The sequence below is a fragment of the Anomaloglossus baeobatrachus genome, chromosome 12 (genome assembly GCF_048569485.1).
Source record: "Anomaloglossus baeobatrachus isolate aAnoBae1 chromosome 12, aAnoBae1.hap1, whole genome shotgun sequence".
NCBI lineage: Eukaryota > Metazoa > Chordata > Amphibia > Anura > Aromobatidae > Anomaloglossus > Anomaloglossus baeobatrachus.
Window position 1 is genome coordinate 97,169,783 of NC_134364.1, and position 60,948 is coordinate 97,230,730.

General features: G+C 45.5%; 3 protein-coding genes across 4 annotated transcripts in view; 2 read left to right on the forward strand and 1 right to left on the reverse strand.

The window, feature by feature from the left end:
• Positions 1-583, forward strand: part of KIRREL1 (kirre like nephrin family adhesion molecule 1) — a 255,538-nt gene extending 254,955 nt beyond the window's left edge. The window contains exon 15 of the mRNA XM_075330726.1: positions 1-583. This exon is cut by the window's left edge and continues 3,348 nt beyond it. The gene's annotated coding sequence lies outside the window, so the exon portion shown is untranslated.
• Positions 584-20,724: 20,141 nt separating this feature from the next.
• On the forward strand, positions 20,725-29,055 carry APH1A (aph-1A gamma-secretase subunit). 2 transcript variants are annotated; one of them, XM_075331231.1, is made up of 7 exons: positions 20,725-20,865; positions 22,693-22,863; positions 23,160-23,233; positions 24,378-24,500; positions 24,916-25,043; positions 25,134-25,257; positions 26,358-29,055. In XM_075331231.1, the coding sequence occupies exons 1-7, from the start codon at positions 20,753-20,755 to the stop codon at positions 26,420-26,422; spliced, it is 798 nt and encodes a 265-aa protein (XP_075187346.1). In that variant the 5' UTR covers positions 20,725-20,752; the 3' UTR covers positions 26,423-29,055. The 2 variants fall into 2 exon arrangements, with proteins under 2 accessions (XP_075187346.1, XP_075187347.1); XM_075331232.1 differs by having other exon boundaries at positions 26,405-29,055.
• A 559-nt stretch (positions 29,056-29,614) lies between these two features.
• Positions 29,615-55,547, reverse strand: CA14 (carbonic anhydrase 14). Its single transcript, XM_075330037.1, has 11 exons — positions 55,355-55,547; positions 49,229-49,249; positions 44,195-44,374; positions 39,578-39,720; positions 36,308-36,403; positions 36,147-36,213; positions 35,908-36,065; positions 35,689-35,812; positions 31,436-31,453; positions 31,247-31,331; positions 29,615-30,556 (listed from the first exon to the last, which is right to left on the reverse strand). The coding sequence occupies exons 1-11, from the start codon at positions 55,422-55,424 to the stop codon at positions 30,499-30,501; spliced, it is 1,020 nt and encodes a 339-aa protein (XP_075186152.1). The 5' UTR covers positions 55,425-55,547; the 3' UTR covers positions 29,615-30,498.
• Between the last annotated feature and the right edge of the window lie 5,401 nt (positions 55,548-60,948).

The window sequence follows — 60,948 nt, forward strand, 5'->3', positions numbered from 1 at the left end:
ATTTTTTATTTTATTTTTTTATCTGCACACCTGTTGACGTTTCTTGAGATTTTTTTGGGTCAAGAAGATTTTTTTTTTTTTCATTGCTGTACTGAGATACGTTCTCTCCATTAACGCCAACTTAATTAAATGTAAAAGAATACAATCTGAATTTTATATACGGTGTCACACTGGTGGTTCTGATATTTTAGCACTTGCATTTTGAAAGTTTTTCTGGATATTTAAAGGGAAAGACACAAATAATGCATAGAATTACATACAGTAAAATTCCTCCAATCTGGTAATTTTTGACTGTTCGACGCACAATAAAATATTAGAAAAATACAGATATAATCAATTAAAATAATTTGTTTTCATTGGTGCTGCAAGCCCTACTGAATAATCTTAAAAAAATAAAAAAATTTACACCTTTCTATCACTGAAATAAAGGAATTTAACTGTTTCGGTGATTTACATTGTATTGTTATTGCAGTTTCCAACAGGAGAAAAAGAAAAATGTATTAAAGGAAAACCAGTACGTCACACTATACCTCCCCCTATGGTAATCACGTATGTAACACTCTGATGCTCTGTTTAATAATAAAAGATTGCTATAAGCAATGGTTTTTATCTTCTCTATAGTGCTCCTATGCATTTTTTTTGTAGGTGAAACATTATGATTGGGTAAGAGAAGACACTTTATTAAGATAGAGTAAGGCTATGTGCGCACTAGGCGTTTTTGCCGCGTTTTTAGCGGCGTTTTTTTACCGCGTTTTTGTGCTGAAAACGCAGTGACATTGCTTCCCCAGCAATGTCAATGGGTTTTCAGAAGTGCTGTCCTCACACAGCGTTTTTTTTTAGCTGCGTTTTTGTGGTGACCACAAAAACGCAGCATGTCAATTATTTCTGCGTTTTCCACTGCGTTTTTCACTCATTGAATTCAATGAGATGTTAAAAACGCAATGAATAACGCATATAGCCGCGTTTCTATGACTAAAAACGCAGCTATAAACGCAAGGGGTGGGTACTACAGTGACGTGTACAGGAAGAGGATTCCTTCTGTTGGTAAACACAGAAGCAGGAATCCTCCCGGTACCGTCACCGCTGCCTCCACCTCCCGTCCTGTGCACGTCAGCTCCGTGCGGCGCCATGTCTGGGCGGGAGGTGGAGGCAGCGGTGAAAACCAAAGTGAACAGTAGAAAAAAAAAAATGTCATATACTCACCTGTCCGCAGGGTCCCGGTGCCATGCCCGCTCCCATCTCCTCCCGGTCCCGCCGCTCTGGCTGTGTGCAGTCTCCCCGGGGCAGGACCTTGCTTGCAGGACCTGGCGCTGATCACCTGATGCAGTCACCTGACGCATCAGCTGATCGCGGTGTCGCCGGCTTTTTCGTGTCCGGCCGGCTATCAGCTGATCCTGCCGTCAGGGGACTTCATCAGCTGATTACCGGCAGCTCCGGCAGCGATCGTATAGGATCAGACTCCTGTCCAATCGATCGCTCCAGGAGCTGCCGGTAATCACCACAGCACATAAGTGAGTATTATTTTTTTTTTTTTTTTCTACTGATGCATCTGCTGATTGTATAATCGGCTTTTATACAATCAGCTGATGTGTGATGTGATTCAGGCACTTGATCCTGACACATCATCTGATCGCTTTGCCTTCCAGCAAACCGATCAGATGATATTGGATCCTGATTGGACGGCGCGGGACCCTAACCCAGGATTACTGCGGAGGGGGGTTTATTTCAATAAAGATGGAGTCACTAATTGTGTTGTGTTTTATTTCTAATAAAAATATTTTTCTCTGTGTTGTGTTTTTTTTTTATCATTACTAGAAATTCATGGTGGCCATGTCTAATATTGGCGTGACACCATGAATTTCGGGCTTAGGGCTAGCTGATAATATACAGCTAGCCCTAACCCCATTATTACCTAGCTCGCCACCCGGCTTCAGGGCAGCTAGAAGAGTTGGATACAGCGCCAGAAGATGGCGCTTCTATGAAAGCGCCATTTTCTGGGGTGGCTGCGGACTGCAATTCGCAGTGGGGGTGCCCAGAAAGCATGGGCACCCTGCACTGTGGATTCCAATCCCCAGCTGCCTAGTTGTACCCGGCTGGACTCAAAAATTAGGCGAAGCCCACGTCATTTTTTTTTTTAATTATTTCATGAAATAATTAAAAAAAAAGGGCTTCTCTATATTTTTGGTTCCCAGCCGGGTACAAATAGGCAGCTGGGGGTTGGGGGCAGCCCGTACCTGCCTGCTGTACCCGGCTAGCATACAAAAATATGGTGAAGCCCACGTCATTTTTTTTTTCTTTTTGGGCAAAAAACTGCATACAGTCCTGGATGGAGGATGCTGAGACTTGTAGTTCTGCAGCTGCTGTCTGCTCTCCTGCATACACTAGTGAATGGAGGATGCTGAGACTTGTAGTTCTGCAGCTGCTGTCTGCTCTCCTGCATACACTAGTGAATGGAGGATGCTGAGACTTGTAGTTCTGCAGCTGCTGCCTGCTCTCCTGCATACACTAGTGAATGGAGGATGCTGAGACTTGTAGTTCTGCAGCTGCTGTCTGCTCTCCTGCATACACTAGTGAATGGAGGATGCTGAGACTTGTAGTTCTGCAGCTGCTGTCTGCTCTCCTGCATACACTAGTGAATGGAGGATGCTGAGACTTGTAGTTCTGCAGCTGCTGTCTGCTCTCCTCCATACACTAGTGAATGGAGGATGCTGAGACTTGTAGTTCTGCAGCTGCTGTCTGCTCTCCTGCATACACTAGTTCTGCAGCTGTCTGCTCTCCTGCATACAATGAACATTTTGAAGAAGGAAATGACATCAGACCTTTTTTTTTTTTTTCATCAACAATCTTTAATGGCATTGTGCACTGATTAAAAACGCAGTGAGCAAAAACGCAGCAAAAAACGCACCAAATCGCGGCAAAAACGCATGCGTTTTTGCCGCGTTTTTTTAGCCGCGGGTGCGTACATAAAAACGCAGCGTGAAAAAAACGCCTAGTGCGCACATAGCCTTAAAAAGAACCAGTTAACAGGTTTTTGCAAATTAAACTGCTGCTGTGATGCCCCCTTTTGAAGTGGTAGTTTTCATGGCCAACTTAGCCGAAATCCTGTGCAAGTGCTGTTCGAAAGCAGCCCTACTACTAAATTACTAAAAATGCTTCACTCTTTAAGGATTTATATATTTATATTGGTGTGAATTGATTTGCATGGCCAAGACCTTTGGCCATATTAGTGGCTGATAGACAGAAGTGGGAGAACCGTGGCTCCTGTTTTGATTAGGTGGCCATTTGCAATGTCACAGGGCCCTACTCCAGTATGATACCATCTAAAGAGTGAGAGATGAGTGAAAAATTCCAAAAACCTTTAGTTTCATGCAAACCGAAAGGTCCATTAAACAATCCACCAAACAGAGAGTGAAATAGTCCAGGAACACGGATATAGTCCAGTAATGGGATAAATGCCCCAGGATATGAGAGACACAACCCTCCAGCAGTCTTTTCCAAGGTAATCAAAGTTTCTACAAGGCTCTCTGGGGTGCTGGCTGTAGCATCGGTGTATATGCACATAGACTATCCCTATAAAACTTCAATACTTTATTAAATCACTTAAAACCACACCGTGATTACTAAACGTGCACAGGATAGATAGATAGCCCTCAATAGCTGCACCTATCTGTGCACTGCCTAACAGCGGGGGTTGGTACCCTAAAAATGCGATATGGCGCCCCCACTCCACGATGACTTTCCCTGCTTTCCCTGAAGTCCCTGCCGGAAAAAAGGTGCCGTGCCTAAGATAAGTGCAACAAACAAATTGGTGTGGCAGGTGGACAGTAGGAAAGAAAATTCAAAAACGTATCTCATTGATGTGAATAAAATGGTAATTTCAAGCCTCAACGCGTTTCTCCCAGAAGGGGGTTCCTCAGGAGGCCAATAGTAAACTACAATGGTGGTTCAGGAAAACCCTCTGTAGCCTAATGGCTGATTCAAAGAGGGGATCCTGATGATAAATAGCACATTACAGACCCAAATAGTGCTGGTGTCCAAGGGAAAACACCCTATTCAATGAGATCACTGTAGCGATGGTGTCCCACAAAGAAACCATCTCCTGCTTCTCACCTTGTCCTTCTCAGGCTCATTCCTTATATTCAGGGGTAGAAAGACAGGTTGGATGGTTTTCAAGCCCCCCCTCCCTTCCCAGACTTAAGGACAGAGGCACTACAGGGGGTGATTTTCAAGAGCAAGGGAGTCATGAATGGACAGTCAGGAAATGTCTGCAGGGGTTCATCAAGAGGCATGGCCACATCTAGACCGCAGGTGGTAACTGAGCTAATGCGATTAAAACTATAGACAAGTCGGGAAATGCAAAAAGAAACAATGCAACACTCCTAAAACCAGTAAAAATATAAACCAAGAGAACATTATACCCAAACTCACCATATCACACCATCACAGTAGCCTTTACATGTGTGTCATGCCACAACTATTGTTGCTAATCAGACGAAGAACTGCAGTTGCTGTCCGGTAAGAGGACGGTCTCCCGCTCCCGACCAGCGGATACACACTTCTGTCATGGTCGATAAACATGGTTGTGTGCCAACACTAGATATAATAAATAGAGTATGTGCTAGATATAGATTCACCTAGTGGTGAATCAAAAGAAGAACCAAGGATGCTTACAGGTAAGAGGTGGTTCTCTCGCTCCCAACTGGCCGACCAACGAACACAGACCACTGTCACAGCCAATGGATTGTGTAGTGTGCCAACTCTAGGTACAATCAATGGTGCATGTGCTAGATATAGGCTCAGCATGTGGTGCGGTAAAAGAAGAGCCGTGGATGCATTCTGGTAAGAGGTGATTCTCTCACACCCCAACCAGTGGACATAGAGCATTGACATAGCTGATGGACTTGGTCATTTGCCAACCATTGGTACAATTAATGGTACATGCGCTAGAGATAGGCTCAGTTAGTGGTGAATTAAAAGAAGAGACACAAATCTTGTAAGGTAAGAGGTGGTTCTCTCACTCCCGACCAGCAAACACAGACCACTGGCTTGGTACGATGGACTGGGTTGTGTGCCATCACAAGGTACAATCAAAAGCGCATATGCTAGATATAGATTCAGCTAGTGGTGAATCAAAAGAAGAGCCACGGATGCTGTCTGGTATAAGGTGCTTATCTCACTCCCGAACAGCGAATACACACCACTGGCATGGTCGATGGACTGGGCTGTATGCCAACTCTAGGTACAATCACCGTCATATTCGCTACATATAGGCTCAGCTAGTGGTGAATCAAAAGAAGAGTCATGAATGCTGTCCTGTAAGAGGCCGATCTCTCACTCCCAACCAGCAGACATAGACCAATGGCTTGGCCCGATTGACTGAGTTGTGTGCCATCTCTAGGTATAACAGGCTTGGCTAATGGTGAATCAAAAGAAGAGCCTTGGATACTGTAAGGTCAGAGCCGATTGTTTCACTTCGCCCAAAAGACACAGACCACTAGCTTGGTCTGATGGCCTGGGTAGTGCACCATCTCTAAGTCAATAGCACATGCACTAGATATCGATTCAGAGAGTGGTGATTTTAATATTAATTAAAAGAAGAGCTGCGGATGCTGTATGGTAAGAAGCGGTTCTCCCATGTCCCAACCAGAGGACATGGAGCACTGAGACAGCGGGTGGACTGGATCATGAGCCAACTCAATGTACAATTAATGGTGCATGCGCTAGACGTAGGCTTAGCTATTAGGGATGTTAAAAGCTTGGTGGGATGTCAATCGGGGAGATAGGGGTGTTATAAAAAAATATATAAAAAGGAACACTTTGACTCCCTGGACCGCCAGCTCTCTGCCAGATTATGTGGCACAAATAAAGGCAGTGAAGGTACACCTAGCTCTCTCCTCTCAGAGCAGGAAAAATGAAAAAGTTAAGAATTTTGGAAGAAGGGGAGGAAAGAGTACAAAAACAAAAAAATGACTCTATTACGAAAGGGTTTCTGGGACTACCCCAAAAAGTGATTTTGTGATTAACTAAATATGAAGAAAGGAAAAAGCCAAGTAAGGCTAAGTTCACATGCTGCGTTTTTTTGACGCTGCATTTTTGTGCATTTTTAGCCGCTAAAAACACACAAAAACGCACCCGCGTCGAAAAAACGCGTAAAAAAACGCATTCGTTTTTACCGCGATTTGGTGCGTTTTTGGCTGCGTTTTTGATCTCTGCGTTTTGCTGCGTTTTTCCAATGCATTGCATGGGGGGAAAACGCAGAAAAACGCAGGAAAGAAGTGACATGTCCATTTTTTTTTTCAAGCTCAAAAACGCAGCTTAAAAAAAAAGTTGTGTGCGGACAGCAAAAATGAAAACTCATAGACTTTGCTGGGGAAGCAAAGTCATGCAGTTTTGAGGCCAAAAACGCACCCTAAAAACGCGCAAAAACGCCGCGAAAAACGCACTGTGCGCACATAGCCTAAATTTGAAAGCTCCTGGAATGGATTTATTCCATGGAGTAGCACCAAGCCTGGGCTCCTGAGACTGAATTTATCAGCCATTTCAGGTCATTGTCGTCTACCCTATGTCCCCCGGAGGCGGCTGCGTGATGTTGAGGAATCATCTCCAGAAAATTGTAATGATGCCGGCATCTAATGGAATCATTCTATAGCTTATTACATTCCGCCTAATGTGTACTTAGTGAAGAATTCTAATTACAAAGCAGAAGAACTAGCCCCCGGGAAATGGCACGGCATTAAACGGTCAGCATTTCTCCAGATGACCATTAATGCAGCCTCGGCTGTCAGCAGGAACATTCATATTTGTACATTTCAAAATGATTCCTGTGCCGTTACTTTAGCTCTGGTATCTTGTACGCCGTGGTTTATATGCCCACAAATCGTACATCATCGTTTTCTCGTTGAATAACTTCATACTGTTATTTAAGGGGCAGTCAAGTGAAAAACTGGAGTTTGTGATTCACAACAGGTGGAGGCTCCTAAATTTGTCATTGCTTGGAGCAGATTCTTTGGTGGTGAAGTGAAGCTGGAAACCATGAGGTCAATCTAGACTTGAGTAAAAAGACTTGCAAGACTTTAATCCGCCAACTATGTCAAAGGCCTGCGAACCTCTTCCTACCTGATTAGTGGGTCCATCACTACGCCATATGTGTGATGACATAATGCCGAGACTTTGAAAAAGAGGAACCTGGGGTGATGGCAGGTAGAAGGAGGCTCGTAAGGCTTTGGTCTGGTTGCCACCTTGTCACTTGTTTCCAGCAGTGGAAGCTCCAATTATCTGCTATTGTAAATTTGCTCAGAAAAGGTCTGCACACCAGCGACCATGGCAGCTTATGCCATCGGGATACCCCCAAAAAGGCAAATTATGGCCAAAAATCAAAACATTTCACCATTAAAAAAGAAGAAAAAACAAACAAAAAAACCATAGTACTTGAAATGTCCTTTCTTTTCAAGGTGTCACCAATTATTTCCTATATCTACCGGAAAAGCCCCTTTACACTGTGGTTTAGAATATAACGGGGGCGCTGTTGTATTAGCCCTTATGGTAAAAATGCACTGCCACTAGTGATGAATTGCGGTAGTGTAAGTGAAAAATGTGCCTGAGTATTGCCATAACATTTAAAGGGAGCTTGTCACCCAGTTTTCCCAATATAAACTAAAGCCACCAGCTTTAATGCCTTTATTACTACAGGCCAGTAATATAAACCCACTACCATCTCTGAATATCCCCCTCAAAATATCTTTTGTTATCCCTCCCCATGAAAAAAGCTAAAAGTCTTATTCACATTATACCAGAACTAGTAGAGACCACTGAGCATGTCTGTCATCACTGACCACTCGCCACCGCCATAAAGCTGCAGATTAGGCTATCGTTCCAGCCGACTTAGACTTCCTGAATGCAAAGCACTGTTCTGATTTATGATCACGCATGCTTACAGGGAATATATAAGTGCAAATTTCATTTAGCTTATAGAAAGTTTTGGACAATGTATTAAGGGAATTATGCAAATTGTTTATACCTGTCCTGGTATCTGACAGACAACACCATATGGTGGCAGTACAGTATACAACATAAAAAAGATTCAAATTCACTTTGTGTGATATGAATAAGGCTTGTTCTCATCACCCCTTTAAGAGCAGTAAGTCACTGATTTGCTAGAGGAAGGCGTTGTCCGTCTGGACATTTATGACTATCTTTCCTTATTAGGAGGAAAGTAAAATGGCGTGCCGCGTAGGTTCTGCCTCTCTGTGAGTTCTGAGTTCTACTGTAGTAGAGTACATGTGACTTACTTCTTTTTATATCTTGATATTTTGGGATAGTGTACCGCCCCGCGGGCTCGGCTGCGACCGCCGAGCCGCTCGGATTCGTGCTCTTACTGCGGGTGGTGGCTCGAGCCTCTCACGGACCCGGGGACACGGGCTCTGCAAGGGAGTTGGCGCTACACGCGGGGACTTGGGTGAGCAGTTCCACGGCCGGGGCCGTGGTGGTTTGGTTTGGATTGTAAGTTCGTGACGCCACCCACGGGTTGTGGTGAATGGATGGACACCACCGCTGCCGTTGACAAGGCCTCCCAGGGACGGTGTTGCGCAGCTTGGTGTTGACCCCTCCGTTGGTAGGGGAGTGATGGTCCCGGGGGCCCGAGGGAGGTGCTGAGGCGGGGGAGCGGGTTGGACGCTGGTGCGGTCCGGCGAGGTGCGCGGCCCAAAGGCACTGGTGTACTCACTCTGACACAATACACTCGAGTAAAACCAAACTGAGTGATGAACGGGGCCCGCAGCCGGCTGCAGCTTCTCCCGGTATAGGTTGGTGGTTTCCGCCTTTCTCCTGCACCTCTGTGTGTAAATGTTTGACTACTATGCCTAGACACTGGTAGTCCGCTCCCCGACTTGTATATGCCGTAGGAGCCCGTTTGCCCGCAGACGCTGGCCCTTTGGGTCTCTATGCCTTGGCGGTGGCTTTACCCTGTATGGTTGATCTGTTGTCTTCTAACGGGACTTGTGTGGGATAGGTCCTTAAGTCCAGTCCGCAATCAGTTGAGTTGATTCGACTCGGCCCTGTCGGTTCAGGGCTTCGTCTGGGTCTGAGTACCCCTCCTGGTGCTCCGGTTTCCAATCGGGTCCCAGATTCGGTAGCGGCGGGCCACCGCCTGACCCCGGTCCCTACGGTTCCACTGGCTGTAATCCCAGCTCCTGCAGGCGGCCACTACCGTCTGCCTCCTTGCCAAAGGTGACTGGGCTCCGACCCAGCCACCGGAGTAGTCTATGGCAGGCCTGGGCGCAGGTCTGCCCTTGGACTCTGCCTCCCTCCTTCACTGTCAAAACTACTCTGCACTGTCAACTTGAACTTGCGTCTGTGTTTTCCCGCCTCCAGGCCTGTGAACTCCTCGGTGGGCGGAGCCAACCGCCTGGCTCCGCCCCCCAGTGTGGACATCAAACCTGGAGGGTGGTGACAAGGTTTTTAGTTTGACTGATGTCACCTAATCGGGAGGGGGTGTGGTGTTGTGTGTGACTACATGGGACGACCTGACTAGTCCAGGGCGTCACAATAGTATATAATAAGAATAATATATTGGCTCCTGTGAGGCATTACCTATATATGGAAGGTTGTTTTTGGTGTTTCTAGACTTAGACAGGTGTTACGCACCTGTCCTGGGTCCAGGCTCTGCTCCATTCACTGCTGAACTCTGTTGTGCTCCACATCAGGCTTTGCAGGTTGCCCGGCATGTAACATCATCTCACTAGGCCTTTTAAGGCCCACTAGGTCACACAGCTGTGTCTTAGTATTAAGTCTTTAGTGTTTGGTGGGGTTCTACAGCTCAGCAGGTTATCCCTCATTCACCCATGCTCCTTCCACCGCACCTGGATTATTGCTCCTGAGTCTCCTGTATTGAGTCCATGTGTCCTGCGTGCCTTTCCTGCCTACTGAACTGATTCCCGTGTGTGCACTCCAACCTAGGGCTTGGAGGATCCACCTCATCAGTTGAGTCTAAACAACAGATGCGGGTCTTCCCAGTATAAGGTAGGTCTTGTGGGGCGTTCCATTATATGGCAGGTGTTATGGGGTGTTCCTGGTATACAGCAGGTCTTGTGGGGCGTTCCAGTATATGGCAGGTCTTTTGGGGTGTTAGAGGTATATAGCGGGTTTGTGGGTCATTCCCAGTATACAGCAGGTCTTGTGGGGGGGTTATTGGTATACAGCGAGTCCTGTGGGGTGTTCCTGGTATATGGCAAGTGTTGTGGCATTTTCCCAGTATATGGCAGGTCTTGTGGGGTTTTCCCGGTATACTGCAGGTCTTGTGGGGTGTTCCCAGTATACGGCAGGTCTTGTGGGGTGTTCCCGGTATGTAGCAGGTCTTGTATTCCCCGTGTACGGTGGGTATTATGGGATGTTCCTAGTATACAGCAGGTCTTATGGAGTGTTCACTGTATTTGGCAGGTCTTGTGTTGTTCCCTCTATACCTTGGGTATGATGGGGTGTTCTTGGTATACAGTGAGTCTTGTTCCTGGTATAAAGCAGGTCTTGTGGCTGTGAAGTGTTAACGATATACGGCGGGTCTTGTGGGGTCTTTGCAATACACAGTGGGTCTTGTGGAGTGTTCATGGTATACAACAGGTCTTGTTGGGTGTTCCCAGTATACAAAAGGTCTTGTGGGGTGTTCCTGGTATACTGCACGTCTTGTGAGTAATTTCTAGTATACAACAGGTCTTGTTGAGTGTTCCCGGTATACGGCAGGTTTTGTGGGGTGTTCCCGGTATAAAACAGGTCTTGTCGGGTGTTCCCTGTATATGGCAGGTCTTGTGTTGTTCCCTCTATACCGTGGGTATGATGGGGTGTTCTTGGTATACAGTGAGTCTTGTGGGATGATGCCAGTATAAGGTGGTATTGTGGAGTGTTCCTGGTATATGCTGGGTTTTGCGAGGTGTTCCTGTTATGCTACTGGTCTTTTGCAGTGTTTAATGTATTCAGTAGCTCTTGTGGAGGGTTCTTGGTCTATGGCGGGTCTTTTAGGATAGTCTTGCTATTAAAGATTTATGGGGTGTTACCGTTACGCAACATGTTTTGTGGGGCATTACCAGTATGCCGCAAATCTTGTGGGGTGTTCCTGGTATGTGACAGGTCGTGAAGGGTGTTCCCAGTATATGGCGGATCTTGTGAGGGATTCCTGGTATATAACAAATGTGATTTTCTGTAAACCAGTAGTTAGTAACTACCGCCAGAGCTCCAACAAAAGTAAAACAGCAAATTGAAAGCAGAGTCACCCACATCTAGTTGCTGCATATAACAAATGAAGGCTTGTCCATCTTGTCTGATTCCACAAAGGAGCGACTGTATTACAACGCCTGAAAAACCTGTTGCTGGGTGGGGTAGACTAGAAAGTGTCAGTACGTGCAGAGCACAGCACCTCGTTGTGTAGCCGTAGATCCAAAATCGAAAGTGCCTGCAATGAGCATGAGAGCATCAATACAGGACCATGGAGTAATGTCTGTTTTGCTCCAGGCGTCCTTACTTTTTTATTCTCCTAAGGCATGAGGACAAGGATAATAAAATCCCCCAAAATGGGAACTACATATTGATTTTAAATATAAGAAACTGTTTTTGCAAATCTCAAGATCTCACTGTGCCCCCCTGATATGCACAAATAAAAATTTCACCATGTATTCAGCAGGCGCTGTCAATTCCCAAATAAAGCGACGGCGTCATTGGATTTTATATACTGAGAAAACGAGACATGAATGCTGAAGAGGAGGACGGAGAATCTGCGAGACGACAGCGCCATCTCCAGGAGTCACATGCTCGCTGCCACAAAGACAAATGAGCCCGTTCAGAGTGATTTATTCTCCTTTATTAAGTTTAGTACCCTTAAAATGCTTGACGTTTATTTTTATGATTTACTGGATTCAGAAGAGGAAAGATTTTCATAACCATCCAATAAATATAAAAATAAGAATGACAAGCGAAGCACTGGCTGTAAACTGCACGGCTCCCACAGCAAAGCAATCAATGAGAGGGTCCAGATGGTGGCGCTATCTACAGAGAACATCATCTGACTAATGAGGTAAACCCAAGGGGGTCATTTATAGACTGCAGACGAGTAATATACATTATTATGTGATTATACAGGTGTGATCTAGAGAGCAGCCGTGGAGCCAATCACATCCCAATAATGAGCATCCATTTATGTTATACAGACAGCAGTATTATAGTAGTTATATTCTTGTACATAGGGGCAGTATTATAGTAGTTATATTCTTGTATATAGGAGGCAGTATTATAGTAGTTATATTCGTGTACATATGAGCAGTATTATAGTAGTTATATTCTTGTACATAGGGGCAGTATTATAGTAGTTATATTCGTGTACATAGGGGCAGTATTATAGTAGTTATATTCTTGTACATAAGAGCAGTATTATAGTAGTTATATTCTTGTACATAGGAGCAGTATTATAGTAGTTATATTCTTATACACAGGAGCAGTATTATAGTAGTTATATTCTTGGACACAGGAGCAGTATTATAGTAGTTATATTCTTGTACATAGGGGGCAGTATTATAGTAGTTATATTCTTATACATAGGAGCAGTATTATAGTAGTTATATTCTTGTACATAGGGGCAGTATTATAGTAGTTATATTCTTGTACATAGGGGCAGTATTATAGTAGTTATATTCTTGTACATAGGGGCAGTATTATAGTAGTTATATTCTTGTACATAGGGGCAGTATTATAGTAGTTATATTCTTATACATAGGAGCAGTATTATAGTAGTTATATTCTTGTACATAGGGAGCAGTATTATAGTAGTTATATTCTTGTACATAGGGGGCAGTATTATAGTAGTTATATTCTTGTACATAGGGGCAGTATTATAGTAGTTATATTCTTGTACATAGGGGCAGTATTATAGTAGTTATATTCTTGTACATAGGAGCAGTATTATAGTAGTTATATTCTTATACATAGGAGCAGTATTATAGTAGTTATATTCTTGGACACAGGAGCAGTATTATAGTAGTTATATTCTTGTACATAGGAGCAGTATTATAGTAGTTATATTCTTGGACACAGGAGCAGTATTATAGTAGTTATATTCTTGTACATAGGAGCAGTATTATAGTAGTGATATTCTTGTATATAGGGGCAGTATTATAGTAGTGATATTCTTGTACATAGGAGCAGTATTATAGTAGTTATATTCTTGTACATAGGAGCAGTATTATAGTAGTGATATTCTTGTACATAGGAGCAGTATTATAGTAGTGATATTCTTGTACATAGGAGCAGTATTATAGTAGTTATATTCTTGGACACAGGAGCAGTATTATAGTAGTTATATTCTTGGACACAGGAGCAGTATTATAGTAGTTATATTCTTGTACATAGGAGCAGTATTATAGTAGTTATATTCTTATACATAGGAGCAGTATTATAGTAGTTATAGTCTTGTACATAGGAGCAGTATTATAGTACTTATATTCTTGTACATAGGAGCAGTATTATAGTAGTTATATTCTTATACATAGGAGCAGTATTATAGTAGTTATAGTCTTGTACATAGGGGCAGTATTATAGTACTTATATTCTTGTACATAGGAGCAGTATTATAGTAGTTATATTCTTGTACATAGGGGGCAGTATTATAGTAGTTATATTCTTATACATAGGAGCAGTATTATAGTAGTTATATTCTTATACATAGGAGCGGTATTATAGTAGTTATAGTCTTGTACATAGGGGCAGTATTATAGTAGTTATATTCTTGTACATAGGGAGCAGTATTATAGTAGTTATATTCTTATACATAGGAGCAGTATTATAGTAGTTATATTCTTATACATAGGAGCAGTATTATAGTAGTTATAGTCTTGTACATAGGGGCAGTATTATAGTACTTATATTCTTGTACATAGGAGCAGTATTATAGTAGTTATATTCTTGTACATAGGGGGCAGTATTATAGTAGTTATATTCTTATACATAGGAGCAGTATTATAGTAGTTATATTCTTATACATAGGAGCGGTATTATAGTAGTTATAGTCTTGTACATAGGGGCAGTATTATAGTAGTTATATTCTTGTACATAGGGGCAGTATTATAGTAGTTATATTCTTATACATAGGAGCAGTATTATAGTAGTTATATTCTTATACATAGGAGCAGTATTATAGTAGTTATATTCTTGTACATAGGAGCAGTATTATAGTAGTTATATTCTTGTACATAGGGGCAGTATTATAGTAGTTATATTCTTGTACATAGGGGGCAGTATTATAGTAGTTATATTCTTGTAAAAAGGAAGCAGTATAAGGCTATGTGCGCACGTTGCCTTTTTTTGTGACCACAATGATGCAGCATCTTTGGCCACAAAAAAAAGCACAAAAACGAAAACGAAAATGCACCCGCGGCAAAAACGCAGCGGCAAAAACTTTTTGGTGCGTTTTTCTTCCTGCATTTTTTCCAATGCATTGCATGGGTGAAAAATGCAGAGAAAAACACAGAAATAATGGACAAGTTCCAACTTTGTGGTCACAACAAAAATGCACCTAAAACAAAACTGCACTGTGCGGACAGCAAAAATGAAAACTCACTTTGCTGGGGAAGCAAAGTCATGCAGTTTTTAGACCAAAAATGCACCTGAAAAACGCGCAAAAACACCGCGGAAAAACGCAACGTCCGCACATAGCCTTATAGTCCTGACTAAAGGCCACATTGGCCTGAAACATCTAACTGTAAATCTCTTACTTTTTGGTGCTTTGTCTCGTGGTTTGTGTATCTTTAATATAAGTTAAATAAATGTGGGAAGGGCTTTGTGGGGTCCATCATGCTGTGTGGGGTCCATCATACTGTGGGGAGGGCTGTGTGGGGTCCATCATACTGTGGGGAAGGCTGTGTGGGGTTCATCTTACTGTGGGGAGGGCTGTGGGCAGTCCATCATACTGTGGGGAGGGCTGTGTGGGGTTCATCATACTGTGGGGAGGGCTGTGTGGGGTTCATCATACTGTGGGAAGGGCTGTGTGGGGTCCATCATACTGTGGGGAGGGCTGTGTGGGGTCCATCATACTGTGGGGAGGGCTGTGTGGGGTCCATCATACTGAGGGGAGGGCTGTGTGGGGTCCATCATACTGTGGGGAGGGCTGTGTGGGGTCCATCATACTGTGGGGAGGGCTGTGTGGGGTTCATCATACTGTGGGGAGGGCTGTGTGGGGTTCATCATACTGTGAGGAGGGCTGTGTTTAGTCCATCATACTGTGGGGAGGGCTGTGTGGGGTTCATCATACTGTTGGGGAGGGCTGTGTGCGGTCCATCATACTGTGGGGAGGGCTGTTTGGGGTCCATCATACTGTGGGGAGGGCTATGTGGGGTCCATCATACTGTGGGGAGGGCTGTTTGGGGTCCATCATACTGTGGGGAGGGCTGTGTGGGGATCCATCATACTGTGGGGAGGGCTGTGTGGGGTCCATCATACTGTGGGGAGGGCTGTTTGGGGTCCATCATACTGTGGGGAGGGCTATGTGGGGTCCATCATACTGTGGGGAGGGCTGTGTGGGGTCCACCATACTGTGGGGAGGGCTGTGTGGGGTCCATTATATTGTGGGGAGGGCTGTGTGGGATCCATTAAACTTTGGGGAGGGATGTTGTGCCGCCCCTGTGCCAGCAGCCGAGCTGCTCGGATCCGGGTTCTCAGTGGCTCAAGGGTCTCCGGACCCAGGGGTCGTGCGGCCACTCAAATGAAGGGGGTATGAACAAGGAATTTATTAGAGTTCGTGATTCCACCCGTGGGGTGTGGTAATGGGGAGTACCACCGCTGCAGTTGGGAGTACCCGGGGATGATTGAATGGGGCAGCCAGGTGTTAGAACCCTCCACGGGTAGGGGGAATACCCCGGGACTCAGTAAGGGGAGCTGTGGGATGCAGGGGGGTTCACTTTGGTACTCACTCAGTCCATTAAGCAGACACCGACAACTGGAAAAACAAGTCTCTGGACACCGCTGCCGCTGAGGGGAGTTCAATTCGGGTCCCGTCCTCAATGGTGCTGCCTGGTGATCCGTGATATGCCTCCTGGCACTAAGTTTACTTCTTTGGTGGTCCCGGTAGTATGGAAATTGCAGGGTCCCGCTCCCCACTCTGGCTAAGTGTGGGAGCTTGCTCTCAGGGTTCACGCTTGGGATTTTCGGGACCGTTTTGGATTGGAAAGTCCTATCCCCTTTGTTGCGCTAGTGCCCCGATTTTGGAGCGGTTGGGAACGAATCTTGAAGGCTCCGTTCTCCACTGGTAAATTATTGGGTTGCCTGAAGCTACTCCCCGACCTAGGGTCCACGTACCCCGTCGTGCCTTGGTCCCATAGCCGGTGATGGTGCAAGGCCGCCGGCTGTCCTCGACAGATCCGTGACCATTGCCACGATCCCCTGCGTCTGGGGGTCCAACTCCTCTTGGCCAGACCACTGTCTGCCACCTAGACAGTTTCCCAGGAGCCCCGCTTCCGACCTCCTCTCACTTTCACTTCCAGACTACTGTCCTCTCTCCTCTTGACACTCCTCACCTCCCCTCCCCAACCGCCCAGGTGGGCGACTCTATTCCACTCAAGCCGTTCATTGGTGTGTTTGGTGGGTGTGGTGCAGGGTGTATCTAGGGTTTGATTAGCTGATGTAGGCAACACCATATGGTTTGGGACCCAAAACCAAGAAGGAGGTGGATAATGCATGGGAGGGCAGATTGTGCAATACCCTGTGACGACCTGATAGTCCAGGGGCGTCACATTCCCCCTTGGTTAAACGTAGCTCGTTCTCGAGCTACAGGACATCAGAGGTTTATTATTTTTTTTTTTCTTTAAAACTTGCAAAGATAGAAAAAGGAAACATTTTTATTACAGGTTTCATCCCACATTAGGGAGGCTTTCTACTAAACATTACGGTAACTTTTGAGTTAATCATATCAACAATGGAACACTACTGGTTACGTTAGTAACGGAGGCTCAACCTGCTCCGTTGCAGCCTCTTCCTGCGACAGTCCAGTCCCAATGTCCTGGATCTCATCAACCCGCCACCCAAACAACCTGACCCGCTGCATACCTACTCATGGGTCCGTGACCAGGTTAAGGTTCCGGGTGTTGCAAAAGACGACTCTGGTAACAGTCCTGAGCAACCTGGTAGCCGTTGCCCTGTTGCACCGAACCCCACCGGGGCCTCTTGGTGCCGTCTACCAGCACTGCACCGTCCAGGGCCCTGATTGCCCTTTCCCTGAACAAAGAGTGGAAAAAGGTTCAACAAGGAGGACGCAGTCTAATACAGCTTAATTATGCTTGTCACCTTCTGTCAGGGACCCTTCAGCAGGTCCCCGACAGCCTCCTCCATTTGAACACTGGAGAACGTTCAACAAAGATGACAGTCCACACAAAACTTTAAAACTTGCAAGTTCCGGCCCCTTCATTGTCGGGCGCCTCCCAGGCACACTCTTGCAAAGTGCCCGGGCAAACCACAGCGGTGGAATATGGGCACCACCACATCCATGGTATCAACTGAGATTTCTTCATCCGAAGTGGACTCTGCTTCCACCTCCATGATCTCCAGCTCGTGTATTGCACGCGACGACAGGGACACTCGATAGCCATTCCTTCCGAAACGGGGTACCCACGCAGCCTCCAGGGTTTTGGAACCCGAATCGCCTTCTACCATCTCCTCCGATTCCGAGTCCACGGTAACCAGGTCAATCTGGTCAGGGGCCGCGGCCCGATCATCTTCATCAGGAGTCGGGGCATCCACTGCCAGTGTTGAGGGCAGCGTCTCGGGGTCAGCCGTGGTAGAGGGCGGAGGTGACTGAGCGGTGGCGGTGGACGAGGGCAGACCGGACTCCGCGGCCGCTCTGGCCGAGTCAACCGGAGCTGGATTTCCGCTTACCCGTCCCAAACGCATGGATTCTCTCTCTTGGGCCCGCACCACTGTAGCCACCCTCCGCATCTCGATCCAGGAAGCCGTTCCGGGAGCAGCATCCTCAGCGGAGCAGTCACGCTTTTCCGACATCGTGACTCGGCGGTGTCCAGGAATGTTATGGCAGAGTCCTGGCATCCCTGCCTCTCTTCCGCTGCTACATGCCGTCACGCCCCCTCGGTTTTCGCCCACCTCTCACTTTGGTGTTGTGGCCCTCTGGGAACTTCCGGTTCCGGGCTCACTCTTAGGACGAAGGGCGGGGCTTCTACTTCTCGCGCTTTTGTGGAGAAGACAGCGTTTTGGCACCAAAAGATGGTGGAAAATCACGGAATTGGCGGGAAACGGGACTTTTGACGCGTGGTTTCGACTTCTAAGGCGCACGTCACCCAGGTAAGTGGGTCCTGCTCGAATCCTGTTCGTGACGCCAGGAATTTGAGGGTGTGCCGCCCCTGTGCCAGCAGCCGAGCTGCTCGGATGCGGGTTCTCAGTGGCTCGAGGGTCTCCGGACCCGGGGGTCGTGCGGCCACTCAAATGAAGGGGGTATTTACAAGGAATTTATTAGAGTTCATGACGCCACCCGTGGTATGTGGTAATTAGGAGTACCACCGCTGCAGTTGGGAGTACCCGGGGATGATTGAATGGGGCAGACAGGTGTTAGAACCCTCCACGGGTAGGGGGAATACCTCAGGACTCAGTAAGGGGAGCTGTGGGATGCAGGGGGGTTCACTTTGGTGCTCACTCCATTAAGCAGACACCGACAACTGGTAAAACAAGTCTCTGGACACCACTGCCGCTGAGGGGAGCTCAGTTCGGGTCCCATCCCCAATGGTGCTGCGGTGTGATCCGTGACCTGCTTCCTGGCACTAAGTTTACTTGTTTGGTGGTCCCGGTGGTGTGAAACTTGCCGGGTCCCGCTCCCCACTCTGGCTAAGTGTGGGAGCTTGCTCACAGGGCTCACGCTTGGGATTTTCTGGACCATTTTGGATTGGAAAGTCCTATCCCCCTCGTTGCGCTAGTGCCCCGATTTTGGAGTGGTTGGGAACGAATCTTGAAGGCTCCGTTCTCCACGGTTAAATTATCGGGTTGCCTGAAGCTACTCCCCGACCTAGGGTCCACGTACCCTGTCGTGCCTTGGTCCCAGCCCAGTGATGGTGCAAGGCTGCCGGCAGTCTTCCTCGACAGATCCGTGCCCCTTGCCACGATCCCCTGCGACCAGGGGTCCAAGTCCTCTAGGCCCAGACCACCGTCTGCCACCTAGATTGTTTCCCAGGAACCCCGCTCCCAACCTCCTCTCACTTTCACTTCCAGACTACTGTCCTCTCTCCTCTTAACACTCCTCAACTCCCCTCCCCAACCCCCCAGGTGGGCGACTCTATTCCACTCAAGCCATCCACTGGTATGTTTGGTGGGCGTGGTGCAGGGTGTATCTAGGATTTGATTAGCTGATGTAGGCAACACCATATGGTTAGGGACCCAAAACCAAGAAGGAGGTGGATACTGCACAGGAGGGTACATTGTGCAATACCCTGTGACGACCTGATAGTTCAGGGACGTCACATTGTCTGGTGTCCATCATACTGAGGGAGGGCTGTGTGGGGTCCATCATACTGAGGGAGGGCTGTGTGGGGTTCATCATACTGTGCGGAGGGCTGTGTAGGGGTCTATGATACTGTGTAGAGGACTGTTTTTGGTGCATCATACTGTGCAGAGGGCTGTGTGGGGCCCATCATACTATGCGGAGAGCTGCGTGGGGTTCATCATACTGTACGGACGACTGTGTGGGGTCCATGATAGTGTGCGGAGGACTGTGTGGGACCCGTCATACTGTGTAGAGGGCTGTGTGGTGCCCATCACAATCTGAGGAGGGCTATGTGTGGTCCATCATATTGTATGGTGGGCTGTGAGGGGTCACAGTTGGGGAGTATATTGTGTTGTGGTCATCATACTTTGCCTAGGTAATTGAGGGGGATACAGTGGGGTCGTCATATTGTGCGTGTGGAAAAATCCACTGTGGGGCTATCATACTGTTTGGGGAGCAGGTTTTTTTTTTTAACATCATACTTTATGGGTGCTATGTAGATTTAAGTGAAAAAAATGCTAACTCGGCACTATTCATATAACAAACATGGTCACTCACCATTCATGTTGATAATCCTGTGCGCCGCATTCGGTACCAGGGGTGCTCTGCTGTTAAATCCCGGCAGGGGGTAAAGTATCCAAAACCACATAAGTCAGCGGCCATCACCGTAAGTAAGACAAGTAGTCTAGTAAATGTTCATAAAAGGAATGACCACCTTGGGTGACGGGAGAGAGGTGAGAGCAGAGGTGTTAGAGCGGCCATTTTGTGGTGCAAAATGGCCGCCGCCTCAGTTCTCGCTCTTGCTCACCCATCTCTCCAGTCACCCGCTATTCCAGGGCAGTCATTGCTTATTTGAACATTTAATAAATTACTTGTCTTACTTGCAGTGATGGCCGCTGACTTCTGAGGGTAAAATGAAAGGGGACTATAGGGGCTTCAATAGGAGGAAAATTACTTTGTAAGTGCTGAAAAGTTGTGAGGTGTTCTTATGTGACCCAGACGAATATTTACATATAGTATTTCTTACTCATAGCATTCCTGCTGTTTTCAGGGCACACAGGCAATCGTCAGACCCGCGGGTGTCGGTCTGAGGAGAATCTTCTCCGCCTGCGCACAGCCCACAGTCCTGTGAGGAGAAGACTACATCTCCCGGCATGCCTTGGAACGAAGTCCGCGCGTGACACGCAGAGGACATGCTCTTCCTTCCCGGCCTCCGTACAGGGGAGGCGGAAGTGGCGCTCCGGGAAGATGGGGCTGGCCGTGTTTTTCGGCTGCACCTTTGTGGCCTTCGGGCCGGCTCTGTCGCTGTTTATTCTCACCATCGCCGGGGATCCGCTGAGAGTTATCATCCTGGTGGCCGGGTATGCTGGGGTTGGGGCTGTCATTACTTTACTGCACACCTTCCGGATAGGGAATAGTTATAGTCAGCAGTGTAGAGTGGCCACAGCAGCACAGATGATTTCAGGATTGTGATGCGGGAGGGAAAGGCACCTAGTGACAGCAGGAGAACCTCACAGCAGCACAGAGGATTTCGGGATGGTGATAGGAGGAGGGAAAAGCAACTAGTGACAGCAGGAGAACCTCTCAGCAGCACAGAGGATTTCAGGATGGTGATAGGAGGAGGGAAAGACTAGTGACTGCAGGAAAACCTCTCAGCAGCACAGAGGATTTCGGGATGGTGATAGGAGGAGGGAAAAGCAACTAGTGACAGCAGGATAACCTCACAGCAGCACAGAGGATTTCAGGATGGTGATAGGAGGAGGGAAAAGCAACTAGTGACAGCAGGAGAACCTCTCAGCAGCACAGAGGATTTCAGGATGGTGATAGGAGGAGGGAAAGACTAGTGACTGCAGGAAAACCTCTCAGCAGCACAGAGGATTTCAGGATGATGATAGGAGGAAGAAAAGACTAGTGACAGCAGGAGAACCTCTCAGCAGCACAGAGGATTTCGGGATTGTGATGCGGGAGGGAAAGGCACCTAGTGACAGCAGGAGAACCTCACAGCAGCACAGAGGATTTCGGGATGGTGATAGGAGGAGGGAAAAGCAACTAGTGACAGCAGGAGAACCTCTCAGCAGCACAGAGGATTTCGGGATGGTGATAGGAGGAGGGAAAGACTAGTGACTGCAGGAAAACCTCTCAGCAGCACAGAGGATTTCGGGATGGTGATAGGAGGAGGGAAAAGCAACTAGTGACAGCAGGAGAACCTCACAGCAGCACAGAGGATTTCAGGATGGTGATAGGAGGAGGGAAAAGCAACTAGTGACAGCAGGAGAACCTCTCAGCAGCACAGATGATTTCAGGATTGTGATGCGGGAGGGAAAGGCACCTAGTGACAGCAGGAGAACCTCACAGCAGCACAGAGGATTTCGGGATGGTGATAGGAGGAGGGAAAAGCAACTAGTGACAGCAGGAGAACCTCTCAGCAGCACAGAGGATTTCGGGATGGTGATAGGAGGAGGGAAAGACTAGTGACTGCAGGAAAACCTCTCAGCAGCACAGAGGATTTCGGGATGGTGATAGGAGGAGGGAAAAGCAACTAGTGACAGCAGGATAACCTCACAGCAGCACAGAGGATTTCAGGATGGTGATAGGAGGAGGGAAAAGCAACTAGTGACAGCAGGAGAACCTCTCAGCAGCACAGAGGATTTCAGGATGGTGATAGGAGGAGGGAAAGACTAGTGACTGCAGGAAAACCTCTCAGCAGCACAGAGGATTTCAGGATGATGATAGGAGGAAGAAAAGACTAGTGACAGCAGGAGAACCTCTCAGCAGCACAGAGGATTTCAGGATGGTGATAGGGGAAGGCAAAGGCAAATGGTGACGGCAAGAGAACCTCTCAGCAGCACAGAGGATTCAAGACTTTGAAAGGAGGAGGAAAAGGCAACTAGTGACGGCAGCAGAACCTCTCAGCAGCACAGAGGATTTCAGGACCGTGATAGGAGGGAAAGGCAAGTGGTGACAGCAGGAGAACCTCTCAGCAGCACAGAGTATTTAAGGAGAGGATGGTGCCTTTGTTAGTCTCTGCTTTCAGACAGTGAGTGTGTTGATTGTGTCCAGTCAGGACCGAGGAGGATGATGAAGACTGTATTAGGAAGTGGCAGAAGTTTTGGGAGTGATAAAACTTTATTAACACAAGGCTGTGCAGACGCTGTGTCCTGTGAGCCCTCTCTCTCTCCTCCCCGCAGCTCGTTCTTCTGGTTGGTGTCCGTTCTCTTCTCCTCCCTGATCTGGTTCATCTCCGTCCAAGTCAGTGATAGGAATGACTCCCGTCTCCAGTACGGACTGTTAATATTCGGGGCGGCCATCTCCGTCCTGCTGCAGGAAGCCTTCCGGTACGCCTACTACCGGCTGCTCAAGTAAGTGCTGATCGCCCAGTCCTCCTCCTTCTTTTTTTTTTTTTTTTTTAGCGCCTTGTTGGAGACTTGACCCTGCGATCAATCTCCCGTGAGGCCTGGCCACCGGTGTCGACTGTGAAAGCCCTCAGTGCGCTCCTGTGACTGGCATGTTAACCCCGTCATCGCCCTGGATCCAACCGTTTATATGCTGCAGTCAGAAAGTGGAAGAGGCATCTAAAGGGTTAAATAACATGGCGTTCTTCTAGTGGACAAATCTTTTGACAATTACATTTTCTGACTCTAATCTTCTTCTCCAGGAAAGCAGATGAGGGCCTGGCCACCATCAGTGAGGACGGACGATCGCCTATCTCCATCGGGCAGATGGCTTATGGTGAGTGGATGTCACTGAGCTGTAGGATTGGCGAGATTTCCACGGTCTGATCTCATTGCTCAGCTGTAAAATTGGGGAAATCTCCAGGACCTGATCTCACTTCGGAGCTGTAGAATCGGGGAGATCTCCAGGGTCTGAGCTTATTCTTTAGCTGTAGGATCGGGGAGATCTCCAGGGTCTGAGCTCACTCCTGAGCTGTAGGATCGGGGAGATCTCTAGGGTCTGAGCTTACTCTTGAGCTGTAGGATCGGGGAGATCTCCAGGGTCTGAGCTTACTCTTGAGCTGTAGGATCGGGGAGATCTCCAGGGTCTGCGCTCACTCCTGAGCTGTAGGATCGGGGAGATCTCCAGGGTCTGCGCTCACTCCTGAGCTGTAGGATCGGGGAGATCTCCAGGGTCTGCGCTCACTCCTGAGCTGTAGGATCGGGGAGATCTCCAGGGTCTGAGCTCACTCCTGAGCTGTAGGATCGGGGAGATCTCCAGGGTCTGAGTTCACTCCTGAGCTTTAGGATCGGGGAGATCTCCAGGGTCTGCGCTCACTCCTGAGCTGTAGGATCGGGGAGATCTCCAGGGTCTGAGCTTACTCCTGAGCTGTAGGATCGGGGAGATCTCCAGGGTCTGAGCTCACTCCTGAGCTGTAGGATCGGGGAAATCTCCAGGGTCTGAGCTCACTCCTGAGCTGTAGGATCGGGGAGATCTCCAGGGTCTGAGCTTACTCCTGAGCTGTAGGATCGGGGAGATCTCCAGGGTCTGAGCTTACTCCTGAGCTGTAGGATCGGGGAGATCTCCAGGGTCTGAGCTTACTCCTGAGCTGTAGGATCGGGGAGATCTCCAGGGTCTGAGCTCTCTCTTTAGCTGTAGGATCGGGGAGATCTCCAGGGTCTGTGCTCACTCCTGAGCTGTAGGATCGGGGAGATCTCCAGGGTCTGTGCTCACTCTTTAGCTGTAGGATCGGGGAGATCTCCAGGGTCTGAGCTCTCTCTTTAGCTGTAGGATCGGGGAGATCTCCAGGGTCTGAGCTCTCTCTTTAGCTGTAGGATCGGGGAGATCTCCAGGGTCTGCGCTCACTCCTGAGCTTTAGGATCGGGAAGATCTCCAGGGTCTGCGCTCACTCTTGCACTGATCTCTTGTCTTATCTCCTCAGTGTCCGGCTTCTCGTTTGGGATCATCAGCGGCGTCTTCTCCGTCATTAATATCCTTGCAGATGCAGTCGGTCCCGGCATCGTGGGCGTCCATGGAGATTCTCAGTATTATTTCCTAACTTCAGGTAATGATCAGAGACCACAGCGGAAAGGCCCCTGCAAGGAAGGGGAAATCAGTATCCTCAGGACCAGTAGGTATACCAAAGGCAACTCATCAGCACCACACAGTAGTGGCAAGGGGATGGGCTGGCAGAGTGCCCCCGTGTCTAAATGCATAGATGCTGCAGCCCCTTTTGAACCTGGGTTGGAGACGTGTCTGATTGGCTGCTGTAAGCAAGTGTTGGCTGTATAACACAGATGGCAGCTATTAATACATGCAGGAGTTAAAAGGAAGTGGTGCTTGAGTGTAATTAGGGAAGGTCCGGGATCGGCCCTGATCCTATGATCGGCAGTGCCCATCCCCTCTCACGGGATCGGATAAGAGGTGTACGGCTGACCCTATCGTGATGAGTCTAATGTTGCTCCATTGCTTCCCGGCAGCATTCCTGACCATGGCCATTGTATTCCTGCACACCTTCTGGGGGATAATCTTCTTCGCAGCTTGTGAAAAGCGGAGACCGGTCCACATCGTCGGCGTGGTCCTCAGCCACCTGATCACCTCTGGGTTGGTGAGTCCAGGACCTAGTGTCTGGCAGGACATGTTGGAAGTTGTAGTTTCACAACTTCTTTTTTCTCTCATTTCCTCTTTTTATCTGCAGACGTTCCTTAACCCATGGTACGAGGCCAGCCTGATCCCTATATACGTCATCACGCTGGCCATGGGAGTGTGGGCCTTCGTGGCCGCAGGAGGCAACCACCACAACATACGCAAATGCCTTGCTTGTAAGTATGGCACTTTTTCCAAGCACGTCACATGGAGTCAGTCTCTTCCGTACACAGCAGGCGCCGGCTGTATTACACAGCCGCACTGAGATCAGAAATGTGATGTCTACACCCCTAAATGACCAGGAGATTTTCTCAGCTGTGTTTTTTAATAAAAATGTAAAATGGTCAGTAAGTGTATAAAATAATCCAGTTCCCTAAAGGGTCTCTCTTTTTTACTTTTTGGGGGGTGAGGGTTAAATAATAAAATATATAATAAATTATAAATATTAATAACGATAATTCAAGTTATTAATACATATAAAATAATCAAATACATTATTAAAATAATCAGTGAATGTATAAAACAATCCAGTGCCCTATTGGGTGATCCATAAAAATATATAGAAAATTATGAATATTAATAATAAAAGGTAATATAAATGATCAGTATAATAAATCAAATACATTAATAAATAATAGATTAAAATGGGCTGGTTTGTTTCTGGGTTTTTGTTTTTTTAAGGGGGCGGTGATGCATTAAAAAAATCTAATATTTTTTCATTTAAAATATAATAGAAATTATAAATACAATCAAATATATTAAATTATTAATGTAAAAATAGTCTGATACATTAAAAAATACTATATTTTAAAAATAAAATGAGATATAAATGATTAGATATAAATCAAATATATTGATAACATTACAAATGATATTAATAATAAAAATGTAAAAACAATCCAGTCCACTAATAGGCCTTTTAGGAAAAGGGAGGAATGTAAAGCTCAAATTCGCCCTGATAACTAAATTGGGCTGACCGGCGCTGGCTTCTCGGCCTCTTGTTTAACAGTGGAGGTAGGGGCTCGGCTGCATAGCATTTCTGTCAATGAAGTGGAGGCCGGCGCAGAAGAACCATAGACCGCAAGTGCTCCGCTTGCTCAGGTAAAATGTTGATCGGATCCCTTTAAGGGCAGTTTAGGGGTTACTTGAGACCCCCTCCTTTCCCACCACACACTCCCCTTTTTTCCCGCATCCCTGTTACTATTATGCAGGATAAGCCTGCGCCCGAGCCTCTTATGGCTTAATATGTAAAACAGAAACTGTTTTGTTTCTGCAGGCAAACGGCAAGAGAGTAACCAGGTTATGGTCTATTCTGCTCTTCAGGTGCCCAATGAGGACTGAGGCCGAGCTCAGCTGCCGTGCAGCCACCTACAGACATTAACTGAGTCACCATTCAAGTGCTCGACTCTCCCAGAAGCCGGCCCCCCTACATTTTCTGTTCTGTCCACCCCACCCGTGTCTAAGAAGATGAGACGGACCCCCGTCACCTGGTGTTTACGTTTTCTTTGGTTGGCCTCCTGCTCCTTCCGTCCTGGCCGCCGGCTCTGGGCCTACTCAGGCTGTGGGGGCAATCTGGAATTGCTCATCATGTCGAACCCGCCAGTCCGTGCACTGGTTTACTACTACTGGGATCCTCAACCGGTCTACTGCTCTTGTTTTCCATTCGTGCCATTTTGTTTTGTTTTGTTTTTTTTCCATCCATGACCTTTTCCATCCGTGCCATTTTTAACCTGTGACATTTTACTTTCTTTTTCCGCCTGTGATCATTTTCCTTCTTCCTTTGACCCCCGTGACTTTTTTCCTTCCCCCGACCCCCGTGACCTTTTTCCTTCCCCCGCCCCCCGTGACCCTTCTCCTTCCCCCGCCCCCGTGACCTTTTTTCCTTCCCCCGCCCCCGTGACCTTTTTCCTTCCCCGCCCCCGTGACCTTTTTTCCTTCCCCCCGCCCCGTGACCTTTTTTCCTTCCCCCGCCTCCCGTGACCTTTTTTCCTTCCCGCCCTCCGTGACCTTTTTCCTTCCCCCGCCCTCCGTGACCTTTTTTCCTGCCCCCCCCCGCCCGCCATTACCTTTTTTCCTTCCCCCCCGCCCTCCGTGACCTTTTTTCCTTCCCCCCCCCCCCCCCCCCGTGACTTTTTTTCCTTCCAAACACACCCCCCCACCCCGTGTCTCTGTGATGATGTTTTTTGTTTTCATCCATTACAGCGAGTGGAGAATGGTTCGATCAAAGATACTCTTCATTTGAAGATAACTGATCTTTGGACCTTTAAACCGTCTGTTTCCAATCATTTTTGTTTTTTACTAAGCTTACATCTGTGGAGCTATAACTACTACCCTCATTTTACTGAAGGATGATCAGTCCGCACTGACGTATTAACATTACTTACCGAACCTCAGCGATGTGTCAGGATCAATTTTGGTGCCGCATCCTATATATATATATATAATTTTTTATTTTTTTTTCTTTATTTTTTTGTTTTGGAGTTGGTTGTAAATATCAAAGAGCTCCATCTAAATGCAGAAAGGGATGACTGCTCCTAGTCAGCTGCCTATGTAGCCTACAGTTCACCTAGTACTATAGTTACCTATACAATGTTAAAAAAAAAAAAAACCATTATAAATCCTTTGCTTTACTGTTTTTGTACCAGTTTTGAGTTATTTTTGTATCTTCTCCTCCGCTCACAGCTAAAGCTGCATTAAAACTCCAATTAGAAGCTGAAAACAGTTTAGCTCCACCCACCAGCCATGTGACCTAACAGCAGCATTTTTACTGGGCACCTGTCGCCTGAGCTCCCACAATGCACTCTGTTTAGTTTTGGTTGGGAACGGAGAAGAAAATATTGGTATGAGAGAAGTAAAGCAAAGAGACATTTTAGGCCAATTTTTACCTGGAAATTGACTGGTGGAGTTTACCCTTAAATTTCATTTGGAGAGTATTATTGGCACCAGTAAAATAAAATTAAAAAAAAAAGCAGACGTTGAAACCACACCCACGTGTGGGTCGGGTTTTCAATGAGCTGGGTAATTGGTCATAATCATGTGGCTGAAACCACACCCACATGTGTGGGCAGGGTTTTCAACTAGCTGTCATTGGCCAATTGGCATAATCATGTGAAGCCCCTCCCACTTAAAGTGGGCGTGTTTATGTCCTCGTGCCGAGCTTAGTATCCTAATGGGGGCGGTTTACTGATATGGAGACGCTTGGTTATAGGTGTGTATATAGTAAAGGGCCTTAAACATGGAGATTAATCTGCTGTTATGGAAGCAGCCATTTTGGAAGCTGATTTTCCTCTTATACTTTCTCACAGCACCTGCCAGACTGGTATGGGTTATACTCAATGGCTGGCTCCATAAAATGTGTCTAAGATACCACAGGTCACGAAAAAATGGGGTATCAAAAGATTGGAGTACTCCTTTAAGACTTTTTTTGTATGACGTATCACATTGAAAGGCGTTGTCCACCCAGCCAGCATAGCTGACAATGTATCCATGTTACGTGACAGCCTTTTGAGGCAGATGTATGAAACTTTCTTTGTTGCCCATAGCAACCTGAGAATGTGAAATGATTGGTTGCTATGGGCAACAAAGACAATTTTTTTTTTCCTGAAGTCTCAAACTTTTTACGATTTGCGTCCTCCACAGGGAGAGATGCTCTCAGCAGGAGAAGAAAACTCCATTAATCCCACCCAAGTGGTGCATATGGACAATCCCTTTTGGGCCTTAATCTGCCAGTGAACTACAGTCTACATGGGCCCGACTCAAGCTGCCACGTAGGTGTCTTAGGTATTTTTTTTAATTATCATTATCTTTGAGGAAATCCAAAGACTTTTTGTTGTAGTTTTCCGCAGCCATTATCCGACTATGCATTGCAGGGTCTAGGCCTCGTCCTGTCAGCAGCGAATGAACATGTACAAAGTGATCACTACTGTTTTTACAGTCCTGCAATACATTTCTCCAATAAAGACACATTTCTTGGTTATGTGGTGTATTTATATATAAGCCGGGTGATTCATGTACACAGTAACTGCACCAGCAGAATAGTGAGTGCAGCTCTGGAGTAAAATACAGGAGGTAATTCAGGATCAGTAATGTAATGTATATACACAGTGACTGCACCAGCAGAATAGTGAGTGCTGCTCTGTAGTATAATACAGGATGTAACTCAGGATCAGTAATGTACTGTATGTACACAGTGACTGTACCAGCAGAATAGTGAGTGCAGCTCTGGAGTATAATACAGGAGGTAATTCAGGATCAGTAATGTAATGTATATACACAGTGACTGCCCCAGCAGAATAGTGAGTGCAGCTCTGGAGTATAATACAGGATGTAACTCAGGATCAGTAATGTATGTACACAGTGACTGCACCAGCAGAATAGTGAGTGCAGCTCTGGAGTATAATACAGGAGGTAACTCAGGATCAGTAATGTAATGTATGTACACAGTGACTGCACCAGCAGAATAGTGAGTGCAGCTCTGGAGTATAACTAAAAAACGTATACACCTGTAGTCTACAATTACTACTTTATTGTAGAATTTTACTATTACAAAAATAAATTGGACAGACAAATAACACACAAGTCATGGACGGACGGACAGACATTGCACTTTACTGGGTCTGTGCTGACGGCCATTTTGCCAACCATATGAGGCTGGTACTATGCACAGAAGAATGAGGCTTACTGAGCCCCAGAGATCAGCACATGCTGATTACTATCCATTTATACAATGGCTGCCTCCACAGTATACAGGCCACACATTCAACATAAAAATAATACTGTCTTCCAGCATCTGATTTTCTACATATTGCAGAGGCCGCTGGCACATAGAGGTTAATCTGAAATTGCAGAATATACTGCCCCCCTGCAGGGCACGGAAACATGATGGTATGCAAGGAGGAAGCTGAAGGCACTTGTATCTAGTAGGTAGCTGTGGACGGGGAATATGTATATGTGGGGTACACTGCAGGTTTATTTTCTTGCCAATCTTATACCAAGGGTTGGTTGGCTGAAAGTTGTGGTTTCACAACAGCTGGAGTGCTGCAGGTTGCTGACCCCTGCAGCATTTTTTTCCCACGACCACAGCCACAAGCATAAACCCTCTACTTAGACCTATAGGGGGCAAATCACTGGCTTGCTGTTTCAGGATTGCTGATTGCTGTCAGTGAATAGGTGCAAATTGCAGATTTCTGAAGGCTTGATGAAGCGGGTGTATGCAGGACGTAGGGGGGGGGTCTCATTCCAGTAAGCGGGTACTGATGGTGCCAATGGAAGCTGGCGCTGGTCCGTGTATCGAATGTCTACTGTTTGCTTTGTAAATGCAGCATCTTCAAGAAAATATAAGTTTCACAGTCTTGATTTTTGGCTCCGGAGCAGGAGCAGAGTGTCTCAGTCTTTTTTAAAGCCATCACATTTGTAGTTTAAGCCTTACCGGCCCCGGTCTGTTCAGAGGGGCCCGAGGTCTGCGCTCTGTGTTTCCTGTGCAAATAATAGAAAATACATTAATTCTGCAGGTATACTCATCATGGAAAGTGAAAGAGACTGCAGTGCCCAGAGCGGCCTGCAGGTGGTGCCAAACCATTACGTTTCTATATGCTTGGCGTCCTTGTGACATTGGCGTAAACCACCATCCGCAGCGAAAAGCTGGTAATCAATAATGTAATGGAGGCAGAATGACGGGCAATATACTGCCTAATCACTGCGGACCGCATATTTTCAGTAAAGGAGTTTATTTTTAAAAGTCAATGTGGCATCAGTAAATGAGTCACTTTTTTATTAAAAACAAAAATTATATAGTAATTTTCACACTTCCTTGAATTTTCAGCATACTCATTATCATCAGAGACAGGATTACAATGACTGAAAACACCTATACCCAGCACCACAGGTCACAGCGTCCTTTTTTTCAGAATAAACTTTGCACACGCTCATTAGATGCTTCAATGAAGAAAAAAAATAGGCGTGGCGTTTTTTTGCTGCTAATGTGCATGTGTTGCTTTCTGAAACAGGAAGTTAAAGTCTAAAAAAAAATCCCTAGTGGTCGGTGTGAAAATTGCAAGTTTATTTTTTTAATAAAGAACAAGATATAAATATAAAATTGAAACATTAAAACCTAATTTATTTCAATATTCCCTATAAGATCAGTCGGCTTCTGGTTTTATGGCTTACCTGACTTGTTTGACCATGTAGTACAAAACCAAGGAGAGACCCAGCAGTCCCAGGAACACTCCGAAAACGATACCGAGAATTTTACCTTTAATAGGGGGAGGGGGAAAAAAGGTGGTTTGGTTTTTTTTCTCATTGATTTTCAGCTATAGGATTTCATCTTGTACATGTGCATTAATAAAGGGACATTACCTGTGGTCATACCTGGCTCTGTAAGAGAAAAAGAAAGGAAGAATAATTACAAATCTATAAAAATCTGTATAATTAAAGGGGTTGTCTAGGACTTGGGAGAGGTAGAGGTCCGACATCTGGCAGGTTTTAGTTCGTGGCCAGAAAATCACAGCTCCTTCCACTCCTTAGTTGCAGTTCTTGGTACTGCATCTCATATTAAGGTGACTGGGATCTGAGCTGTAGTACACGAAATTGGCCACTACACGGTGGGTGGAGCTACTCTATATCTCTATATGTGACAATCTCGGTCCTCTGTTGGATACGCCATAAATAATTCAGATGGTACAAACCCTTAAAGTTTTATCAGTATTGTATGTTTAGCTATAGTTATTGCAGGGTCCTACTACATGTATCTTGTAGGGGCAGTAGGTTCATCCAAGGCTGGAATTGCAAAGCAGTGTGACTATACCATAAATAGAGGTGTATGGACAGTAGGATCATCTATATATGGTATAGTCCAATAATATCTGCAATTTCAACCAGGGCTGTGGAGTCGGTAAGCCAAACCTTCCACTCCGACTCCTCAATTTCCCTTCCACTGACTCAGACTCCACGACTCCGACTTCCACATATATTGCTTAGTTAGGTGAAAAATGTATTGTAGTACATGAACATGTGTATGTGAACATCAAACATTTTAATATTTTTTATGATACAATAATCAAGATATTTGGATAGAACATAAAATATATTTATTGGATATAACTTTAGAACACACAAAAAAATGTAATAAATTGTAAATATGTAACATATATATAATCTACTGTATATTACATAGTGTATCTTATGTATTACATATTTACAATTTATTGGGTTTTTTTTGTGTTCTAAAGTTATATTCCAATAAATATATTATGTTCTATCCAAATATTTTGAAAATCATAAAATTAAATGTCTGATGTTCACATTGTACAATACATTTTTCACTTAAATATAAGCAATATACTAAATGTTATTTAGTATGCTTTTTTGTTGAAAACTGTTTTTTGCCACTTACATAGTGTTAATTTATTATATAGTGTTATATATAACACTATGTAAGTGGCAAAAAACAGTTTTCAACAAAAACCGTAAATAACATTTGTGCAGTCTATGAATTTGTTGTAAGAAATAGAATTGCGTCCATCACATTCTCCTTCATAGATGACCTCAAATCTGACCTAATAATTTTAAGGCTGGAGAACAACCTCTCTACAGTAACTTGGGTTGGAGGTAAAGCCGTAACCACATGGGCAACATCTCTAATAATTTCCGGGTACAAAGGAATTGCCTCATGCACGGTCAGTTTTGATGAACGGTTGAATTTTTCTATTTCTGTGAGAGCAAGTGAAAAGTTTACTGAAATCTGGTCACTCTGCTGCTATAGGAGACGGAGTGAAATCTTTTTCCTTGCGGCAATGCTTTGCTGCTCCATTTTGTCAAAGTTAAACTCCTCATCTGATGAGGATGAAGAGATATGGCAGCAGTAGCACTGTCAGGCCCCAAGTCCTCTTGCGCCTGGCAGTCCTGTAGCCGCTCATCCTAACTGCTACCTCAGTCAAAGCTTCTTTTCCTTTAGTAAGCTGTTGATCATCAAGCAGTATACGATGACTTGGGTCCACATAAACAGCTGCCAGAAGAATTTTATTTTCCAATAGCTGTGTCTCTCTCCGTTTCATTGAAGTAGAAGTGCCATCTGCGATTAAACCTCCTCTTTGGGACAAGCAAAATAGCAAGTTCTTCCACTCCCTTATGAAAATGCCAGGAGTTAAATCCTCAGCTTGTAATGTTTTAGTCACAGTAAATGGGTGATTAAGCAATCCCTTCAATTCAGCTACCTGTGTCCATTCACCTTCATTTAAGATTACTTGAGGGTTCACCATATCTATAAGAAGCTATTTTAGTTCAAGCAATCGCTCAGTCATAAATAAGTGCTGCCTCACCGAGTTGCTTGATCAACAATTGCCCCTTTCCCAGCACGTCTCTTCAAGATGGAATCAATTTTAGGGTTCTGGCGGCAATAACCAACTTCCTCACTTTTACAATTAGATTTCCAGCATGTCCGCCCAGTTTCACGCATCTGGCTTTTCGCCAGTTTGACGGATGCGGCGCACGCCAATACAGTATGATACAGTACAGTGGCAGCGCCGCAACTTCCGGGTCACATGCTTCGGTCACATGACAGTATGTGACCGGCGTTTTCTTGCGCTGCCACTGTACTGTATACACTGTACTGGAGTGTGCCGAAGCTGCCAAACCGGCGAAAAGACGGATGTGTGAAACCGGGGTCCCTCTTGCAGACTCTCTTATTGCCGGCTGCAGCGTGTGCACAACACAGCACATGTGATCAATAGGAAAGTGTTTTGAAGCAGCTTCAACAAGATCATCTAAGCCTAAAGTATCATTTTGCTGTTCTTCTGTTGTAATATCTGTGTTCCTCAGTTACATGAGCAGCGCTGTGGCTCCATCTCACACATACTGAAGCCTAACTTTTCTTCTAGCTGTTGTTCATTACTCTCATTCATCAGTATAATTGTACTTATGTTTTAAGCATTGTCCATTACAATAGCAAAAACCTGCTCTTTTTTGTGTTCCTAATCTTGCAGAACTTTTTCCACTAAGGTCTGGAGAAACTGGCTGGTGTGATGAGCTTTACTATCTTTTACTGCCAGTGACTTACTAACAATTTCTTTCTTGTCACAAACATATCGAACATTGATGGCAAAATAATTCAGTGAAATGCAGTGACTCTGGGCATCCCAGCAAAGGCAATGGGTTTCCAGATAGGACATTCAGACACATCGTGTTGTGAGGATCCTCACAAAGAATGAGCAGTCAGTTTGTGGCGTTTTTCTAATCTGCTTTTGCTATTGAAAGCATTATTTATGAGCTCAAAAACCTTTCAGGTGATGCGGTTTTTTAAAAAGCTGATCTCCTTTTGCAGCTGAAAAACGTATCCTCAAAAAACGCTGTGTGTGAATGCAGCCTTAGATCAGGAATAGAACAGCCATTTATAGGACATTTCATAACTTTCCCAAATTCCTATGAAAAAATATTCAGCACATTCTGCACTACTGTCCCCAATTTATTATATATTTTAGGAGTCTAAGTCGGTGCATTGTATACCGACTCCGACTCCACCAACATGAGCTCTGACTCCACAGCCCTGATTTCAACTACAGATGACTTTACTGTGTCCCTACACATCTACTTATGTTTGGTCCAATAATTCTGCAATTCCAGCTATACATTTTCTTATGGTGTGATCTAAGAACTCCATAATTTAAACTAGAGCTGATCCTAATGTCCCTAAACCTCTACCTATGCTATGCTCCAACAACTCCGCAATTCCAGCTAGAGATGACCCCAGTTTGTCTACGCATCTGCTTATTATGGCATGCTCTAACAACTTCACCAGCTGGAGATGACCCTACTGACCCCAACCAACTACTTATGGTATGATCCAACAACTTCGCCATTCCAGCTAGAGATGACCCTACTTACGCTACATATCTACTTATGGTATGGTCCAACAGCTCCGCAATTCCAGCTAGCGATGGCTACTTTGTCTATGCATCTGGTTATGATATGCTCTAACAACTCCGCCAGCTAGATATGACCTTAATTTCTCTAAATATCTACTTATTATAGAGTTGTTGAATCATACCATGTCAGCTAGAGATGATTCTACTGTCCCTAAACATCTACTGATGGTATGGTCCAAAAACTTCAGCTAGAGCTGATACTACTGTCCCTGAACATCTACTTATGGTATGATCTAACAACTCCCTAATTCCAGCTAGAGATGACCCCATTTTCGCTACACATCTGCTTATGGTGTGATCTAACAACTCCCCAATTCCAGCTAGAGATGACTCTACTGTCCCTACATATTGTATGGTCCAACATCTCTGTAATTTTAGCTATGAATCAGTAGAGTCGATCACAAGTAGATTATTCATGTCCGAAGATGTAGAAAAGGAAAAACAAAGGTGAAGATTAGATCACTCTTCACCTTGAAAGATGTAGGGTGCCATCATAAGTTGAATGCTACAGATGTGGAGGTTTTTTGAGCTTAAACCAAGTTTTGAGGAGAGAAGGCAGGCAGCGTCGTAGTCCGATGTGTCGGGAAGTTAGATATGGTCATGGATATAAGGTCATAAGTGTGAGGATGAGGAGGATGTGGATCTTCAAGTGACTTTGTAGAGGAGATGGATATATATAGTCTGACTCACGCATCATGAAGGATGAATACACAGTCCTCTGGTTTAGCGGCTGAGGATCCCGCACGTTGCTCTGCAGGACGACCGAGGGAGAACTGGCTTTGGTAGAATAAAGCATCGTCTGAAGCTTCTCCATCTAAAAGCCACAAATGAAAATATAAAAAAATGGTTGTCCGCGACAAAAAAAAAAATCAACGGCAGCTTGCCTTGTAGAGGGTAAGCTGAACTCACCTGAGACCTTGAGATCTGGACTTTGTTGTAGAACACGGTCCACACCACGCTCTCGTAGCAGGGCGGAGTGGTCAATGAGCCGCCATATCTGAAATACTGGTCCAGACCTTCCGGAAGCAGCATCTCAATATTGAATGACGGGACGGACACACTCTGATCTGCCGGACACATGACTGACGTTAATACGGAGAAAGCCCCGAGGCATAGGAGCCGTTGAACATATTTCTGGCTTTTCTTACCTGCGTAGGTGACCTTATCCAGGTAGCTGATGATATTCCCGTATCCTGCGTTCTCTTCACTTCCGGTCTATAAAGTGAGAAAAATGCTGCAGGTTACGGCTTCCAAATTTTATAAAGAGACAATGATTTTACACATCTAAAGATCATATCGTGTCTCTCACCTCTATGAGGACCCCCAGTACGGCCAGTCCATTCGGCTTGCTTTTCGCTTCATTGATACTCGGAAACTTATCTGAGTTGTAATGCACAATGTGTAGCTGGAAGAGAAGAAGAACTGATGATGACAATCCTCCTAATCCCCTGTATGTAGAAATATATGATAATATTTTGGTTACCTGTAGTGGCCACTAGGGGGAGCTCAGTGTATACAGATTTATTATTGGCTTCTATGGACAGTGTAATTCTGTAAGCTCTTCCTAGCGGTGTCTGTACACACAAACTATGATAGCAAAGAATCTGGCACTTTGTGCCCAAAAAAATGGCAATAAAGTAAGGACCCATATAGGTAAGCTAGTACAAGGCGCTTGCAAACTAAGCGTTAACCCTGGAGGTCGTGGTCATATGGGGAGTACCGGGAGGCTGCTAGATAATTCTATATATCACGATGGGACGCTACAATCCAGCAGTATGGGCTGTGGAAGGGACGATTTGCTGACGCCACCGTCTGAGTTAGTAAGTGCTCTTTGTTCTGTGAGCTCGGAGCAGTATGGGGCGGCTGTCCACGGAGCGTGAGCACATTCCTGCAATCAGCAGAAGAGACCCTGCAGCTCTGTAATCCTTATGGGGTTAGTGAACTAGAAAACTGACCGACTGTGAAACAGAGCAGGTTAAAATTTTCTACGTAAGAATCATTAAAGCAATCACAGAGTTACATCTTGTATTATACTCCAGAGCTGCACTCGCTATTCTGCTGGTGCAGTCACTGTGTACATACATTACATTACTGATCCTGTTCTGATCCTGAGTTACCTCCTGTATTACACTGCAGAGCTGCACTCACTATTCTGCTGATGCAGTCACTGTGTACATGCATCACATCACTGATCCTGAGTTACATCCTGTATTATACTCCAGAGCTGCACTCACTATTCTGCTGGTGCAGTCACTGTGTACATACATTACATTACTTATGCTGTACTGATCCTGAGTTACTTCCTGTATTATACTCCAGAGCTGCACTCACTATTCTGCTGGTGCAGTCACCCTGTACATACATTACATTACTTATCCTGAGTTACCTCCTGTATTATACCCCAGAGCTGCACTCACTATTCTGCTGATGCAGTCACTGTGTACATACATTACTGATCCTGTAGTGATCATGAGTTACATCCTGTATTATACTCCAGAGCTGCACTCATTATTCTGCTGGTGCAGTCCCTGTGTACATACATTACATTACTGATCCTGAGTTACCTCCTGTATTATACTCCAGAGCTGCACTCACTATTCTGCTGGTGCAGTCACTGTGTACATACATTACATTACTGATCCTGAGTTACCTCCTGTATTATACTCCAGAGCTGCATTCACTATTCTGCTGGTGCAGTCACTGTGTACATACATTACATTACTGATCCTGAGTTACCTCCTGTATTATACTCCAGAGCTGCACTCGCTATTCTGCTGGTGCAGTCACTGTGTACATACATTACATTACTGATCCTGAGTTACCTCCTGTATTATACTCCAGAGCTGCACTCACTATTCTGCTGGTGCAGTCACTGTGTACATACATTGCATTACTGATCCTGAGTTACCTCCTGTATTATACTGCAGAGCTGCACTCACTATTCTGCTGGTGCAGTCACTGTGTACATACATTACATTACTGATCCTGAGTTACCTCCTGTATTATACTCCAGAGCTGCACTCACTATTCTGCTGGTGCAGTCACTGTGTACATACATTGCATTACTGATCCTGAGTTACCTCCTGTATTATACTGCAGAGCTGCACTCACTATTCTGCTGGTGCAGTCACTGTGTACATACATTACATTACCTATCCTGAGTTACACGCTATACTGTAGCCCTGAGCTGAACTCTCTTCATAGATCCAGTGTCAGGCTATATGGTGGACCGAGTCACCTGACTACTCGATCAGCTCTGGTCCGAGCAATTTAGTTACAGAACAAAACTTTTTTCCTCAATTTTGTGTATTTAACACCTGCATCCTGGGTCGAATCTGATGCTATTAGCGCATAGACTTATGATTATTCTTCCATAGTCTGGATCCTGGCTGACTGAGCTGTTGGCAGGAATGACGGGATAAACATTTCCTACAAAGATTTAGTTGATCTGAACTTAGTGCTGCAAGCCGTGTGATAAGATTATGAGCTTCCACAACATTAGTCGCCCTGACATTTCCATATCTCTACCGAGAATTCTAAGGCGGAAACTTAATCCTTCACCTTTTAGATATGTGTATGAACCCTGTTACTGCCAGTCATATTCTAGTACATAGGAGCAGTATTATAGTAGTTATATTCTAGTACATAGGGGGCAGTATTATAGCAGTTATATTCTAGTACATAGGAGCAGTATTATAGTAGTTATATTCTTGTATATAGGGGCAGTATTATAGTAGTTATATTCTTGTACATAGGGGGCAGTATTATAGTAGTTATATTCTAGTACATAGGAGCAGTATTATAGTAGTTATATTCTTGTACATAGGGGCAGTATTATAGTAGTTATATTCTTGTACATAGGAGCAGTATTATAGTAGTTATATTCTCGTATATAGGGGGCAGTATTATAGTAGTTATATTCTAGTACATAGGGGGCAGTATTATAGTAGTTATATTCTTGTACATAGGAGCAGTATTATAGTAGTTATATTCTTGTATATAGAGGGCAGTATTATAGTAGTTATGTTCTAGTACATAGGGGGCAGTATTATAGTAGTTATATTCTTGTATATAGAGGGCAGTATTATAGTAGTTATATTCTAGTACATAGGAGCAGTATTATAGTAGTTATATTCTAGTACATAGGGGGCAGTATTATAGTAGTTATATTCTTGTATATAGAGGGCAGTATTATAGTAGTTATACTCTAGTACATAGGGGGCAGTATTATAGTAGTTATATTCTTGTACATAGGGAGCAGTATTATAGTAGTTATATTCTTGTATATAGGGGACAGTATTATAGTAGTTATATTCTTGTACATAGGGGCAGTATTATAGTAGTTATATTCTTGTACATAGGAGCAGTATTATAGGAGTTATATTCATGTACATAGGAGCAGTATTATAGTAGTTATATTCTTGTACATAGGGGGCAGTATTATAGTAGTTATATTCATGTACATAGGGGCAGTATTATAGTAGTTATATTGTTTTGCATAGGGAAGCAATATTTAAATCCAGAGTACAATATTCTTGTAATTAAAGTTGTGTCCACTGGGGGCAGTAGTAAACCTTACCTCTGCAGGTGATATGTCTCCATCTAGTTGGTGCTCTGACCCCTCTGGGATGGATGTGCTCCCCCAATGCAGGTGTAGCTGGACCGCTGTATAATTGTTTGGCAGTCCGTGCAGTCGCATTGTTGGCGGTAGAGAGAGTTTTACTGGAGTAAATAAGAACAGGGTGGTTAATTATTAGTCTCCCATTGTTATTTTAATCAGACCTTCTTGCCACTATGTGGACGGCCTCAGTAAATTTATGTGCAGCTTTATAATGACTCCTCTCATCACCCACATCTCCGCTATGGAGGACCAGTGGTCCCTAGGGACTTTTGTTTAAGAACAGGTTACTGTTTGTTTTTATCCCTACAATTCGGCTTCAAATCTATCCCTGTATCAGGCCCAGCCCCCTCATCCTGTATAAAAGGCTTCTTCTCACCCTTCAGACCCTCATTCAATGTCCCTCTTTTATCGCTCGCACTTCCAGCTCTCCTGCCGCACTGTATTCTGTCTTCTACAAAGTGACAATTGTCCCCGTGGCCGCATCTCCTGACAGAGCCTCTCATCCCGGATTCCTCCTCCAGGATCTGGGCCAGCGGAGCCTTTTGTTTTCATCTTCCTGTGCCAAGATCACCCAGCAAAATATATGTCTCGTTCTCACATATTTCGAATGCTTTTTGGTGACCTTCTTTCCCCCCGATCCGATCCTCAGTGCACCTCTTGCGTTCATCCAGACCCCCCTACACCTGACACGGGCATCTATCAGCGCCTGGCTATCTTAGTAGACATGTCCTGAATATAGCAGGGCTATGTAATGAGGCTGAGAACAGAGAACAAATGACAAACAAGCATAAAGTCAATCTTGTGAAAATGTTATCTCATTTAAAGGGTTATTCCCATTTTTATATATGGATATTGTTTGATAGTGCTTGCTAAAACAAGCACTTTTGCAATTTACTGCTTCTTAAAATTTGCAGCCGTTCTTGAGATATTAACACTTTTTTTATTGTTTAGAAGTTGTTGCCTAGGAGACCGACTGCCGCTGCTTTTTAGTTTTTAAGGAATGCGCTGAAGCTGGCGGGAATTTGGAGGTAACAGCTCTCTCCAGTGATCCTAGTCAGCTTCAAAAAGTACTTACAAGCTCAATAGAACAAAACTTGTAAGCTCAGTGCATGTTCTGCTATGTAGCAGCAGTGGTCGGTCTCCAAGACAACAGGTTGTAAACAAAAGAAAAGTGCTAATATCTCAAAAACGGCTGCAAATTTTAACAAGCAGTAAATTGCAATTCTGCTTGTATTTACAAGCACTATCTGACAATACCCATTTGTGAAGATGGGAAATAACCATTTTAAGGTCGTTTGTATCATTCCTATGCCGACTTAAAGGAATGTGACCTTGTAGATGGAGCACATTCTCTGGCTCCTCTTTTGCTGGGAGAATCAGCGGGGATACAACTACTCCGTTTCCATAAACCGTAATGGAAATATACAGCACTGCCACCAGTGACCATGTAACATTGTATAATAGGAAGTGCCTGGTCTTGTAGCATTCAAGTGAATAGCGACGAGATGCAATACCAGACACAACCCATGGCTAATGGGTGGCGCTATTTCACCCCTTCCCAACATATGCAGCACATGGCAGGACGTAGAAACTGAGCCTGCTCCATACATGGCAGGTGTCAGCTGTACTATAAAGCAGGCATCTGCCTTTAACAGCAGCAATCTGACCTAGCTCGGTTTGCTGCTGTTGGTCTCCGACAGTGCCTTTTGAGTTTCGGAATATTAGTGCCCTGCCATTTTTGTGTGCCTGTGTTTCATAGGAAATCATCAATTAGGCCTCTATTAGTATGACTGTCTTTGTTGCCCATAGCAACCAATCAGAGCCCAGCTTTCATGTTTCAAAAGCTGTGGAAAAATTGGAAGCTGTGCTCTGATTGGTTGCTATGGGAAACGCAGTGGAAAATAATAGAGGCCTAAAATGTTTTGTGAGGAGGGTCACTGGTCACCATCCTAGACAATGTCTAAATGTCTAAATGACTCCATTGTGTCCGGTCAATCACCAAACACAATAATAAAGGCTAATTAGTATAAGATTGTACAGGACAATAGTGTCGTTAATGGCCATTTTTAATCTCGATAGCTAATCAAATAAAAACTTGTTGTCCAGTTTATCAGTCTATTATCCTTTGCTCTGAGGAAACCCATAGTTTTTTGGGTTTCTATTTAACAAAGGAAGCCTATCATGTGAAACATCCTTTAGTGGGCGGAAGCCATTATAGTCAATGGTGTACATAAACATTCATGTCTGCCCTATAAGACAATCCCTTTAAGGACTTGTGTTTCTTGTGAAAGTTCCTCAAATTAACCCCCCAAGTGGGGTCATAGTTGAGTCTCTGGGTATAGATACTCTGGTCAGCTGGTGGCCACCTGGTTTTGTTTATACAGGTCCAAAATGGCCGCCTTACAGCCTGTGGGTCAATGTTGTTCTATAGCCGTTATTTGCTTTTGCCAAAAATACCCATTAACAGATGTCACTTGTCAGCTAAATGGAGCCAAGGGGCATCTCAGGGCATGTGGATTAATTGCGGATCCACCAATATCGGCCATATTGAAAATGACCTTTTGTGTCCTTTCCAAACATGGAGGTGACACCAGAAGCAATAAATACTAGTTAGAACATGGAGGTCTTCATCAATGGATTGATGCATGATCTTTGGCATGTGGCTGTGCTTCCTAGGAAGACCAAAATTGCGGTGACAGGGGGTCAGAATACCATGGTGACACATCAGCACCACACTACTCTGTCTTTGGGGGCGCCATCAATTAGCTACAATTTAAAATGTTGCTGTCAGAGATTGACACCTAAATGGCTAAACAGCCATGATCAGAGCTCACTCCGGTCATTGCTGAGAGAGGCAGGTGCTGGCTGTGTAACACAGCCAGCACCCGCCATGGATTGAGGGGGCTGAGCTCATAAGCCCACTCCATACACATGGACCCAATCTGTAACCAAAAGATAGAAAATAGATTTTAAGGAGCTCAAAATGGAGCTTTTCTTTTCTCTAAACAGCACCATTCCTGTCTTAACATTGTGTGTTATTGCTGCTCAGTCCCCTTCACTTCACTGGAACTGAGCTGCAGTACCAGACAAGTCCTATTCATAGAGGTGGCGCTGTTTCTGGAAGAAAGCTGCTATGTTTTTCTAATCCTGCACCGCACTAAAAAAAATAATAATTTTAATCTAAATTAAATTTTCTATGACCGTGCAGTAGAAAAGAAAATCCATTACAGATCTGGATGTGAGCCTGAAGGATGACGAAGCGTCTTTATACCGGTAAAATATCTTTCATTTCAATAGTGGAAAAATAAATATTAATCTAAACTAATGGAAAATGCCTCAAAACTGCCAAAATCTTCACACTTTTCCCTGAGTATTACGTAATATTCTCCAGGTCGTGCCAAAATGCATGGAAGCATAACACCAATGCATTCAGTGGCCACATAATACTACCAGATAGTGACCACGTAATACTATATGGGGATAGTGTGCTCATACGACTATAGAGTGCCCATGTAATACTATAATATAATGCTCACATAATACTACAATATAGTGCCCACATAATACTACCATATAGTATGCACGTCCTACCATACAGTGCCCATGTAATACCACAATATAATATTGCCATACACTGCCAATATAATACTGCCATATGGTGCTTACTTTTTATAACATTCACAGCCCAAATAATACTGTCATACTCTAAATAAATAATACTGCCTTACACTGCTCACATAACACTGTCAAACAATGAAAAAATAATGCTGCCATATACTGCTCATTTAATATACCATTTACTGTCCACATAATACTAACATACACTGTATTAATAATACAACTCAAGCCTGAAAACAATGCTGCCATATCGTACCCTTATAATACTGATATACAGTGCCCACATAATACTGCCACACACTGAATAAATAATACTACACCAAATTAATAATACAACACAAGCCTGCAAATAATACCGCCATATAGTGCCTTCATAATACTGCTATACAGTACTCATATAATACTGCCATAAACTGAAAAAATAATACTGGCATGCACTGAATTAATAATACAACACAAGCCTGAAAACAATACTGCCATATAGTGTTCCTATAATACTGCTATACAGTGCCCACATAATACTGCCATACACTGAATAAATAATACTGGCATGCACTAAAATAATATTATAACACAAGCCTGAAAACAATACTGCCATATAGTGTGCTTATAATACCGCTATACAGTACTTACATAATACTGCCATAAACTGAATAAATAATACTGGCATGCACTGAATTAATAATACAACACAAGCCTGAAAACAATACTGCCATGTAGTGCCCTTATAATACTGCTATAGAGTGCCCACATAATACTGCCATACACTGAATAAATAATACTGGCATGCACTGAAATAATATTACAACACAAGCCTGAAAACAATACTGCCATATAGTGCCCTTATAATACTGCTATTCAGTACTCACATAAAACTGCACATATACTACCCACATACGCCCATATACTACCCACATAATAGTGCCATTTAGAGAACCCATGTCATGCCCCAGTTACCTGTGTGCCCATTGTTACTGAGGGTGAATGGGGCAGCGCCCGGAATGCTGTACCCCTCTGGACGTATGGGCGGTAAGGAGTCATCATAGGACACGTCTGCTGTCTTGATATTGATGGGAGACTGGGCCTTGCCACCGCAGTCCGGATAAGACTCGGCCCAATGTTCCTGCCCGTGGTCACCTGGTAAAGAAATCGATGAGTAAGGGGAAGAGGAATCCAATTTTTCGGGCTCTCATAATCAGTCATACACCATATGGAGAAAAGTATGTGCCCCCCACCATATATGTACAGGTGCTTATTTAAAGGCATTAATATGACGTCAGACCCCTGTAGTGCTCAGATAGATGATTTGGGAAGGGTGATACCTGGTGACCCCTTCCATCTGTGTTTTGGAAGCTGTCCCCATTGGTCACAATGATATATTGATGTACTGTAATCTATATCGGGCTATTTTTTTTATCTGCCCCCTCCATGTCCATCACTACCAGAAGCCCACAGGTAACATTTGCTGAGTCAGGAGCTCCTCGGACACCATATCCAAAATACTACTAGTCAGTATATATACGGTATATATATATATATATATATATATATATATATATATATATATATATATATATATTAGTTCCTTGCAAAAGTTTTCGGCCTCCTTGAATTTTTAAACCTTTTCCCACATTTCAGGCGTCAAAGATACAGATAAAAGTTTAATGTTCTGGTGAAGAATCAACAACAAGTGGGACAAAATTGTGAAGTTGAATGAAATTTATTGCTTATATTAAACTTTGCTAAAAAAGAATAACTGAAAATTGGGTTGTGCAATATTATTCATCCCCTTTACTTTTAGTGCAGCAAACTTACTCCAGAAGTTGATTGAGGATCTTTCAATGATCCAATGTTGTCCTAAATGACTGATGATGATAAATATAATCCTCCTGTGTGTAATCAAGTCTCCACCTGCTCTGTGATAGTCTCAGTGTTCTTTTTAAAGCGCAGACAGCATCATGAAGACCAAGGAACACAACAGGCAGGTCCGTGATACTGTTGTGGATAAGTTTAAAGTCGGATTTGGTTACAGAAAGATTTCCAGAACTTTAAACATCCCAGGAGCACTGTGCAAGTGATCATATTGAAATGGAAGGAGTATCATACCACTGCAAATCTACCAAACCCGGCTGTCCCTCAAAAATGTCATCTCAAACAAGGAGAAGACTAATCAGAGATGCAGCCAAGAGGCCCATGATCACTCTGGATGAACTGCAGAGATCTACAGCTGAGGTAGGAGAGTCTGTCCATAGGACAACAATCAGTCGTACACTGCACAAATCTGGCCTTTATGGAAGAGTAGCAAGGAGAAAGCCATTTCTCAAAGATATCCATAAAAAGTGTCGCTTAAAGTTCGCCACAAGCCACCTGGGAGACACCAAACATGTGGAAGAAGGTGCTCTGATCAGATGAAACCAAAATCAAACTATTTGGGCACAATGCCAAACGATAGACGTAAAAGCAACACAGCTCATCACCCTGAACACACCATCCCCACTGTCAAACGTGGTGGCAGCATCATGGTTTGGGCCTGCTTTTCTTCAGCAGGGACAGGGAAGATGGTTAAAATTGATAGGAAGATGGATGGAGCCAAATACAGGACCATTCCTGAAGAAAACCTGTTGGAGTCTGCAAAAGACCTGAGACTGGGACGGAGATTTGTCTTCCAACAAGACAATGATCCCAAATATAAAGCAAAATCTACAATGGAACGGATCACAAACAAACGTATCCAGGTGTTAGAATGGCCAAGTCACAGTCCAGACCTGAACCCAATCGAGAATCTGTGGAAAGAGCTGACAACTGCTGTTCACAAACGCCTCCATCCAACCTCACTAAGCTCCAGCTGTTTACAAAGGAAGAATGGGCGAGAATTTCAGTCTCTCGATGTGCAAAACTGATAGACACATACCCCAAGCGACTGCAGCTGTAATCGCAGCAAAAGGGGGCGCTACAAAGTATTAACTTAAAGGGGATGAATAATATTGTATGGCCCACTTTTCAGTTATTTATTTTTTACAAAAGTTTAAAATAAGCAATAAATATCGTTCAACTTCCCAATTGTGTCCACTTGTTGTTGATTCTTCACCAGAACATTAACATTTTTATCTTTATGTTTGAAGTCTGAAATGTGGGAAAAGGATGAAAAATTCAAGGGGGTCGAATACTTTCGCAAGGCACTGTATATGTATATATATATATATATATATGTATGTATGTGTGTGTATATATATATATATATATATATATATATATATATATATATATATATATATATATATATATATATATATATATATATATATATATATATATAAAATCAGCTGCTTAAATGGTAACTCCACCTAAAGTGCCTAAAATGCAAATCTGACTCCTACATTCTTATAGTTAGATACATGGGGGGGGTCTCAGGTGGGCAAACTATCGCAGCCAATGCTTCTGCCCAAAATATGTGTTGCGGCGTTCCTCTGTATTAAAGGTGAACTATGCACAGAATATAGTATTGGGATATGATGAGTGACCTCGTCTCCCTCTTACATAGGACGGGGGTTATAATTAGGGGAATCAGGCGAGAGCACAGACATCAGAGAAGCAAATGAAGCGAAAAGGAACAGGAAAATTAGGGCTTCCGACCGGACAGGGGCCACGTGACCTGTGCAGGGGCGGAGGCGGCTATGTTGTAGGATCACACATTATTAGTCCATGACTGAGGCTAAAAATTCGAGTTGTGACTAAACCCTACTGAATTTACACATGTGGATGAGTGGGAGGTCATCGGGCAAGTTCCTCTGCAGCACAGAGTATTTCAGGAGAGAAGTATCCTGTAGGATGCAGTGATTAATCCATTCGTGTAGGGAGTTAGTGTCATGATCTGAGGAGGGGGCTGATGGGACCTATTGATGTCTCCATTTAAATGGCACCAGCCCCCTTCCCCCAATTCCTTGATTCTCATTTCATAATGTAATTTCTTGGGAAAATCTAGCACTAAAAGGCATCACTACATGACAGCTGCCTCTCCATTGTGACCTCTTTTTATGGCCGCCCTCCAATTCCTGCATTGTTGATGTTGGCAGTGCCGGAGGAGGGGGCCTTCAGCTCATGGATGGTGGGCCATTTACATCTCAATGGACCCCTTTCTCTCCAGGCTAATTTGGATTCTGGAAATGATCCCCCAGTTCTAAAGCAATAGGGATCTGGGCTCTTCCCTTGTGAAGACCCCGTTACCTCCCTGCTGACCCTGCAAATGAATTATATCATAATGCCGGGGAAGCCTCTGTACTGCATCCAGGCTATCAGTCACCTTCACAAGGGTGCCCTAAATATAGACGGGACCCAAAAATAGTGCCAGGAGTGGTCACATATCAGGCCAGAAAGTGAGAAGCATCTTTGTCTAGACTGGCGAGATAATAGGGAGAGTGTATAGAGAAGTGTGACTCTTAAAGGGATAAGGCGTAGCATGCAATGTCCTCCAGCTCCAAAAGTATACCGAGTTATTTACTCCGAAATGCTGCTCTGCTTCAGAAAACAAAAAAGTTGAGTTTCAGCGAAAGAGTCTGTTGGGTGGGACCCTCTGGCTGCTCCCTGCCCAGGTCAGCTTGATTGACAAGTCAAGCCAGGTGGAGAAAAGCTGGAGGGAGCAGCCAACAGACTTCTCTCCCAACACTCCAGACTCAACACCCCCTGCACCTCAGACTCCTCTCCACTCTGCGCCCCACACTTATCTCTCCCTACGCCGCCATGCCACAAACTCATCTCTCCCCACCCACCTGGGCTGGGCACTTTTTCACTTCCACACCATACCCCAGAGTCATCTCCCCCCTCAATGCCCAAGACTTATCTCTCTGCATGCTGCCTCCCAGCTTAATCTATCCCCTCCATCCACCCAGACTCCTCTCTCCACCTCCCAGCGCCCTAGGGTCGTCTCTCTGCACCCTGCCTCCCAGATTCGTCTCTCCGCGCCCCACCTCCCAGGCTCGTCTGTCCGCACCCCACCTCCCAAGCTCGTCTCTCTGCATCTAGGATCATGTCTCCGCACCCCACCTCCCTGGCTCGTGTCTCCGCACCCCGCCTCCCAGACTCGTCTCTCCGCACCCCGCCTCCCAGACTCGTCTCTCCACACCCCGCCTCCCAGACTTGTCTCTCTGCACCCCGCCTCCCAGGCTCGTCTCTCTGCGCCCCACCTCCCAGACTCGTCTCTCTGCACTCCGCCTCCCAGACTCGTCTCTCTGCACCCCGCCTTCCAGACTCGTCTCTCCTCACCCTGCCTCCCAGACTCGTCTCTCTGCACCCTGCCTCCCAGACTTGTCTCTCTGCACCCCGCCTCCCAGGCTCGTCTCTCTGCGCCCCACCTCCCAGACTCGTCTCTCTGCACTCCGCCTCCCAGACTCGTCTCTCTGCACTCCGCCTCCCAGACTCGTCTCTCCGCACCCTGCCTCCCAGACTTGTCTCTCTGCACCCCGCGTCCCAGACTTGTCTCTCTGCACCCCGCCTCCCAGGCTCGTCTATCCCCACCCTGCCTCCCAGACTCGTCTCTCTGCACCCTGCCTCCCAGACTTGTCTCTCTGCACCCCGCCTCCCAGGCTCGTCTATCCCCACCCCACCTCCCAGACTCGTCTCTCTGCACCCTGCCTCCCAGAGTCGTCTCTCTGCACCCTGCCTCCCAGACTTGTCTCTCTGCACCCTGCCTCCCAGACTTGTCTCTCCGCACGCCGCCTCCCAGACTTGTCTCTCCGCACGCTGCCTCCCAGAATCGTCTCTCCGCCCCCCACCTCCCAGACTTATGTCTCAACCTCCCAGACTTGTCTCGCCGCACCCCTCCTCCCAGACTAATTTTTAACCTTCCCACTCTCCAGAATCGTATCTCTACCCTTCCATGCCTCATACCCCCTCACCATTCTGCTCTATGACATCCTTAGTCTCGTTGTCCCCATCCATACAAGGTATGTTGTTTTTTTTGTGAAGCCAGGATGCATATAAAACATCACTTCTCACCTGTATAAGTCCACGAAGCACCTAGAAAGAAAAAAACAAAAATATGATGGTTATAATAAAAAAACAGCCACTAACAGGTTTCCTGCTCCTGTTTTAATGCCTTCTTTGAGCACACAGAGCAGAGAGTGGGCTCTATGATCCGGCTTTCCGCTATTAAGGCATCCTGGTACCCATAGATTTTAATAGGAACTCTATGGTGTAAGTCTTGAAGCACTGTGATCGGCTCATCATCCTGGAACCTACCAATTCAAAAGGTGGCAAGGGGGAGACAAACCTATAATACTGTATTTTTATGTCACAGACTTGCCAGGAGTTTAGTTGTAGCTTCCCTACTCATGGAACTCCCAAAACTTCTAATTTGTGACTTAGTAATCTAGTGTTATGAGTTTGTCACCCCCCCCCCCCCTCTTGAATTGGCAAGGGTGATGAACCAATCACAGTGATTCATTACTTACACCATAAAGTTCCTATTAAAATCCATGGGTACCAGGAAAGCATCCACTGGTTTTATTGGGCACCACAATCCCTCAAGAGCAGAAAGCCATTCCTAGAACCCACTCTCAGGTTTTTGTGCCCTAAGAGGGCATTAGAAAGGGCACTATGGTGAAATAAAGGGGCATTTCTCATAGGCCCCCAAAACATGTGTCCGGTCTGTGGCATAGTAATATAGTGTTACAGGTTTGTCCCCCTTTCTTGCATTGGTAGAATCCAGGATGATAAGCCGATCACACTGATTCAAGCCTTGCGCCATACAGCTGCGATCAGCTGATCATCCTGGAACCTACCAATACAAGAAGGGGGGTGGACAAATCTGTAACACTCAACCTTTGGAGGCTGATGAGCAGGCTAGCACAAGATCTCTACCTAAATTCATAATCATGGTCCTCCGCAAAGTAAAATTCCAATGTGTACAGGGCGGGCCGCTCCAGATTTGGTAAATGATCGGTCGGGTGATGCATTAAATACAATCAGTCAGCTATTCTAGCCTTTGAATGGCTGACAGATATGCCCCCCCTCCTCGTAATGTAACTTAGCCTCTATGTATTAACCAATCCCTCAATGTCTGGCTGTGTGCTATAAAGCCATCACATCATCATGGTCAAACTCCCTTTAAAGGGGCAGGCCCAAAAATAATATTTACCCTCTACAAACAGGATACACCATAAAGGCCCCGTTACATGCTACGATATATCGGGCGATATGTCGTCGGGGTCACGGATTTCGTGACGCACATCCGGCATCGTTTGACATCGTAGCGTGTGACAGCTACGAGCGACCGTTAACGAGCAAAAATACTCACCTTATCGTTGCTCGTTGACACGTCGTTCATTTTAAAAATATCGGTCACATTCCTGGATGCAGGTTGTTTGTCGTTCCTGAGGCAGCACACATCGCTACGTGTGACACCTCGGGAACGATGAACACAGCTTACCTGCATCCCGCTGGCAATGAGGAAGGAAGGAGGTGGGTGGGGTGTTATGTCCCGCTCATCTCCGCCCCTCCGCTTCTATTGGGCGGCCGCTGTGTGACGTCGCTGTGACGCCGAACGTCCCTCCCCCTTCACCCTTCAGGAAGAGGATGTTCGCCGCCCACAGCGAGGTTGTTAGGGAGGTAAGTGCGTGTGACAGCGGGTTACCGACTTTGTGCGATATGGGCAACAAATTGCCCATGACGTACAAACGATGGGGGGGGGTTCGATCGCAAATGCGATCACACGATAAGTCGACGCGTGTAACGGGGCCTTAAGTGTCTGATCTCTGGCTATTAACACATTTGGGTAGCACAGATGTGAAAGTTCCCTGTGTGAATGGAGCGCTACTGAGCATGTGCAACAACCACTCCTATAGACATGAATGCTAGGATGTTCGCATATGCTCAGTAGGGATTTGTTTGCTCCAGGGCTATGGGCTGTGTGAATTCAGTCTAAAGGTGTCATTTTGAGGTCATAGAGATCAAAGAGGGTCACCAGAGGAGAGGGGTTACTCCAACCAAACAGCCACTTTAAGGGAGTGACTATCCGCTGTAATGATGTACTGGCATCAGAGGACCGAGACTACGGAAAATATTTCAGCCAGTAATCAGCGTAAAACAAGAGCTAGTATTGTTGTCACCTCCTCCCCCACTAATGAGCTCTAATTACTGCACAAAGGACATCCCAGGACTAATGATCAACCGAAAACATGGCCGCCATGTCACATAACGGCAGCCTCCTCAACTACGGGCACGTGGGGTATCTAATCCTAATCACTGTATCTAATCCTATCCTGCGTGATACTGTCTGCTGAGCCGTCTATCTAATCCTACCCTGTGTGATACTGTCTGCTGAGCCGTGTATCTAATCCTATCCTGTATGATACTGTCTGCTGAGCTGTATATCTAATCCTATCCTGTGTGATACTGTCTGCTGAGCTGTGTATCTAATTCTATCCTGTGTGATACTGTCTGCTGAGCTGTGTATCTAATCCTATCCTGTGTGATACTGTCTGCTGAGCTGTGTATCTAATCCTATCCTGTGTGATACTGTCTGCTGAGCCATGTATCTAATCCTCTCCTGTGTGATACTGTCTGCTGAGCTGTATATTTAATCCTACCCTGTGTGATACTGTCTGCTGAGCCGTGTATCTAATCCTACCCTGTGTGATACTGTCTGCTGATCTGTGTATCTAATCCTACCCTGTGTGATACTGTCTGCTGATCTGTGTATCTAATCCTACCCTGTGTGATACTGTCTGCTGATCTGTGTATCTAATCCTATCCTGCGTGATACTGTCTGCCGAGCTGTGTATCTAATCCTGATCTGTGTGATACAGTGACTTAGCATAGTATCTCAGCCTCAGTAATCCTTTAGTCTCTATAGCCCCGATCTAGCAGAGCTGGGTTGGTGATGTGGCGCTGTTGTCCAGCAGACAGCCCTAATAAGGCAGAAGACGTTCTAGTACTAATCTTGGGGGTCTCAGTGCTCGGCCGGGGGGGAGACGCTGTCTCCGGACGGCCTCCGTCTCCCCCCCCTCGTACCTCCCTGGCATTGCGCAGACTTTCCCACACAAAACAAAGAGGTGGCATCATTATGAATGGACAGAGACCATTTGGCCGGGCACCAGGACCCTCCTCGTCTTCTCCTCCCGAGCCCCCCGCGAACACTCCACCAGTCTGATCTCGGCGGATCATTGTGGTATTACCCCTCGGCCCCCTCTGAGGACGCCTCCTCGGGGCACATGGCCGCCCATTCACCCTGTGTTACTGTGAAGTATAACATTACCACCATGAAATGGTTAATTCCGGCACTAAACTTTCCCATTTACTCTACGTTTTTTCAAGAGCTGATGGGAATCATCACAATGTATCTATGAAGCTGTCCTCCCACCATACAGTCTATTGCTCTCTGTTATCGGCCATGATTAACCCTTTACCTGCAGATACTGGTGTGTGGGAGCTTTCTTAGGTGTGTGGAAGCTTTCTTAGAGGGGCAACACAAACTGGTCCCTGAGGTGAGAGGGGGTCTGAATATATAAAGTATGGGCGCCATTCTTTTATCTTTCTACTACTGGATTCACTGCCACAAACATACGTGTCGGCCCTGGAGAAACTCTTCATGGGAAGTTTCAAAGTTTAATCCGTCCGCTCCTGAAAGTTTAATCTCCCTGACTGCAGAATGTTAATTAAGACTCCTGGAAGATTAAGTGCGGGACGATAAAGAGGGTGACGACAAACGGGGGCTGACCAGAGCCACCCCACCATAATGTATCATAATATAATCTGTGTGTATATTGTATACATACACACACATATATACACAAACATATATGTATAAAAGCAGGCCTATATATACATACAATCACATAAATAAATATACACACAGAAATATACTACACACTCAATATACACTACATATAGAGCGAGAGACACACAAATATGAGAAACATACTACATACACAAATATATACAAAGATATACTACATACACACATATATATACACAAACATATATGTATAAAAGCAGGCCTATATATACATACAATCACATAAATATACACACAGAAATATACTACACACTCAATATATACTACATATAGAGCGAGAGAGACACAAATATGGGAAACATACTACATACACAAATATATACACAGATATACTACATACACACACATATATACACAAACATATATGAATATACGCAGGCCTATATATACATACAATCACATAAATACATATTCACACAGAAATATACTACACACTCAATATACACTATATATAGAGCAAGAGAGACACAAATATGGGAAACCTACTACATACACAAATATATACACAAATATACTACATACACACAAATATATACACAAACATATATGAATATACGCAGGCCTATATATACATACAATCACATAAATACATATTCACACAGAAATATACTACACACTCAATATACGCGATATATAGAGCAATAGAGACACACAAATATGGGAAACATACTACATACACAAATATATACACATATAAATAGATATACTACATACACACACATATATACACAAACATATATGTATATACGCAGGTCTATACATACAATCACATAAATACATATACACACAGAAATATACTACACACTCAATATACACTATATATAGAGCGAGAGAGTCACACAAATATGGGAAACCAACTACATACACAAATATATACACAGATATACTACATACACACACACATATATACACAAACATATATGTATATACGCAGGCCTATATATACATACAATCACATAAATACATATACATACAGAAGTATACTACACACTCAATATACACTACATATAGAGCGAGAGACACACAAATATGGGAAACATACTATATACACAAACACACAGATGTACTACATACATACACACACGTGGATATACACATACAAGTGTGTATATATATATATATATATATATATATATATATATATATATATATATACACAAACGTATACTACACACATACATATGACACATATACGGTATATACACACTCAATATGCACTATATATAGAGTGAGAGAGACACACATCACGTATATGGGAAACATACTACATACACACACAGATATACTATATACATACACACATGGATATATACACACACACACATATATAGATGCACACATGCGTATACTACACACATATATACACATACAGACCCAATATACACTATATATAGAGCAACAGAGAGATACACACGAATATGGGAAACATACTACATACACAAGTGGATATATATACATACACACATACAGATGCACACAAATATGCATACTGCACACACACATACATATAACACGCATATAAATATATATATATATATATATATATATATATATACACACACACAATATACACACTATATATATATATATATATATATATATATATATATATATATATATATATAGAGATATATATAGTGAGAGAGCACAGACGAATATGGGAAATATATACTACATACACAAACACACAGATATACTACACACATACACACATGGATATATATATTACATACATACACACACATGGCTATATACATATATATACTACATATATATATACACATGCATATATAGATCTATACACACACATACAGTATATCTATACACACACATATGGACGCACACAAATATGTATACTACACACACATATACAGTACATACACACATACATATATACAGATACTATGATATACCCACAACAGTACTGATGGTCGCTGTCTCAGTAGCCACCCAGCTTTCCCAGACTCAGATAAATCTCTGCTGTGTGACAGGTGTATACCAGCACATACCCAAACTACAGCCCTTCGGAGATTTCCTTTCCCCGTGAGCACTTAGGCACTGCTCATAGATTGCTCCCTGAGTGCCATTTCCGACTGTGCGCCAATCTTAGATACAGATGTAGCAGAGGTGGATTTGTCATTGAGCTCGTCCAGATTCACCTTCAATAGGATACGACACTTTATGTCTTAGACCATAGTGCCTGTATAGCACCCTCTGGCAAACCCAGCTCTGCTACATTAATGCTGCTCGGCCTTTAACGCGTTTGAAGGAGAGAGCGTCTTTGAAGGGCAGCGCTGCTATCACATGGGCGCGCTCCCCGTACACACCTGCTACCGCTGACTGAGCGATCCTCAGGAGGAATACACAGCACGTCAGCATCCCGGACGTCCCGAACATCTCGGCTGCGGGGGCTCGTGGACTCCAGGGGACGGGGCAGCGAACGCTGTGGCAATGTGCGGAGTTTTCTGGTCCTGCAGCTTGGACACTCCAACCTCATTGAAACTCAGTGGCTTTTCTGCACCGCACGGCTCTTTATAAGGTGGTCCTGAATGGGCAGGGTCTGAGGGGCAGGGCTGGGGGAGCCCCACACCGTGTGACAGTGGAGGACACTACCGATCACTTGGCTTCATGTGCATGGAGGAATTAGACATTTCCACTTAAATCCTCAAACTTGGTGATATCCAACTTTCCCAGACCCCTGAATGGCATATAATGATAATGATATTGGTAATCACCCAGCTTTCCCGAGCTCCTGAATTGCAAGACAGGTTAGTTATGCGGCGAAACGAGGCAGAGGAATGTATTCTTTTATAATTAGACGCCATACTGATAGCATTCATGGATTTTACGTAAAATCCGTAGTAAAAATCGGCAGCAGAAAGTCACACCCGTCTTGTATGATGCTAAATAGAGACGGCGAGGCCTCATGTACCTGTGACAATGGTCCAAAGACCCAAATTAGAGCCGAAAAAATGCAACATGTGAATGAAGCCTTGGATGCGGCGTCCCACCCCAGAAATGTCACCTACCTGTGTCCCTCCATGCAGAGATCTCCACGTTCTACCAGCGGAATGCTGGAGCCCCGGATCACCATGTAGAAGTGCACCCTCTGCTGGACAGCACCGCTCATGCAGGAGGAGACTGCAAGAAACATGGACATTGTGATCACCCATAGGAAATATAACAATAAATAATAAAATCCAACATACACAGACCACAAACGGGCAAATGTTCACGTTCCACCGCTGGCACGCCATCTCCTTTAAAGGGTTTCTTCACTCTGACTAAGTAGCTGTGAACGCTGCACGTATCTTATAATGTAAACTCTGGCAAAACTTGGCCGCTGAGAGCGTCTGTCAGGATGACTGGAGGACGAGGACGGGGCAGTGTATATTATAAGGACAGAGCTCATTACATGTATTCTGATATATATGGACATGTAAGCAAGCATTGTCTCCCTGCCCAGCAACCATCAGGACAACTACCCTCAGCAGCTGCTATTGTGCTGATGGAGTGATCCTGAGTTACCTCCTGTATTATACTCCAGAGCTGCACTCACTATGCTGCTGGTGCAGTCACTGTGTACATACATTACATTACTGATCCTGAGTTACATCCTGTATTATACTCCAGAGCTGCACTCACTATGCTGCTGGTGCAGTCACTGTGTACATACATTACATTACTGATCCTGAGTTACAGCCTGTATTATACTCCAGAGCTGCACTCATTATACAGCTGGTGCAGTCACTGTGTACATACATTACTGATCCTGAGTTACATCCTGTATTATACTCCACAGCTGCACTCACTATTCTGCTGGTGCACTCTGTGTACATACATTACATTACTGATCCTATGTTACATCCTGTATTATACTCCAGAGCTGCACTCACTATTCTGCTGGTGCAGTCACTGTGTACATACATTACATTACTGATCCTGAGTTACCTCCTGTATTATACTCCAGAGCTGCACTCACTATTCTGCTGGTGCAGTCACTGTGTACATACATTACTGATCCTGAGTTACATCCTGTATTATACTCCAGAGCTGCACTCACTGTTCTGCTGTCTTCCAGGGTCACATCTCCCTACTTAATCTATATATTTACTGCTGTATAATTCTGGACTTTGAATGTTCCATACTCCTTTATTCTTCATCCTCCGCTCTCAGGCTTAATGAATGTGTGCCGCCCCTTGCAGAGGTCGACCCGCTCGGATCCGGGGGGTCTGCTGTGGCTGGAGGGTCTCTGGACCCGGGGGCTCGCGGCCACTTAAATGTAAAGGGGGACTATTTACAGGGGATAAATGTTTGTGACGCCACGTGGTTCGCAGTCAGGGGAGTACCCGGGGAAGATGGAGTGGGGCAGCCAGGTGACGTTCCCTCCATGGGTAGGGGAGGCCTCGGGACTCTGGATGGTGGAGGGTATAGGGAGCGCAGGGCTGGTTGGGAGCAGGGGAGGACCATGGACTCACTCAGGCAACACGGTGATGATGCGACCGCAAAACAGACTCTGACACAAAGGTAAACCAAGTCTCTGGATGCCGCTGCCCTCTTGGGGGAGCTTGTCCGGGTATCCATCCCCTCTGGTACTGCCGGGTGGTCCGGAGCCTGGCTCCGTGCACAAATTACAAGTGTTCTGGTGGCCCGTTGGCTTAAAGCTCTCCAGACCTTGCTCCCTACTTGTTGGTAGTAAAGCTGCGCTCTCAAGGGCTCACGCTTGGGATTTCTGTAGGCAGTGTGGGTTGGAAAGCCCTATCCCCCTCGTTGCTCTAGTGCCCCTGATCTCTGAGCTTCTTGGTGACAGTCCATAAAGTCACTATCCTCCACAGGTTAATTGTCGGGTTGCCTGAAACTACTCCCTGACTTAGAGTCCAGTACCCCGCCGTGCTTTCGGTCCCGGACTGGTTATTAGGCTCGAGGTGTAGGCACCCAGCCTCAGTACCCTGCGATCGGGTTTCCGACTCCTCCAGGCCCAGACCACCGTCTGCGACCCAACCTGTAACCCCCTGGGAGCCACACACTCCCAGCTCCTCACTTCTCGAGGGCTATAACTTCTCTCTGTCCTCTTCGCTCCCACCAGTCTGCCTGACCCCTAGGTGGGCGGCCCTATTCCAGCTAGGCAGCCCACTGATGTGGCTGACAGGTGTAGTGTGTGGTGTGGTTGGGATTTGGATACTGATGGAGGCAATACCATAGGTTGGGAACCAAGAACCATGAGGGGTTGAGTCCTGCACCAAAGAATAGAAAGTGCATTACCCTGTGACGCCCTGACTAGTCCAGGGGCGTCACAAATGTCTTCCTGATATGTCTGCATCAGTTATGGGGGTAGTAATGAACTAATGATCCATCCTGATTATTCATAGCTCACCCAACTATTCCAAAAGTGCTAAATAGACACCAAATAACAGATACAGAAAATAAGCCGACCTGCTTGCTGATGGTTTCCAGATACTAACACAATTTTTTATTGTCTATTTGATTAAAAATTAATGTAAGGTAATGTACAAATATCCCAGCTGTAGTCTCCAGAGCAGATGCAACTTATGGCGGCGTACATCACCTGTCAGCAAGATTCATGTGGTGACGACTCCAGTCTGCTCAAGAAATTGGTGTAAAAGGGCAAATTACATATTGGTCACTGTCCAAAAATCACATAGAGGTCACTGCCCAAAATTACCATAGAGGTCACTGCCCAAAAATCACATAGAGGTCACTGCCCAAAATTACCATAGAGGTCACTGCCCAAAAATCACATAGAGGTCACTGCCCAAAATTACCATAGAGGTCACTGCCCAAAATTACCATAGAGGTCACTGCCCAAAATTACCATAGAGGTCACTGCCCAAAATTACATAGAGGTCACTGCCCAAAATCACATAGAGGTCACTGCCCAAAATCACATAGAGGTCACTGCCCAAAATCACATAGAGGTCACTGCCCAAAATTACCATAGAGGTCACTGCCCAAAAATCACATAGAGGTCACTGCCCAAAATTACCATAGAGGTCACTGCCCAAAAATCACATAGAGGTCACTGCCCAAAATTACCATAGAGGTCACTGCCCAAAATTACCATAGAGGTCACTGCCCAAAATTACCATAGAGGTCACTGCCCAAAATTACATAGAGGTCACTGCCCAAAATCACATAGAGGTCACTGCCCAAAATCACATAGAGGTCACTGCCCAAAATCACATAGAGGTCACTGTCTAAAAACTACATAGAGGTTAGGCTAGTTTCACACTTGCGTTGAACGGCATCCGTTGCATTGCATTGTGTGATGGATGCAACGGATGTGTTGCATATAGTGGCACAACGGATGCAATGGATGCTGCAAAACAACGGAATCCGTTTTGATTTTTTTTTTTTTTTTTACAGTTTTACCGGCGGCAGACTATTGTGAACGATCAGCTGATCGCTCCCAGTAGCCGGCCGCCAGGTGATCAGCTGATCGCTCCCAGTAGCCGGCCGCCAGGTGATCAGCTGATCGCTCCCAGTAGCCGGCCGCCAGGTGATCAGCTGATCGCTCCCTGCAGCCGGCCGCCAGGTGATCAGCTGATCGCTCCCAGTAGCCGCCCGCCGGGTGATCAGCTGATCGCTCCCTGCAGCCGGCCGCCAGGTGATCAGCTGATCGCTCCCAGTAGCCGGCCGCCAGGTGATCAGCTGATCGCTCCCTGCAGCCGGCCGCCAGGTGATCAGCTGATCGCTCCCTGCAGCCGGCCGCCGGGTGAGCAGCTGATCGCTCCCAGTAGCCGGCCGCCAGGTGATCAGCTGATCGCTCCCTGCAGCCGGCCGCCAGGTGATCAGCTGATCGCTCCCTGCAGCCGGCCGCCAGGTGATCAGCTGATCGCTCCCAGTAGCCGGCCGCCGGGTGATCAGCTGATCGCTCCCTGCAGCCGGCCGCCGGTGATCAGCTGATCGCTCCCAGTAGCCGGCCGCCGGGTGATCAGCTGATCGCTCCCTGCAGCCGGCCGCCGGTGATCAGCTGATCGCTCCCAGTAGCCGGCCGCCGGGTGATCAGCTGATCGCTCCCTGCAGCCGGCCGCCGAGTGATCAGCTGATCGCTCCCTGCAGCCGGCCGCCGGGTGATCAGCTGATCGCTCCCTGCAGCCAGCCGCCGGTGATCAGCTGATCGCTCCCAGTAGCCGGCCGCCGGGTGATCAGCTGATCGCTCCCTGCAGCCGGCCACCGGGTGATCAGCTGATCGCTCCCTGCAGCCGGCCGCCGGGTGATCAGCTGATCGCTCTCTGCAGCCGGCCGCCGGGTGATCAGCTGATCGCTCCCTGCAGCCGGCCGCCGGGTGATCAGCTGATCGCTCCCTGCAGCCGGCCGCCGGTGATCAGCTGATCGCTCCCAGTAGCCGGCCGCCGGGTGATCAGCTGATCGCTCCCTGCAGCCGGCCACCGGGTGATCAGCTGATCGCTCCCTGCAGCCGGCCGCCGGGTGATCAGCTGATCGCTCTCTGCAGCCGGCCGCCGGGTGATCAGCTGATCGCTCCCTGCAGCCGGCCGCCGGTGATCAGCTGATCGCTCCCAGTAGCCGGCCGCCGGGTGATCAGCTGATCGCTCCCTGCAGCCGGCCACCGGGTGATCAGCTGATCGCTCCCTGCAGCCGGCCGCCGGGTGATCAGCTGAGCGCTGTCACTTGCCGGCGGCCGGGCATAGAGGTCACTGCCCAAAATCACATAGAGGTTACTGTCCAAAAATCACATAGAGGTCACTGTCTAAAAATTACATAGGGGTCACTGTCCAAAAATTACATAGAGGTCACTGTCTAAAAACTACATACAGGTTACTGTCCAAAAATTACATATTGGTCACTGTCCCAAAATTACATAGAGGTCACTGCCGAAAAACTTACCATAGAGGTCACTGTCCAAAAATCATATAGAGGTCACTGTCTAAAAACTACATAT

Bases quoted from the DNA above. Each gene is read 5' to 3' on its own strand.
- APH1A (XM_075331231.1), top strand. From the start codon at position 20,753: ATGGGGCTGGCCGTGTTTTTCGGCTGCACCTTTGTGGCCTTCGGGCCG. The intron at 22,864-23,159 runs GTAAGTGCTGAT...CTTCTTCTCCAG, and splicing joins GCCTACTACCGGCTGCTCAA to GAAAGCAGATGAGGGCCTGG. The intron at 24,501-24,915 runs GTAATGATCAGA...GCTTCCCGGCAG, and splicing joins GTATTATTTCCTAACTTCAG to CATTCCTGACCATGGCCATT.
- CA14 (XM_075330037.1), bottom strand. From the start codon at position 55,424: ATGTTCGGGACGTCCGGGATGCTGACGTGCTGTGTATTCCTCCTGAGG. The intron at 49,250-55,354 runs GTGTGTACGGGG...TTTTCTTTCTAG, and splicing joins CGCTCAGTCAGCGGTAGCAG to GTGCTTCGTGGACTTATACA. The intron at 36,066-36,146 runs GTAAGAAAAGCC...TGTGTCCGGCAG, and splicing joins GGATAAGGTCACCTACGCAG to ATCAGAGTGTGTCCGTCCCG.